Source organism: Corvus moneduloides, unplaced genomic scaffold (assembly GCF_009650955.1).
Source record: "Corvus moneduloides isolate bCorMon1 unplaced genomic scaffold, bCorMon1.pri scaffold_63_arrow_ctg1, whole genome shotgun sequence".
Taxonomy (NCBI): Eukaryota; Metazoa; Chordata; class Aves; order Passeriformes; family Corvidae; genus Corvus; species Corvus moneduloides.
Genome location: NW_022436935.1, coordinates 5,196 through 70,435, shown reverse-complemented (window position 1 = coordinate 70,435; position 65,240 = coordinate 5,196). Strand labels below are relative to the sequence as shown.

General features: G+C 52.2%; 13 protein-coding genes and 1 pseudogene across 14 annotated transcripts; 7 read left to right on the top strand and 7 right to left on the bottom strand.

Moving 5' to 3' along the window:
* Positions 1-4,492: 4,492 nt before the first annotated feature.
* On the top strand, positions 4,493-5,182 carry LOC116438999 (feather keratin Cos1-1/Cos1-3/Cos2-1-like). The gene has a single exon (XM_032098046.1). The coding sequence runs from the start codon at positions 4,508-4,510 to the stop codon at positions 4,805-4,807; it is 300 nt and encodes a 99-aa protein (XP_031953937.1). The 5' UTR covers positions 4,493-4,507; the 3' UTR covers positions 4,808-5,182.
* A 2,344-nt stretch (positions 5,183-7,526) lies between these two features.
* Positions 7,527-8,759, bottom strand: LOC116438980 (feather keratin 1-like). The gene is made up of 2 exons (XM_032098021.1): positions 8,658-8,759; positions 7,527-8,275 (listed from the first exon to the last, which is right to left on the bottom strand). Exons 1-2 carry the CDS (start codon positions 8,757-8,759, stop codon positions 7,949-7,951), a joined length of 429 nt encoding a protein of 142 aa, XP_031953912.1. The 3' UTR covers positions 7,527-7,948.
* A 3,200-nt stretch (positions 8,760-11,959) lies between these two features.
* On the top strand, positions 11,960-13,174 carry LOC116438981 (annotated as a pseudogene).
* A 4,796-nt stretch (positions 13,175-17,970) lies between these two features.
* Positions 17,971-25,850, bottom strand: LOC116438982 (feather keratin 1-like). Of its 2 annotated transcripts, none has more exons than XM_032098023.1 (2): positions 25,827-25,850; positions 17,971-18,522 (listed from the first exon to the last, which is right to left on the bottom strand). In XM_032098023.1, exon 2 carries the CDS (start codon positions 18,499-18,501, stop codon positions 18,196-18,198), a length of 306 nt encoding a protein of 101 aa, XP_031953914.1. In that variant the 5' UTR covers positions 18,502-18,522; positions 25,827-25,850; the 3' UTR covers positions 17,971-18,195. The 2 variants fall into 2 exon arrangements, with proteins under 2 accessions (XP_031953914.1, XP_031953913.1); XM_032098022.1 differs by lacking the exon at positions 25,827-25,850 and adding an exon at positions 18,872-18,962.
* LOC116438983 (feather keratin 1-like) lies at positions 21,841-30,814 on the top strand. Its single transcript, XM_032098024.1, has 2 exons — positions 21,841-21,882; positions 30,348-30,814. Exon 2 carries the CDS (start codon positions 30,369-30,371, stop codon positions 30,672-30,674), a length of 306 nt encoding a protein of 101 aa, XP_031953915.1. The 5' UTR covers positions 21,841-21,882; positions 30,348-30,368; the 3' UTR covers positions 30,675-30,814.
* A 1,977-nt stretch (positions 30,815-32,791) lies between these two features.
* Positions 32,792-33,232, bottom strand: LOC116438984 (feather keratin 3-like). The gene has a single exon (XM_032098025.1). It carries the CDS (start codon positions 33,178-33,180, stop codon positions 32,875-32,877), a length of 306 nt encoding a protein of 101 aa, XP_031953916.1. The 5' UTR covers positions 33,181-33,232; the 3' UTR covers positions 32,792-32,874.
* A 2,916-nt stretch (positions 33,233-36,148) lies between these two features.
* On the top strand, positions 36,149-38,895 carry LOC116438967 (feather keratin 1-like). Its single transcript, XM_032098003.1, has 3 exons — positions 36,149-36,170; positions 37,945-38,066; positions 38,429-38,895. Exons 1-3 carry the CDS (start codon positions 36,149-36,151, stop codon positions 38,753-38,755), a joined length of 471 nt encoding a protein of 156 aa, XP_031953894.1. The 3' UTR covers positions 38,756-38,895.
* Positions 38,896-40,936: 2,041 nt separating this feature from the next.
* Positions 40,937-43,798, bottom strand: LOC116438966 (feather keratin 1-like). The gene is made up of 3 exons (XM_032098002.1): positions 43,716-43,798; positions 41,648-41,720; positions 40,937-41,281 (listed from the first exon to the last, which is right to left on the bottom strand). Exons 1-3 carry the CDS (start codon positions 43,796-43,798, stop codon positions 40,955-40,957), a joined length of 483 nt encoding a protein of 160 aa, XP_031953893.1. The 3' UTR covers positions 40,937-40,954.
* A 90-nt stretch (positions 43,799-43,888) lies between these two features.
* On the top strand, positions 43,889-46,621 carry LOC116438965 (feather keratin 1-like). Its single transcript, XM_032098001.1, has 3 exons — positions 43,889-43,910; positions 45,671-45,792; positions 46,155-46,621. Exons 1-3 carry the CDS (start codon positions 43,889-43,891, stop codon positions 46,479-46,481), a joined length of 471 nt encoding a protein of 156 aa, XP_031953892.1. The 3' UTR covers positions 46,482-46,621.
* Positions 46,622-48,598: 1,977 nt separating this feature from the next.
* LOC116438985 (feather keratin 3-like) lies at positions 48,599-49,039 on the bottom strand. Its single transcript, XM_032098027.1, has one exon. It carries the CDS (start codon positions 48,985-48,987, stop codon positions 48,682-48,684), a length of 306 nt encoding a protein of 101 aa, XP_031953918.1. The 5' UTR covers positions 48,988-49,039; the 3' UTR covers positions 48,599-48,681.
* Positions 49,040-51,955: 2,916 nt separating this feature from the next.
* LOC116438964 (feather keratin 1-like) lies at positions 51,956-54,702 on the top strand. The gene is made up of 3 exons (XM_032098000.1): positions 51,956-51,977; positions 53,752-53,873; positions 54,236-54,702. Exons 1-3 carry the CDS (start codon positions 51,956-51,958, stop codon positions 54,560-54,562), a joined length of 471 nt encoding a protein of 156 aa, XP_031953891.1. The 3' UTR covers positions 54,563-54,702.
* A 2,041-nt stretch (positions 54,703-56,743) lies between these two features.
* On the bottom strand, positions 56,744-57,557 carry LOC116438996 (feather keratin Cos1-2-like). Its single transcript, XM_032098043.1, has 2 exons — positions 57,455-57,557; positions 56,744-57,088 (listed from the first exon to the last, which is right to left on the bottom strand). Exon 2 carries the CDS (start codon positions 57,065-57,067, stop codon positions 56,762-56,764), a length of 306 nt encoding a protein of 101 aa, XP_031953934.1. The 5' UTR covers positions 57,068-57,088; positions 57,455-57,557; the 3' UTR covers positions 56,744-56,761.
* A 2,138-nt stretch (positions 57,558-59,695) lies between these two features.
* LOC116438963 (feather keratin 1-like) lies at positions 59,696-62,428 on the top strand. Its single transcript, XM_032097999.1, has 3 exons — positions 59,696-59,717; positions 61,478-61,599; positions 61,962-62,428. The coding sequence occupies exons 1-3, from the start codon at positions 59,696-59,698 to the stop codon at positions 62,286-62,288; spliced, it is 471 nt and encodes a 156-aa protein (XP_031953890.1). The 3' UTR covers positions 62,289-62,428.
* Positions 62,429-64,405: 1,977 nt separating this feature from the next.
* On the bottom strand, positions 64,406-64,846 carry LOC116438997 (feather keratin 3-like). Its single transcript, XM_032098044.1, has one exon. The coding sequence runs from the start codon at positions 64,792-64,794 to the stop codon at positions 64,489-64,491; it is 306 nt and encodes a 101-aa protein (XP_031953935.1). The 5' UTR covers positions 64,795-64,846; the 3' UTR covers positions 64,406-64,488.
* Positions 64,847-65,240: the final 394 nt, after the last annotated feature.

The window sequence follows — 65,240 nt, the reverse complement described above, 5'->3', positions numbered from 1 at the left end:
GGGAAGGGAAGGGAAGGGAAAAGTAAATCAAGGCACAGCAAGGCAGGGCAAGGGAAGAGAAGGTATAGAGAGCTGTCAATGAATATTGTTCCTTAGGTGTTGTCCATCTGCAGGGATGTCTAGGGTACCTCAGGGACCATCTACATGCAACAACTATATTGGAAATTACTCTGATGAAACAAGTAATTTCCAGGCAGTATAGATTATTTTCTTTATCACAGAGTATGTGGCTTCCATGGTGAAGGAAGGACTGGTCTGGAGGTGCAAGGTGGTGCAACTCAGTTCAGGCTTTCATCGGCCTTGGTTCTCAGTGGTGGGATTCTGTGGGCATCTCCTTCTGCCATCAGCAGAACCACATGGTAACGAAAGTCCACCCCACTCTAAAGGACTGCCCGCAAGGCAGGGGAGCTTCTCAGCTGCTGTTGAAGGACAGGACTCTCTGATCAAAACCACTGGCACTTGCCCCAGTTTCTCCATGGCAGCCTTTGCACTTTGTGGTAATGGCAATGGGTAGTTCTGATAAGCAAAGGAATGGAGAAGGATCATGGTGTAACCCCAGCTGGCATCTTGGCACACACATCCTGTCACACCATGGTGGGACAGGGGAGAGGATCAGAAGAGTAAAAGTGAGAAAACCCATGGGTTGAGATAAAGATAAAATAAAGCTGTACATGCAAGCAGAGCAAAACCAGGCATTCATTCACCACTCCCCATGTTCAAACAGGTGTTCAGCCATTCCCAGGACAGCAGGGATCCATCATGCATAATGGTTAACTGGGAAGACAAATGCCATCACTCCAAGCATTCCTGCCATGCTGCTTCTTCCCGCAGCTTAATATGTTTAGCATGATGTCCCATGATATGGAATATCCTTTTAGGCAGTTGTGGCCAGCTGTCCCAGCTGTGTCCACTCCCCACTTCTTGTGCACCCAACAGTCTTGTGCTCCACTAACTGGTGGGGCAATCTGAGAAGCAGAAGAGGCCTTGATGTTATGCAAGCACCGCTGAGCAATAACAAATTATCTCTGTTTGATCAACACTTTGTTGTGTTTTCAGAACAAATCAGGACTGTAGTCTGAGACCAGGTTCTGTGCCTTATATAACTCTGTCCCAGCCTAAACCAGCACAAGAACTCCTGAAGAGGATGGTCTATTCTATTAGAGGATCAAGGCAAAATCCATGGCTGATCTATTCTGCAGTAGGGACAGCTGTTCCCTATAGGACATCATTTATGATTTCTCTGTCATTCCCAGTGTGCTGCCTTGCTCTTCTGCACACAAAACACAACCTGTGTCATGAGTGGTGGCTTCAGCCCACTGGCTTTCACTTAGGTATGAAAGACAGAGTTGCCACGTATGCAGAAAGTATTGGGGAGAGGGAAGTAGGGCTGGATGCCCCACGAAGGGCTTGATGGAGAGGACAAAGCCAAGACTGGGATTGGTGTTCCCGTGCAGGGAAAAAGCTGCTCTGCTGGGCTTAACTGTGCTCTGACAGAGGTGCTTCCCTGTCTCTGTCTGTGCATTGGATCGCCACAGGAGTTCATCAGGGAGCCTTTTCCCTTGATGGACAGGCTGTGAGGTTTGTGTCCCCAGCCCAGAGGTTTGTATCTCTCCATGGTGGTGGTGGTGGTGGCTGTATGACAGGTTGGTCCACACACACCCATGTTCCTCCTCAGTGTTGACTCTCCTCAGTGAACGTCTAGCCATGAGACATCTCCAGCTACAGCCTCTCTGCCCCTCAGCCAAAAAAGTGAGAGCGGCTATTCCTTGACCTGTCCTTTGTGCCCTCCTGCTATAAGCTGTTGTTTCTGTAGCATTTCAGCTCTCCCCGTGCTCACGGAGGCTTCTTTTCAGGTGTTGTAGGGATCTTGTCTATCCCTAGTCAGGCTACCAGCATTTCCTCCAGTACAGGTAGGAGAGACGCATTTTCTCAGGGCAGATGAAGTTTGTGTCCTGAGAGCTCACTCTCTGCATGTAGGAACAGTACTTAGGAGAATTTGTGTTATCTGCAAAATGGATAGGTAAAGTCTCGCTCCTCCTATCAAACTTATGCAACCATATGCAACCTTCAACCCATATGCATCCTTCACCCTTCAGCAAGGATAATTCCCTGGTCATGCCAGAGTGTCAGGACTTGACTCTTCCCCCTCCAATGTTGGCAGTCCCACCAACCAAGTGCCCTGCTCCTCCCCAGCCTGACACACTTGTGTCAGCAGCCTCTGCCACTCCTACCAGTTCTGCTGGGAAAAGCTGGTCCGTGTCATTCTCTCTGATCAGTGAGTTGCCCTTGGAGTTAGCAGGAAGCTGGAAGTGAATTTTGCCAGCTCCTGTGTTTTCTTGTCTCTGCCAGATCAAATCTGCCTCCAAATCTCAGCCCAAAGGGTTGAACAAAACACTCTGAGGCTGCCAGGGATCCCACAGCTCTGCCCCAGGGAGCCTTTTTACTCACATTGCCTCATGGGTAAAGCACTTGCTCAGCCAAAGTAAAGGAATCAAACTACCACTTCTGCTGGGCCCCGGACTCCCAAGCTCCAGAAGATTTTCCAGTGCTTGGAGACTCCAACTGGTGCAGCCAGGCCACAGCCTGACCTTCCAAACCTTTTTGGTCTAAGGCCCCCTGAACATCCTCACAGGCGCTCAGACCCACCCATAAACAGGTGCCTCTCTTAAAACTCCAGGCTAGGCTGCCCAAGGGGGGTTGTGCACCTGAGACAGCCAGGTAGGAATGTGCTGACAGTCCCAGAATTGGACCTGCAGTGCCCAAAGAGGAGACAAAGGAGAAGAAGGGCAGTGAAGTGGATGAGAGAGTGAAAAGCTGCCATGCCTTTTATACTGGTCCTGCACTGCCCCAGGTCCAGAGGAAGCCTCTCTGGAAACAATAATTTTCTGAGAAGCTCATTTCAAATGCAAAACACCCCAACTAATGATAAGGGCTGTGTTTTGGCTTCCAGTATGGATATGGATTCTTTGGCTTGTGGTCGGTGTTGCTACCTCTCTTCCTCCTGATGGCCATGAAATACACTGCCAATCCTTCCACAATCCTCTATCATGCTGGCTAAAATCAATCCATTTCCCAACTTTTATACCCCTTCCCTCATCTTGTTTTTCTTCATACTTTATTTGACTTTTTGAGTACAGTCAGCACAGTCATTGTTACAACAATGAAAAAAACAACAATATAATTGGAAGGTGCCTCTGGAGATGGTCAGGTTTCACCCTCCAGCCCTGACACAACAAAAGCACGTTGATCAGGACATTGGCCCATGCCATTTTCAATGTCTTTAAGGGCATTCACCAGGAGTCCACAAGCTGCCTGGGCAACTGTCCCAGGCTTGGGCCCATTCTCAGAGTAGAGGAGGTTTTCCTAATGCCTCTGCAGAATTTCCTTTCACACTGCCCCACTACATACACAGGAGCAGGCAAACAGCCCTGACCGCAAATGAGCAGCTGTGGGCTCATGTGGCAAAGGAGACTCAGAGAAACCTCTCAGGAGGGCAAGGCTGCAGCATCCCGGGAGAGGACATGATGAGGTTGTTTGTGTTAGTAGGGGACTGTCAAGAGTCCATGGAGTGGAGGAGGCCCAACAAGTGCACCAAGGACTCCTAAGAGCAGCATTAAGAGGAAGAGAGACAAGAGCAGCAGCGCTGATGACCAACCTGCCAAGGCAATGGCCGGTGTCAGTCAGAGAGTTTGGAGGGTGGGAGAAAGGGGACGTGGCACATCATCACGTTCAGTAGCCCTTTGGCATCCGGGCAGACATTCCAGGGCTTGGAGCAGCAGGGCCCTTCCTGCCCATGGGGCTGCAAACAAGCCCACGGGAGTGCCCCAAGCCAATATCCCCAGACTGCGGGCAATGCCTCTGGCACTCGAGACTCATCATCTGCTGGCACCAATGAGCTCCTGTCCCAGAAGTCCATGGGGGCTTCCCTGCCCAGCTCTAAAAAGGAGCCTTCAGGGAGAAACGTGTGTGGCCAAAGAAGGCAATGAAGATGTGGCCATATAGGAAACCAAAACACAGCCTGTATCATTAGCTGGGGTGTTTTGCATTTGAAATGAGCTTCTCAGAAAATTATTGTTTCCAGAGAGGCTTCCTCTGGACCTGGGGCAGTGCAGGACCAGTATAAAAGGCATGGCAGCTTTTCACTCTCTCATCCACTTCACTGCCCTTCTTCTCCTTTGGAAGCAAGTGAGTTGGAAGCTCTGTCCTGCGCTGGGCTTGGGGCTGCCTGTTTGGGAGGGGATGGGGGGAGAAGGTTTGTTGTGGAGAGGGGCTGTGTCTGGGCTGAGGGGACTCTTGTTCTCCTGACTAAGAAAGTGCTTTCATGGGCCTGTCTGTCCTTGCTCAGTGGTGGGGGTCAGGCAAAGAGTTGCGTGGTCCTCCCTGCACTGGCTCCAGCTCCCACGCCAGCCTGTGTCTTGGCTCCCTTGTGGTGGGTGGAGAGGCAGCTCCTCAACCATCCCCATTATGTCCCTTTCTTCTCTTCCAGGTGCACCTGTGACCCCGAGCCATGTCCTGCTTCCAGCCCTGTAACCCTTACTACCAGCCCTGCGGCCCCTGCCCGCTGGCCAACAGCTGCAATGAGTGCTGTGTCAGGCAGTGCCAGAGCTCCACCGTCGTCATTGAACCCTCGCCCGTGGTGGTGACCCTGCCCGGGCCCATCCTCAGCTCCTTCCCACAGAACACCGTGGTGGGATCCTCCACCTCGGCTGCCGTTGGCAGTGCTCTCAGCTGCAATGGAGTGCCCATCAACTCTGGTGGCTTTGACCTCTCCTGCATCACCAACCGCTACTGCAACAGGATCTGCTAAAGCTGCTGGTGGCAGCCCCACAGAAGGACCCCCTGGAACCCAGAAGATGGAAATGGACTGAGCATGGAGATCCTGAGCCTTGCTTTCAGAGGCACTGAGCATCCATGGCTCCACCTGCACTGGAGGAGGGGTGCCTGGGCTCTCTGAAACCATGGCCCTTGTCTAACTTGCCTGTTTCCCCCCTGTTCATTCTTGTCTCTGCTCTCATGTCCTTCCCTGGGCTGTGATCACTGGCTAAGCTCCATCCAAGGTGTGAACTGCACCCTGGCCAAGGGACGGAGTCTCCTACCTCCCCCTGGTGCTCCCTGCACCACACTGCCCACTCAGAGGACCTCCTTTCCCTCTTCCAACTCATTAAAGTTTTGCTGCATCCTAGCCTGTGCCTCTGTGTGGTCCTTCTCTCTCCCCACGGTGTCCCCAGCTGCCAGAGAGAAAGGTGTTGCTCTGGGAGTGTAATGTTGGGGTTTTAGGAGCTCTCCTGGGGTTTTTTTCTGCTAAAGGAATTTCTCCCATACGTGGTGCTAGGGGAACAAATGGCTGGGCAGTTAAGAAAAACAAAAGAGCTGCCTAGTTTTTTTTTCACCTGGGTGTGCGGTCAGTCAGTCTCAGCATTCAGACAGAGAGGGAGGCTGCTTTCTTCGGCTGTTTTTCCTTCTGCTGGAGAAGTCCCAGGATCCCAAAGCCCACCTTCCCTGCCCCGCTCGGAGCCGGGCCATGGCCGTCCTGCCCCGCTGTTGCTTCAAGCCTTCGCTATTCTGTAGCCGTGCTTGCCCTGCCTGCCCAGACCTCCGGGGGGTTCCCCGTTGGATTTTTCTCATCTGCCACCCGGGATTTGTGTTTTTCCCTGCCGTTCCAGCCTGCCATTCCAGCCTGCCGTTCCAGCCTGCTGTTCCCGAGGATCCAGCCAGACACTGGGATCAGCTGCCCAGGGGTTTGTGAAGCTTTTTGTTCCATCCCTTCCCGGGATCCCAGGGCACCAGTGCCGCGGGCTCCCCGAGCTCGCTCCGGAGCGCCCCCTGCAGCCGCGGGGGAACCATCGCACCTGCCCTGCTCACCGGGAGCCGCCAGCGCCCCTGCCGGCTGCGAGCGGAACTGCACCCGAGGGGAAAGGGCCCGACAGCCGAGAAGGCTGGCACTGGGTTTGTGATTGTTTGCTGTTACTGCCATAGTTATTGTTGTTTGTTTGACTGGTTATACACATATAGATATATAATAGTAAAGAACTGTTATTCCTATTTCCCACATCTTTGCCTAAAAGGCCCTTGATTTCAAAATTATAATAATTCGGAGGGAAGGGGGGTCCCATCTGCCATTCCAACAGGGGCTTCTGCCTTCCTTAGCAGACACCTGTCTTTCAAACCAAGACAGGGGGCATGTGGCAAGCACCAATCACAGCACAGGGTCTTCCCTGAGAGAAGGAAGGGTGAGACATACACAGGCTCCTGTCTAGAGACCATCCCTTGACACTGAAGAAGATGTTCCTAGCTTCTGCAGAGCCAGGAGCAGTGAGGCCCTTCCTTGCTGCACCCCAAACACAATTTCCCCCCTCAGCCTTTGAGAACACCGTGCAGATGTTGGGGAGCCCAACCAATCTTCGCATGAGGAGTCCATCTCCCCAGCTGCACTGGTGGGTTGTTGGGAGGTAACAGTTAAAAATGGAAGATTGGCAAGGAGAAAGAAAATAAGTTGGTTTTAGAGTTCTTTTCACTCAAAGGTCAAACTTGCACCTGGGAGATGCTAAAAATACTCAGTATGAAAATTTCACACATTTGTGTTTGCTCTGGGTTGTTTCACACCTGCTGAAAGAAACTGAATTCTCTCACAGAAGATAACAGGGTGTTGTTAAAGACTTTAAAGCAATTCTCCCACAGGCTTGGGCCTTCTTGTAGGGGGGGGGAAGAAAGTTAAGAAGCTCAGAGGTTATAAAAACACAGACTTGTGAAAGGATGGGCCTGCATCAGGCCCTGAGTTAAGCAGGGCACAGGCCTATTGCATGCACTTTTCGTCCCTTATAAGATGGAATAAGCTCAGCAGTGTCTGTCTCCCCATTTTGCCAGTGTAGTGATGGAATAAATCCGCCCTTTACACTTCAGGTGTAGATTTTGGCCATTTTGGTTACCTGCATGTATTTCAGTTCACACATTTGGTGTAGTTGGCGACTGCCAAGAGCGACCATGCCACGGCTACGGAAAAGGTCAGGGACTGGGGAGGCTGTGACAGTGACTCCCCACTTTAGGATGGCCTAGCACTGAGCACTGGATGCCTGTGGCTGCTTTGCCAGCAACAGTGGCTCTGCCATGGCTTGAAGTTGATGATGCAGCTGTGGTCACTCTGCAATCAAATCGGCTGTGCAAGAATAACTGTGGAAAGCAGCATCTAAATCTGCTCAGAAATTAGAGGAGAGGTTGGGCTGGTGCACTAGAGAAACAGTGGTGCTCTGTATGAACTTTCCGTCCACAGAGATTTAAGTTGGCCATGGGTGCCACTAGCAATGAAATCCCTTTGGCAGCTGGAATATCATCATCCTGCTAGTTTTGCAATGTTTAGAAAGCAGAGAGTAATCCAATGTCTCACTAAGCAAACTTGATGTCAGCCTGTGTTACCAGTTGCTTTAGAAGCATCCCCAAACACCTCCTCCCAGAACAAAGACTGAGCAACATCTCTCTCCCTGGTCATTTTGGGAGAGCATCTGCAGGGGAAATGACACAGAGGCAAGGGCTTATATGCAGAAGAACTTTAATGAGTCAAGAGAGGGAAATTAGGTCATTTCAAGCAATGGTCATGGTGCAATGAGCACCAGGAACAGATAAGAGATTGTGCCACATAGCTGTGGCTGAGAACCCTCTAGAAGTCCATCTGCCGGCCCAACAGAGGGAGCAGGCCAGCAGCTCCTCCCCAGGACGGCTGTGTGGGGCTCACAGCCCAGGGGAGCACAAGGCAACAAGGACATAAGAGGGAAAGCAGAGAGTGGCAGAGGGGCAGATGGGCCCCAGGGATGGGCTGTGCTTCCCAAGAGTCCTCTTGCAAGGGCTGCTGGGGTTGCTCAGCCCCTCAGGAAGCAGCAACCCAATTCTCCATCACCTATGAAGTACCATCTTGTTGAGTCCCTGGGTTCATACCCTGGAATCACCACCAGCAGCTTTAGCAGGGGAAGCACCTCGTGCCACAGAGGCCACTGCCCAAGCCTGAGAGGCCAAAGCCCCCGGAGCTGATGGGCACTCCCTGAGAGCTGAGGATGCTGCCAACGGCAGCCGAGGTGGAGGATCCCACGGCAGTGTTCTGTGGGAAGGAGCTGAGGATGGGCCCGGGCAGAGTCACCACCACGGGCGAGGGCTGGATGGCCACGGTGGAGTCCTGGCACTGCTGGACACAGGGCTCATTGCAGCTGTTGGCCAGCGGGGTGGGGCCGCAGGGCTGGCAGGGCCGGCACGGGGTGTAGCAGGACATGTCTTGGGGCTGGAGATGCACCTGGCAGAGAAGACAGGGGGATAGAAAAGCATAAGGGGTGAGTAGAAGCCTGTAACACCACCACAAGGAAGAGAGGACACGAGCTGGCACAAAGAGATGGAATTATCATAGGGAGGTGCACAGGCTTCTCCTTCTCCAAAGCCCAAAAGAGACCTGCAAAATGCAACCAAGCACCTAGAGATCCCTTTCTAGCCCATACCACAGGAGGCACCTAACTGAGCTCCAACCTCTCTCCATGTCACCTCTTTTGCCCCCTTCCCTCTCCCATGGAAAGCAGCACCAAAATCAGGTGTAGAACAAAGGGACAGTTTTGTGCTGAAAAATCCCATGGAAGGATAATGATGAGAATGAATAAAAGAAGAAAAAAGAGCTTCAGACTCACCTTGTTCCCAAGGAGATTGTGTGGAGGAGAAGAGTGGATGAGAGAGTGAGCAGGTGGAACTGCTTTTATACTGCTCCCGTGCCGCCCCAGGCCCACAGTCATTGCACAAGGACAGTAATTTTCCAACAGACTCATCTCCAAAGCAAAACATCCCACCTAATGCCCCAGGTTGTGTTTTGGTTTCCATCAGCATTGCCAGTACATTTCCTCATTTCTGACGTGCCCATTATGCTATGTAGCCTCCTTTCAAGTTCCAGGATGACAGATCCGAGGACTTCCCAAGAGGGGTCATGTCACTATCACCACAAGATGTACCCTTAAGTGTATGAGGGGTCTGTGCAGATGTAGGACATGTAACCTGGAAATCTGGTGATGTTCCTTTCAAACCTTGTTACAGAAAGGTTTGAATCTCCCCCTGCCAATGCAGGAGTCTGTCCTGGGTACATAAAGGCTCCTGTGCCTAATGATGTGACTTATCCTTCTCCCTCAATCCTTTACAGATTTACTTGGAAGAGACATCCCCTCTCATGACAGTCTCTGGGGGTCTCATATAACTGCCTTCAGTCACCATGAAGAAGGAAAATGTCATCCTTCCTAAGTACCATGGTTACTCCACAGTTCTGGTGGGGTCAGGTCTCTCCTCACTACATGAGGGGTGTGTTGGGTCTTGGCACAGCATCTTGTTTGTCCCATTCTCCTCACAGTGCCATGAACTTTGGCTGTATGCCTTAAACCCTGACCAACAGGAGAGACTTTTCCAAAACATGTTGACTGTCCTGTGAGCCCCTGAAGCTGTGGGAGTGTTGGCAAGAAGGTCATGCTGTCAGCAATAGCTGTTGTGGCTGCCTGAAGCTGTGTACTCGGGTACGGCCCAGTGCTTGCAGCAGCTTTCCTGGGTTATGGATGGATCTGCCCTTGCTGGAGGGCAGTTGTGTCCCTGCAAGGGATATGGGTCTACAGACATCCCACCCTCCTGGCTCGACCTCACACCAAAAGGCTGACACACGGCCAACCCAAAATTGGAGCATGACTCACCACAGGTAGGGAGAGTCTCTCCCTGGAAATTTGCCTACTGAAGGCATTCCCTTGCCCTCCTGGGACGCATCCCAGCTGCCTCCATGTCTGCAGGGCAGGGAAGTGCATCACTCCTTGATGTAGTCTCAGAGCTGGTTTTGTATCCAGGGCATTTCTGAGCGCATCCCCTCGCTCAGTGTTCTCAGGTACATGGCATTGCAGGGGTTATCACTGACAACCCTCATTTACTAGGGAGTTGGACAAGTTCCTGCTTCCCCAAGGATGCTGGGGTCCTCTCCAAGCAAGTCTTTTTGGGCACAGGAAACAAGGTATGCTGAAGCACAAATGCCAAGAGAATACTCAAGGCACAGGACCAGGGATAAGTCCCAACGAGTGGAGATTTTTCTGCAACCCCTTCTATCCCTCCACTGAGCATTCAGGAGAGCTCCTCAACATAGCATGGTCTCTTTGGCCAGGAGGATGAGGCTTGTGCATCCACTCCATCCTCCAAGTCTTTCCCCAAAGAACATCTCTCACAAGAGAGCTGAGGGTTCTCAGATTGTAGCATAGTTCAGTCTCCAGCCCATACTGCTGAAAGAGGTTTTTCATTTCCAAGTGCAGATCTTGCCATTTGTCCTTCTTGAATGCCAGAGGGCTGCTGTGGCCCAGTTCTCCAGATAGCCTAGAACTTGCTTCATAGCAGCTGTGATCCAGAATGCATTAGGTGGCTTTCACTGGTTGACTCTTGTCAGGCAGTCTTTTTTTTTGAGACCCATTCGCTGCTGGGAAGGCTCCCCCACCCTCTTGGAACTCTTCTAGGGGATTCAGCAGCCTGGGAGATCTTGTAGGTGAAGAGTTGAGAGAGGCACTGTCTCCTCTATCTCTGCACTTCTGAGATTACCTTCCATCATCTGAAAGACACCCCCTTCCTAAGCAGCCCAAGACATTGTCGGATGCCATTTCCAACCAGAGTTGTCTTATGGTGCCTTCCAGGACCCCTGTCCTCTGCTGTGAAGCTCTTTGGCAGCCAATCAGCTCCAGCCTATAGTGGGGCAGGAGATTTTTCTTCCCTCAGTGCAGGATCTTGGATAAAGGAGTTAAACAGTGCAGGCCTCAGTCTGGGCCCTGCAGTGCACCAGGAATGAGTGTCTGCCAGCTGGACTTTGTGCCTCTCATCCCAACCCTTGAAGACCAACAATTTTCACAGATTTCTGTCCTCTGTACCACTCTCTTCCCCAGCCTGTATTTTGTCAGTTTGTCTCTAAGGATTGTTACAGGCAACAGCATCAAAGGCCTTAGTTAGATTAGATGAATATTTGCCGAACTTCCCTCACCCACCAGAGCCAGGCACAAGATAAGAGAATGTAATGAGATTTGTCAAGCTTCCAGAAATCCATGCTGATCCCTCACAGGCAACTTCTTGTCCTTTTATCCTGAGAAATTGCTTCCAGGTTGATTTGCTCCATTACTTTTGCAGGAATTGAGGTAAGGCTGACTGACATGGCTCCTTCTTCATGGCCTTCTTGAAGATAAGAGGTCCGCTGACTTTCTTCCAGTCCTGCAAAGTATTCTGTGAGTGCTGAGTCTTTCAGACACCAACCATCCCTCACGGGTGCACGGCACCAAGTCACACACTCTCATGTCAGTCAATCTGTTTAAATGTTCCCACACCTGATCCTACCCTAGTGCAGGTAAGCCTTTCCTGCTGATGGCTTTCCAAGGAGCCCAATCTCTTGATAGCAATTCCTGCTAGTAAAAACCAAGGACAAGAATCCCTTGAGTACCTCCACCTTTCCTGTAACCCCTGCCCTCAGTGAAGCTGCCCCAGTCATCCTTTGGACTTCTCATCTATATAGAAGAATTTCTTGTGCCCTCCACATATTTTGCCTGGTTCAAAGCCAGGCAGGCTTTGGTTGTCCCTAGTCCTTCATACTCAGACAAACTGGTAAACATTCTTCCCAGAGAAAAGCTCAGCAATCGGAAGAGAGCTGAAACTTCTTGCTACAAAGGGAGCTGTAAACAATTACAATTCACTGCTCCAAGCCAGCATCCCCCACGCTCATGGGACCCCATCACACTTCCAACACATATTCCGCCTTCACTGACACAACGTCACCCAGGATATCCTTGGGTGCTTCATCTTAGCACATGAAAGCAGAGCAGGAATGTTGAAAATGAGGAAATGAAATGGCAGCACAGGTTGACAGAAACCAAAACACAACTTGCGCCACTAGGTAGAACATTTTGTTTTTGAGATGAGTCTGCTGGAAAATTACTGCTGTCATGCAATGTCTGTGGGCCTGAGGCAGTGCAAGAGCAGTATAAAAGCATATTCTTCTCCTCACTCTCTCATCCAGTCCTCTCACCTCCATCTCCTTTGGTAAAAGGTGAGTCTGAAGCTCTTTCTTCTCCTTCTCTTCATACTTCTCCAACGCACCTCAGCTCATACCTGCCCCAGTTGTACGTGGCATCTTGGAACTGCTATCATGGGAGAGGGAAGGGGATGAAGTTCTTTCACGACCAGAGGTTGAAACTTGGTTAAGTGTCTCCTGAGCTATGGACTAGGAAGGAACCTCTTTGGGCTTTGTTGCAGTCCAGAGGGTTCTTTTGGGCAGAAAGGAGGGTGATACCTGTGGATCTCGCTGCATAGTCCCCAGCACTTTTCTCCAACTTGTGACTTATCTCACTCTTAGTGGGGTGAAAGATTGCTCTTCATCCACAATTTCTGCTCTGCTTCCCCCTGCTCTCTCTGCCAGGTGCATCTCCAGCCCCAAGACATGTCCTGCTACACCCCGTGCCGGCCCTGCCAGCCCTGCGGCCCCACCCCGCTGGCCAACAGCTGCAATGAGCCCTGTGTCCAGCAGTGCCAGGACTCCACCGTGGCCATCCAGCCCTCGCCAGTCGTGGTGACCCTGCCCGGGCCCATCCTCAGCTCCTTCCCACAGAACACCACCGTGGGATCCTCCACCTCGGCTGCTGTTGGCAGCATCCTCAGCTCTCAGGGAGTGCCCATCAGCTCCGGGGGCTTTGGCCTCTCAGGCTTGGGCAGTGGCCTCTGTGGCACGAGGTGCTTCCCCTGCTAAAGCTGCTGGAGATGGCCCTGGGGAAGGAACCCAAGGACTCAACAAGGCAGTACTTCACTGGGGATGGAGCATCAGCTTGTTGCTTCCTGAGGGACTGAACAACCCCAGCAGCCCTTGCAAAAGCTTGAGGCCAGCCTGGGCTCTCGGGAAGCACGGCCCATCCCTGCCTGTGCCCTCTGCCACTCTCTCCTTTCCCTCCTGTGTCCTTGTTGCCTTGTGCTCCCCTGGGCTGTGAGCCACACTCAGCCATCCTGGGGACGACCTGCTGGCCCTGCTCCCTCTCTGGATCAGGCAGATGGACACCTCCTGAGATCTCCACCACAGTTATTTGGTGCAGACTCCTATCTGCCTCTGGTGCTCCTTTTGTTCAGATTTACCTAGTTTTCATCTTTTGACTCATTAAAGTTCTGCTGCATTTGAGCCCTTGCCTCTGTGTCATCATTTCCCTTGTATATGCCCTCACAAAATGACCAGGGGGTTTACTGGGTATGCTTGTATGGGGACCATTATCACAGGATTGCTTTGGCTGTGCTTAGAAGGTGATTGTCTGCTTTTCAAACTTCTCTACCTATCTAGGGCTGGATAGAATGATTCAACACAATTCAGTGACTAGAGCTAGATCAGAGATGTTGTCACGTGAAAAAGGTTTCCTCAACCCTTAGTGTTTAATTTGTCTGTTAGTGCCCCAGGAAAGCCGAGACCCTTGTGCCTGACCATTCTGTCAGCGTCCCCTTAGGGAGACCCTGCACTGAGCTGTCCTGCTGGATCCGAGGGCGGCTTGACTGACTCAGTCAGGGAACACCAACAGACTAAGGGAGACCCCTCAGCAGGTCTTCCCACTTTTTGACCCCTTAGTGGGTCTTCCGCAGTATTCGAGTGTGTTCCCCGCCGCCGGAGATTGCAAACACCAGTGAAGTACTAACAGTGACAGTTTACAGAATAACGCTCTTATCAATAAAAAATTGTGACAGGTCAAGGTTTGACCTTGTCAATGATAGAATCTGACTGAAAAAATGTATTCAAAGAAATACACAGCCAAGTTCTAATCCCCAGTAAAACTCTTCAGTGTGCACAGAGTGCGTTTCTTATCCAATAAGCTTCCCAGGTTCAGCCCATTCACTCATCCCACAAGTTACAATGGTGTCTTCCCTAACTTTTCCCTCATCCTCCACTTACTTTTATTTATTTATGTTTAGGTGGAGCTTGAGTGACTCTAGTCATACATACTTTGTCACTGATGAGTGTAAAATTCTCGCTTCGCTTTTAAAGGTACAGTCAAAAAGAACACAGAGCCCGTGCCCAGTGAGGGGAGGTCGTACCTCAGGGGCGGGGAAACTGGGGAGGGAGTTGTACATTAATATCACAATTAGACTGTAATGAACCAAGTTCATCTGAGGAAAGTGGTTTTCCCCCAGTTGTTGGCTCAGCAGCAGGACATCTCTCTCCCTGGTTGGCAGGTGCTGAGCAGTTTATGGGCTGCAAAGTACCTTGGAGTTCCCCTCCCTGCAAGGATACCAACAGAGCCTGGCTGCAGTGTCTCCACTCCACTCCACCTTCCATTCCAACCCCTTAGCAGGTGCTATGGTTGCACATTGTGGGTGTGGGGAATCATTGTGGAATAGGTTTCAAGTGCTGCCAACCACATTCCATCTAGGGAGCAACAACTGTATTTTACCCCATAATTTCCATACCATTATAACTTCTGTTAGGACGTGAATATAACTTCTCCGTTTCCTCAGATATTACTCCCAGCCATGTTTCCACAGATGGTTTTACATGTCCCACAAAGCATTCTCTACTCCACACTCAGCAAGCCCCATTCCCTCATCCTTCCTCCTCAACCAAGTACTCCAGCCCCCTCAGAAGAGGGACTGGATGGTCCCATCCAGTCCCTCTTCTGCTCAACTTGCTCCACTTGGCCAAAATCTTTCAAGGGATCATAGAATCATTTAGGTTGGAAAGGGCTTTCAGATCATCTAGCCGAACCATGTATCTAACACTGCCATACCCACCACCATCATATCACGAAGTACTACATCTACACATCTTTTAAATACCTCCAGGGATGATGACTCAATTACTTTCCTGGGCAGCCTGTTGCCATGCTTGGCAATCATTTCAGTGAAGAAATGTTTCCTAATATCCAGTGTCAATCTCCTCCTGTGCAACTTGAGGGTATTTTCTCTCATCCTATCACTTGTTACTTGGGAGAAGAGACCGATCCCCATGTTGTCATAATCTCTTTTCAGGGAGTTTTAGAGAGCAATAGGGTCCCCTTTGAGCCTCATTTTCTCCAGGCTAAACAACCCCTGCTCCCTCAGCCACTCCTCACAGGAGTCAGCTTCAGACCCTTGCCCAGCTCTGTTCCCTTCTCTGGACACACTCCAGCGCCTCAGTCTTTCCTGCAGTGAAGGGCCCAGAACTGGACATAGGACTCAAGGTGTGCCTTCACCAGTGCCCAGCACAGAGGGACAATCACTGCCCTGGTCCCACTGGCCACATTATTGCAGTTACAAGCCACGTGCCACTGGCCTTCTTGCCCACCTGGGCTCATGTTCCACTGCTGTCAATCAGCATGCCCAGGTCCTTTCCCCCAGGCAGCTTTCCAGCCATTCTGCCCCAAGACTGTAGTGATGCAGGGGATTGTTGTGACCCAGGGGCTGGACCCAGCATTTCTTCTTGTTGAACCTTATACAACTGGCCTTGATCCATTGATCCAGCCTGGCCAGATCCCTCTGTAGAACCTTTCTGCCCTCTAGAGGATCAACAGGATCCAACTTGGAGTCATCTGCAAACTTACTGAGGGTGCATTTGATCCCCTGGTCCTGGTCATCCATAAAGATAATAATCCAAACTGGACTAAATACTGAGCCCAGGGCAACACCACTAGTGACTGGCCATCAACTGGACTGAACTTCACTCACCACCACTTTCTGAGCCTGGCCATAAAGCCAAATTTTTATCCAGTGAATATAAGCCACATTCAAGTCATGAGCAGTGAGTTTCTCCAAGAAAATTTGGTGGGAAATGGTGTCAAAGACTTTACTAAAGTCCAGGTAAACAACTTCTACAACATTTTCCTCATCCACTTAGTGGGTAATCTTGTCACAGGAGATCAGGTTAGTCAAGTAGGGTCTGCATTTCATAAAGACATTCTGACTGGGCCTGATCACCTGGCTGTCCTGTCCGTGCCGTGTGGTTGTACTCAAGATGATCTGCTCCATAACCTTCCCTGGTGCCAAGGTCAGACTGACAGTGATGCCTTTTCCTGGTCTTAAAATCAAGAGTCAAACACAGTTAGAAGGGAAAAAGGGATTTTACCTTGGTATTTATTTTAAGGATCCTTAGGTGCACATGTCCAGGTCATATGCATCGAAATGCACACTGCAATGCACAACCCCAAAAGATCGAGTATAACATTACAGGTTTTACTAATTAGCAGATCTATCAAAGATTCCCCAATGAGAGGCTCGAGTGAGCCCCCCTCCCCAAGGAGCCTTCTCCTGGATGGTTCTATCTTGGTTTACAGAATGTGTTCTGGAGAGGACCTTGGGGTCTGGGGCACACTGATCCCTACCTACGAAGTTTCTAAAATGTTTAGTCTCCCAGCTTGACAAACAAGTCCAAGAATGTAGGCAAAAACCACTAAGAATACAGAAGTTGTAAAAAGGTATAACAGGGGTATAAAAAAACAGGCAAAAAATCTTCATGGCATCAACAGGCCTGTAGCTCTCTGGATGATCCTTCCAGCCCTTCTCACAGATGCATCTTTCTCTCATTAGACCCCCAAACTCACTACAGTATTCTAGATGCCATCAGCTGAGTTCTGAGTGGAGTGGGATTATCACGCCACTGATCGCCTGACTATGCTCTGGTAGTCAGCCCTGGTGTTCTCATGTGTGATTTGGGTGCCTGCCTCAACTTCTGTGTTCTTAAATGTAGTTTGGATGCATGATTCAATCATGATATTCTCAGAAGTGATTTGGGCCCCTGTCTGGATCCCTGTCCTCTGATAGTACAGGTCAAGCTCCAGTATTGTGTTAAAAGCTGCCACTCAGGGGCCAGCCACTTCAGGACAAGTTTCACTGTTGCCACATCAAAAAATTCTATTCTTTCACCACCCTGACACCATATACCTCAAACACCACATTAAGTTAATAGAGTTAATTAGTATTTTTAAACACCTCACACTAAGATGAAAAAGGGCTTTGTGAGCCTGCCCAGCAAGACAACCTGCATCACACATGGATGAGAAGGGAGAGGTCTGTTTGCTCATCCTCCCCACAAGATAGGTCCCTCAGCACAGTCTCATCTTCCCTGGCCCTCAGGTGCCCACCAAAATGTTCTATCACTCCCCCTCCTCAGAGAGAGTATGGTGGGAGAAGATAAGATTTAAAAACTGTATGTTGAGATAAAGACAGTTTAATGAAGAAAAGCAAGGAAAAATTGCAAAAACACAGGAAAAAAAAAAAGAGTTTTATTATCACCTTCCATCAACAGGCAATGTGCAGCCACTCCTGGGAAGCAGGGACATGGTACACTTAGCAGTTTCTTCCTGGACAAACAATCTGTTAATGAATGCTCCCTCGCTACCCTCTTCCTCCTTTCTCTCAGGATTTATTGCTGACCATGGTGTCATATGGTATTGAATATTCCTTTGGTCAGTGTGGGTTAGGCAGCCTGGCTGTGTCGTCTCCCAGCCTCTTGACCACATCCACTCTCATGGCCATTTGCAGAGGAGAGTGAAGAGACAGGATTGATGCTACACAAGCACTGCCCAGAAAAATGCAAAATATTTCTGTGTTATCAGCACCATTCCATCTCCAACTGCAAAGAACCAGGAGAAGGGTTGATTTGGTGAAACTGAACTCCATCCTGTGTAGACCCTATACAATGCTGTTATCCATCAGCATTGGGTGAATATTCACCCCAAGCAAACCCTTACAAAAACAGCCCTTAGAAACATCTTTTACCCTGAGCATATTGCAAAAGAACCTGCAGAGGAAAGAATGACACAGACACACAGGCTGGGATGCAGCAGATGTTTAATGAGACAAAAGACAGAAATGAGGTTGTTCTGTCTGGAGGTCCCAGTGCAGAGAGCACAAGGGACAGAAGGGAATCTGTGCCCCAGGAGGTGTCCCTCTGCCTGATCCAGAGAGGGAGCAGGGCCAGCAGCTCCTCCCCAGGCTGGCTGAGTGCGGCTCACAGCCCAGGGGAGCACAAGGCAACAAAGACACAGGAGGGAAAGGAGAGAGTGGCAGAGGGCACAGGCAGGGATGGGCCGTGCTTCCCGAGAGCCCAGGCTGGCCCTGTCCTTCTGCAAGGCATGGGCTGGGCTGGCTCAGTCCCTCAGGAAGCAACAAGCCGATGCTGTGTCCCCAGGGCAGTTCCACCCTCTGCATCCCTGGCTTCCTTCCCCAGGGCCATCGCCAGCAGCTTTAGCAGGGGAGGCCCCTCATGCCACAGAGGCCACTGCCCAAGCCTGAGAGGCCAAAGCCCCCGGAGCTGATGGGCACTCCCTGAGAGCTGAGGATGCTGCCAACAGCAGCCGAGGTGGAGGATCCCACCACGGTGTTCTGTGGAAAGGAGCTGAGGATGGGCCCGGGCAGCGTCACCACCACAGGAGAGGGTTCGATGATGACGGTGGAGTCCTGGCACTGCCGGACACAGGGCTCATTGCAGCTGTTGGCCAGCGGGGTGGGGCCGCAGGGCTGGCAGGGCCGGCACGGGGTGAAGCAGGACATGTCTTGGGGCTGCAGGTGCACCTGGCAGACAGGACATTGAGGAGCAGACCATGAGGGGTGTTTGAAGAGCAGCCTGTCACCATACCATGACTCAAGCCAAGATAGAGATGAGAGCTGGAAATGCAGGGATGCCCACAGTTTTTCCACATTTAGCCCACAAGTTCCCTGCCAAGAGCAACCAGTCTCAGATGCCTAGACCATCACTCACTTCAGCAAAGCCCCAGCCTCCCTCCACATGGCGCTGTCTCACATTTCGCTTCTCAGAGAGAGCAGTCCCATGATGCAGCATAGGACCAAGTGACAGGTATGCACTGGAAAATAGGAGGAGGAAGAGGAAAAGGAGGGAGAGGAGAAAAGTGACCCAACTCACCTTGTTCTCAAGCAGACTGAGGCAAGAGGGGTGGATGAGAGAGTGACGAGGACAAGAGCTCTCTCCTATACCGCCCCTGCACTGCCCTAGGCCCACAGTCACTGCACAAGGGTAATAATTTTCCTATAGACTCACCTCCAAAGCAAAATATCCTCCCTAATGCCACAGGCTGTGCTTTTATTTCCATCAACATGGCCATTTCTTTTCCTCATTCCTGACATGATCATTAGGCGTCCAAACATCCTTTCAAGTATCGAGATGAAAGGCTGAAGGATTTCCCAGGCAGGGATACATCAGTACAGGCAGAAGATGTGCTGGAGGGGTCTCTAGAAGAAAGGCATCATGGGACCAGGGAAAAATGGTAACATTGATTTCCACCTTCTTTTGCAGGCAATAAGGCCCTGCTGAGGGCAAGGTGTGTAGTGGCTGCCTGGAGCTGCGGGCTTGGCTACAGCTCAGTGCTGGAGATGTTTTCTCTGTGCCTGGATGGAGCTGCACTTGCTGAAGGGGAATTCAGCCCTGCCTGGAACAAAGCCTGCAGACATCCCACCCTCCTGCCTTGGCCTCCCACCAAAAGGCTGACACACGGCCAACCCAATATTAGAGCGTGACTTGTCACTGGTAGGGAGAGTCTCTCCCTGGAAATTTGCCTACTGAAGGCATTCCCTTGCCCTCCTGGGACGCATCCCAGCTGCCTCCATGTCTGGAGGGCAGGGAAGTGCAGTGCTCCTTGATGTAGCCTGTTTTTGTAAGCAGGGCCCTCTTGAGCACATCTCCCTATGTTCAGAGTCTCCTCTTGCTTTCCTGTGTTTTTCCTGAACCTTTCTTAATCCTTGACCACAGAGTGCCTAATCTGCTGCCAGCTTTTCTGATCTCTTTTGCATTTCACAGGTGCCTCCATGCTATCTGACCTGCCAGATGCCTGACTAGGTATAAGTTTTTTGACATCCAGGGGCTGTACATTGCTACTCATTTCCTCCCTGACACCAGCTCTTCCTCTCCACTTTCTTTGGTGTGACAGCCAAGTCTGCCCTTGATTCCAGCATTCACTTCAAGTTCTTCCTTCTCAGGGGCAGCTGTGCATCACTGTTTTTTCCCCATGACAGACTCCATGGGACTGGAAGGAACCTCTGGTGGTCACGTAGTGCAACCACCCCTCTGCACAGCATGATCAGCCCTTGGAGGATGCTCAGGGCCAAGACCTGCCAAACTCTGAACTCCTACAAGCATGAACAATCCTCAACCTGCCTGTGTCAGGCAAGTTCTTTACCACCCTCACACTAACAACATCTTTTCTTATGTTTCCCTGGAATTTCCCATATTTCCAGTGCGCCTATTTCCCCTTGTCCCCTCTCTGGAGAGGATTCAGGAGAGCCTGGCTCTGTGTTCTGGACTCCTCCCACAGCTCTTTTAGCCATTGCTGAGCAGTGTGCCTGGATGCCCCCTCTCCTCTGGGGCAGACAACCCCACCTCATGCAGCCCCTCCTGTCCCAGGGGCTCCAGTCATGGGCACTGAGGCCCTTTGCTGGACCTGCACCAGTATGACTGTGCCTCTCTCATACTGGGCAACTGTTCTATGTGGCAGCTGATTTCTCAGCACTGTGGAGCAGAGGAGAGGGGTCACATTCCACCTCTCTCATTGTTGGAGAGCAAACCCCTTATTAATGCAGCCTTGGATGCTGTCGGGTGCCAGTTCCACAAAGGCCCGGAGCTGTGTTGTGATGCCCTGCAGGACCCCCTTCCTGTACTGCAAAGTTCTTTGGCTTCCCCAGCCCATGGTAGGGCAGGAGTTTCTCCCTCCAGCCTTGCAGGACTTTGCCCAAAGGGGTTAAGCAGTGCTGGCCCAAGTCTGGGCCGAGCACTGCACCAAGAGTGAGTCTCTGCCAGCTGCATTTCATCCCACTCATCACAACCCTTGGAGACCTGCAGCAAAGCCAGATTTCAGTCATGGCCTTCTGGAAGTCAGGATGCATTGTCTTTCTCCCTGTCCTCAGCTGCATTCCCTGACTGCTGGCACTAGCCAAAGGGTGTTTGGAGGTGTTTTCACTGACAACAAGACTCGTGTGTCCATCACCAGGTTGCACACGTTCATGTCAGTTCAGTCTGTTTAAAAGATCCTACAGCTGATCCTTCTCCTCTGCTGTGGGGAAGTTTTCCCTACCACTATTTCTGAGGAATATCAGGAGCCTGAGCCTGTGACAAGAAATGTTGCCAGTGAAGACCAAAGCCCAGAAGCCCTGGGGAGCCTTCCCCTCTCCCATAACCCCTGTCCCCAGCGAAGCTGCCCCAGTCAGCCTTGGCTCAAGCCTCCCTTTTGCTGCTGCCGTGTGTGGAAGATCTTCTTGTTTCCCACCACCAGCTTTGCTGATTCTGCTCCAGGTGGGCCTTGGCTTTGGTAAACCCAGCCCTGGAATACTCAGACAGCCCAGCTAATGTTCTGCATCAGCAAAGGGCATCAGGACGAAGGGAGAGGAAAGCATTTCCGTGGAGAAGCAGTGGCCAGTGGGCATTGGAGTGAGGTGAGAGCGGGGAGAGAGCAGCAGGCAGGACGTGGTGTCAGGAGAGGAGGCTCTGGATGCTCTGCTGCTCTGTGCGGGGCAGGGCAGAGCTGGGCCTGTCCCCGCAGAAGCAGCTGCCAACAGTGGCAAGGCACTGCCCCCAGCCAACATCCCCTGCGTGCACGGGACCCTCTGGCACGGGGGCACATCCTGTGCCTGCATGGACACGCTCTGACCCCGGGTATCCTCAGGCCTCGCATGGCACACGTGAAAGGAGCTGCAACACAGAGCAAGCACGTGAGAAATGAGGAAATGAAATGGCAGTGTTTATGGAAATCAAACCACAACGTGTGGCGTTAGGGAGGATATTTTTCTTTGGAGGTGAATGTGTTGGAAAATTACTGCCCTTGTGCAGTGCCTGTGGGCCTGGGGCGGTGCAGGAGCAGTATAAAAGGGGCACCTTCTCCTCGCTCTCTCATCCACTCCTCTCACCTCCATCTCCTTGGGATCAAGGTGAGTCTGAAGCCCTTTCTTTTCTTGCTCCTTTAAGCTTTCTGATCCCATTCTTTGCTTTAATCCCATGTGGGCTCTTGAGAACTGCTTGTCATGGGAGAGGGAAGGGGCAGAAGTTGTGCATGGAGAGAGGCTGGGTTTTGGCTGAAATGTCTCCTGAGTTGTGGAGGAGCCCCTGGGCTTGATCACTCTTAGGGGGGTTCTTAAGAGCTGAGTAGGAGGTGAGGCTGTTGGGCCTCTTTAAACAATGTGGTGCAATTGTCCACTTCTGGTTTTCTCCATCGTGATGGAGCAACAGGCTCCCCTCACTCAGCCCTCTGCTCTGCTTGCCACTGCTCTGTCTGCCAGGTGCACCTGCAGCCCCAAGACATGTCCTGCTTCACCCCGTGCCGGCCCTGCCAGCCCTGCGGCCCCACCCCGCTGGCCAACAGCTGCAATGAGCCCTGTGTCCGGCAGTGCCAGGACTCCACCGTGGCCATCCAGCCCTCCCCAGTCGTGGTGACTCTGCCTGGCCCCATCCTCAGCTCCTTCCCACAGAACACCGCCGTGGGATCCTCCACCTCGGCTGCTGTTGGCAGCATCCTCAGCTCTCAGGGAGTGCCCATCAGCTCCGGGGGCTTTGGCCTCTCAGGCTTGGGCAGTGGCCTCTGTGGCCTCCCCTGCTAAAGCTGCTCCCTGCACTGGAGCCTCCACCTGGATCCCCCTCTTTTCCGTCTCTTGATTTATTAAAGTTCTGCTGCATCCCAGTCCATGCCTCTGTGTCATCCTTTGCCCTGCACATGCTCACCCTGCATGTCCAGTGAGGGAGGTGTTGCTGTGTGGTTCCGGGAGGGCGTTGTTGGAAGTGGCATTGCCATGGTTGTCAACATTGCATTCATTATTCTAACGCAGCATTGATTACTCATATTAAGTGTGACCTTTCTAAATTCCTCTGCCTCTCTGTACCTCCAAGAATTACCTGATGCCATTCAGCAACCATTCAGATACTCCAGGAATTCTTTTAGTCCTCCCATCAAAGCCTTCCTTCTCTTCTCTGTTGTCAGCACAGCCTGTGTCCTCAGTCTCTCATCCACAAGTAAATGTTTCAGCCCACTCCCTGACCTGCCCAATCTTCATGTATTTCACTTCCCTTGCTGGAGATATTTTTGTGTTACAGTCCAGTAGGCAGCACAGCATGCTTGATGCCATCTGGGGAATGCAGAGCAGAGTGGGATCTTTGCTCCCATCGATATCCTGTTGACAGTCGTGCTCTGATAGCCCACGATGTTGATGACAGTCCTTGGTGTCCAGGAACACTCCTGGCACTTCCTCCTGTTTTGATGGTGTTACCACAGAAGCACCTCACGTGGGCCCTGCTTTTCAGAGGCTGAAGCATGTGACAGGGTTGGCTACTACAATGCCAACTTCAAATCTGGACTCTGTGAGGATGTTTGTCACTGTGCCCAGCTGTGTCCTGCAGCCGTTCAGCTGCTCCTCTCCCTCCGATGCCCCTGGACAGTTCTTTGAGACTCTCAGCCCACACCCGCTGCCTGTCCCTGCCTCCCTCCATCCAGAAACTCTCCCAGGAAAGTTGCATTGAGGAAATCCACAATATCAGAATGGCCTGGGAGAAGAAAAGACTGAGAGCAGACCTTTGAGGAAGACATGGGGACACTGGAGATTGAAAACTGGACATGAGCCAGCAATGTGCCTTTGCAGCTGAGAAATTCCATCACGTCCAGTGTTGCAGAATGATTAGAGGATCAGGGACACGGATTATTGATAAAGGGAACAAATCAATAACTGTACAAGCAAAAGCCTGCAAGCAAAGGCCTGCATGAGAAAAAACCTCCATGAGAAAGTGCCTGTGTGAGGAACAGGCCTGGGAACAAAAAGGGAGTTTTTTAGGAGATACAGTGCTGTTCTGATAAAAATGTGCTGACCATGAGAAGGGAGGAAAGACTTTGATCTCTCGAGACAAAGCATAAAGCCTGCCAAATGTAGTTTTTATGTAACCAAATTCTGTAGAAGTAAGAATGCGCCTTTGAATGCTTAAACTAATTAAAGAACTGATAAGCTTGTATTCAATACTATATAAATGCCTCTGTATTGCTAATAAACGAAGCTTGCTCTACCAATCACATTGATTGTCTGCATGGCTTCCCCCACCTGAAAGTCGACAGTCCAGGGCCGCACAAACAGAACCATGGCCAGCAGGTCAAGGCAGGGGATTCTCCCCTTCTTATCTGCTCTGCTTAGACCTCAGCTGGAGCCCTGAATCCAGTCTGGAGTCCTCAATTCAAAGTAGACACGGAGCTGTGAGAGCAGCTCCAGACAAGGGCGGCAAAATGATCACACGGATGCATTGCCCCTGCTCTGGAGAAAGGCTGGGGGGAGTGGAGGTTTCTGAGGCAGGAGAAGAGCAGGCTCTGGGGACAGCTCTTTGCAGCCTTTCAATATGTAAAGGGCATGAATGAGGAGGTTGGAGAGAGGCGTTTTCTCAAGGCCTGCACTGATTGGACAAGGAGCAACACTTTTAAACTGAACTAGGATAAATACAGATGGGACATGAGGAAGAATTTTACTATGGTGAGAGTGGTAGGACACTGGGAAATGCTGCCTAGAGAATGAGGGCGTGTCCCATCTTGGGAAGGGTTCACGGTCACGTTTGCTCAAACCTTATGGGATGCAGTGACAGATATCCGTGTCCACGGCAGCAGGGCTGGACTGGATAAACCTCAAGGGTCTCTTCCAACCAAATCCATTCTATGATGCCATGATAACAGGGGGCTGTGAGAAGGCAGCCCACTGCACTGTGTCCCTCCCTTTGAGAACATCCTGTGTTAGGATGGGATCTGCTGGAGTCTGAAGGGAATCCAGAACCTCTGTCTGGTCAGTAACACACTCACTGCTGACTACTCGTGTCACAGTGTGGGGAGGAAAAGGAAAAGAAGTGCAAACAAAGTGAATGTTTGTCCCTGGACAATGTGGGGAAGTTCTATCCTGACCCAAAGAGGCTCAAAAATTCAGAACCCAAAGGGTCGCTCAGTGCACACTGAGCACAGCCAATGCCAGCCTGTGATGACAGCCAGTGCAAAACAAGCCCAACAACCCCCTCCCAGAAACACCCCAGGGCAGCCTCTCTGCCCTGGGAGAGGGTCTGCAGGGCAAAGGATGACACAAAGGCATGGGCTGGGATGCAGCAGAATTTAATGTGTCAAAAGAGGGAAAAGAGGCGGATTGAGGTGGAGGCTCCAGTGCAGGGAGCAGCTTTAGCAGGGGAAGCACCTCGTGCCACAGAGGCCACTGCCCAAGCCTGAGAGGCCAAAGCCCCCGGAGCTGATGGGCACTCCCTGAGAGCTGAGGATGCTGCCAACAGCAGCCGAGGTGGAGGATCCCACGGCGGTGTTCTGTGGGAAGGAGCTGAGGATGGGCCCGGGCAGCGTCACCACGACTGGAGAGGGCTGGATGGCCACGGTGGAGTCCGGGGTCTTCTGGACAGAGGGCTCATTGCAGCTGCTGGCCAGCGGGGTGGGGCCGCTGGGCTGGCAGGGCCGGCACGGGGTGTAGCAGGACATGTCTTGGGGCTGCAGGTGCACCTGGAACAGAGAGCAGAGAGGGGCAGACCATGAGGGGTGTTTCAAGAGCAACCTGTCACCCCCCACGTGAGGGATACCCTTTTTCTCTTCCCTAAAGGACTTCACTAGTAGCCCACAAGCATCTCCTTTCCCTCAGAAGAACTCAGCAGGAATTGAAGTCCCAGGGATGACCCCACGTAGCTCATGGCTCCAGACATGTCTCTCTGAAGCCTGAACTTTTTCCTTTCCCCAGTGTCTTGTTCCTTTCCTATCCGTGCATTCTCATGGCCCCAGAATATGACAGAGAGAAGTATGTGCTGAGACAGCCCACAAGAGGAGGAAAAGGGGGATAAGGAGGAGGAGAAGAGAAACCTCTTCCAAACTCACCTTGTTCCCAGTGAGATGGAACCGTAAAGAGTGGATGAGAGAATGAAGAGAAGGTCCTGCTTTTATACTGCTCCTGCACCGCCCCAGGCCCGCAGTCACTGCGCAAGAGCAGTAATTTTCCTACAGACTCGCCTCCCCAGCAAAATATCCTCCCTAATGCCACAGCTTGTGCTTTTGTTTCCATCAACGCTGCCATTTTCATTCCCTCCTTTCTGACGTGACCAATAGGCCTCCAAGGATTCTTTCAAGCACTGAGATGAAAGGCCTAAGGATTTTCTGAGCAGTGACACATCAGTACGTGCAGAAGATGAGTTGCATGTGCTGGAGGGGTCTATGCAGACAGTTGACACCTATCTGGGGAAATACAGTGTGGTTGTTTTCTACCTTCTTTGCAGGCAGCTGGACATACCCTCCCACCAAGCCTGTCTTCTCCTTATGTGACAGTTTGTTTGGCAAGGTTGTCCCCTCTCGTGGCTGCCTTGTGGGACTCCCAGTGTGTGCCATCAGCAGTTGTGAGGGAAGATAACTTTGCTCTCCTGGATGCCAGGATTCCTTGAGATGCCTTCTGGAGCTGGGTCCCTTCTCACTGTCGTAGGGGTGTGTGGAGGTTGAGTAAATACCTTGTTCTTCCCATTTTCCTCAGATCAACATACACTTTGGCCACACACTTTGGCCCCATACTAGCCGAGGATACTTTTCCAAAAGAAGCTGATTGTCCTGAAAGCCCCCTTGTTGCAGCGGGGATTACTGCAACATGTATAAGACAGCGAGGCCTGTGGAAAAGAAATATGGACCGATTCTTGGTCTTTAGTTTTAGAGATGTTTATTTTCCAGCCACAACTGGGGCCAGCGACTGCCGAGGCACTGTAGCAATCATGGGACCAGAGGTTCCTTCCCTGCGCAGGGGAACACAAAACAATCAATGGGGAAAAAGGTTGGCCAGGGAGTGGGGAAACCCGGTGCCTCCACCCTGGGACCCCTCTCCCAGGACCCCATGGCAGGGGGGAGGAACCCCAACACTTCACCCTTTTGTTTTAACTAAAAGAGATTTAAAACTTAACATTGGAAACAACTGGAAAAACATAAGATAACAATTTCAAAAGAAAACAAGCCACCCTCCTGAGTCTCTAAATGTCCAAATGGATTTTTTCTCTGGAACATCTTAAGGCTGGCAGAAGGGAGACAGGACACTCTGAGCATGCTTTGTGGGGAAACTGAGGCAGGAGAGGGTTTCTCCCATTTCTACCTGTTGGAACTCTAATCAAAAATAATTAATTTCTTCCCTCCCCTTTTTCATCCACCCCTTGGCATCGGAGAGGTGTTGTAGGGAAAGGGAATTGTATAGGGAAGCCATGGGGTGAAAAATGGATTAGGGATAAATTGCAGATGAGGTTAACTTAGGAAAGGGTTCATATTGGGTATAGGGTAAAAGGGGAAAGTAGGCTGCAGGTAGGGAAGTTGCTGCGATGGATATTGTTTATAATTTTGAGCATAATGGCTGCCTTTGACTGGAATACCACCAGGCCCTGTCACGTGGGCCACCTGTGGGCCTTTTCTTCCTTGCACAATATCAAATTGTACAGCTTCTCCATCTCCTACACTTTGGAGGTATTTTTCAAGGTTATTCCTTTTAATGGCAGTTCTGGGGATGAATACATCTTCCTGGTTGTCACATCTCATTATAAAACCACAGCTGTTTTTGACATTGTACCGCTTCACAATTCCTGATTTTTGTTGCTAGAACTTCTCCTATTACGTGCTTGCATCTGTGTTGTGGCTGCTGGTCCTGCGAGGCCACTGCTTCGCCGACCCCAATGCCTCGGTTGGGCCCCAGCGTTGCTGCTGCTCCGCGCCCTCCGAGAGGCGCCGCTTCGGCTCGGTGCTGCGCTGCGCGGCTTCTCGTGTCGCTGTGGAAACCGCCGCTTCTCTCTCTACGAAGCTCTCCGAGCCGTGTGCTCGGAGCGGGTTCCCACGCTGAGCCCGGTTCCTGGCTGCTCGCAGGAGCCGCCTCTCTGCTGCACGTGGCCCACGGAACCCGCGGCGCCTGCGGCGTCGCTCCCTCACTCACAGTCGCATGGCAGGGGACCCCGAGACAGGAATGGGGTCCGCGATAAGGCACAGGCTCCCGAGGATGCCGGGCGCATCCAGCATGGGCACCTCTGCCGGCACGGGCAGGGGACACCCTGTGGCTGCAGTCACGCGCTCCTGGGATGGCCACCGCATGGTCCCAGCCATGTGATGATGGTCATCTTCTGCCACAGAGGTAATGGGACCATGCACACGCACCTGAAGAGCTTCACTGATTACAGGAGATGCACGGAGAAGTTCTATCACTAGTCCATGTTTTCATTGAGCCAATATCTCACCCAAGATCTCGGACCAAAAATACAAGTTACCAATTCCAGGAGGATTAATATCAAAAAGTAAGTCTCGAGAAATACAAAAGAAATTTTTGAAAAGCCAGTCAAAAAAATGTTCTAGATCTCCCAGAGCAAGTTTCCTGTTTTGCTGTGCCAGGATTCCTTTAACTTCTAGATACATTTCTTTCTGTGGCTTTGACAGCCACACTTCCCACAATTCCTCCATAGTCCAGAGAGAACAGCCAAAGCAAGGCAAGAAGACAGAGATCCAGAGTGTCCTTTACTCACGAATTTTCAGGGACCTTCAGAATTTCAGTTATTCCTCAGGCGCTGTCTCCAAGGCATCGTTCTGCCCACATTTTCCACCATTGTTGCAGTGGGGATTTTTGCAACATGCATAAGACAGCGAGGCCCGTGGAAAAATATAAGGACCGATTCTTGATAGATGTTTTTCAGAGATGTTTATTTTCCAGCCACATGGCCGGCGACTGCCGAAGAACTGTAACAATCACGGAACCAACAGGGTCCTTCCTGGGCAGAGGAACACAAAACACCCAATGGGGAACGAAGTTGACCAGAGAGTGGAGAAACCCGGTGCCTCTACCCCGGGGCCCCTTCTCCCCGGACCCCACGGCAGGGGGGAGGAACCCCAACACCCCCTGAGCTGTGGGAGGGATGGTAACAAGTTCATGCTGAGGGCAATGTCTGTTTGAGCTGCCTGGAGCTCTTTACAAGGAACAGCCCAAAGACTGAAGATGGTTTTCCCAAGGCATGGATGGAGCTGCCCTTGCTGGAGGCCAATTCAGCTGCGTGTGGGTCATGGGCCTGCATGCAGCACGTCACCAAAAGACGGACACACGGTCAACCCAAACTTGGAGCATGACTCCATGGATAGGGTGAGTCTCTCCCTGGAAATTTTGCCTACTGAAGGCATTCCCTTGCCCTGCTGGATGCTCTCCAGCTGCCTCCATGTCTGCAGGGCAGGGAAGTACAGCCCTGCTTGATGTGGTTTGAGACCTGGGTTTGTACCCAGGGCCCTTCTGAGCACGTCCCCTGCCTGAGCATCCCCAGGCATGTGGTACCACAGGGTCCTTCCAGCTCAGTCACTGGGGAGTTGTGCAAGTTTCCAGCTTCCCCACTGGTGATGGTTTGTGCTCCAGGCTGAGGCAGCCTTTAGGTCCGGGGAAAGGAAGCATGAGGAAGCACTAATGCCAGGAGAAGTCATGTCACGTGAAGCCCAGGGATGTGTCCCAGATGGTGGGAAGATGTTTTCTACAAACCTTTCTTTAACTCTGTAAAGTATTCAGGAGAGCCCCCCACCACAGCCTGAGACAAGCCTCAGGCCAGGTAGATGAGGCCTGTGCAGCCCTTCCCTTCCAGCTTCTGCTTGCATGGGTTGACTTTTCCCAGGCAATCCTTGACTTGGAGCTCATCCACTGCAGTTACAAACAGCACTTCACTGTGCCAAGCTAACATCTCCTCCCTGCACGGGACCCCTCCTGTACTTCTGCGCTCACTGACGTGACAGTGCATGGGGTATCTTCTCCTTGTGGATCCTTGAAAGGATCCTGCAAGGCAGAGCAGGAATGTCAGCAACGAGGAAATGAAACGGCAGCGCTGACAGAAACAAAAGCACAGCTTGTGGTTTTAGGGAGGATATTTTGCTTTGGAGATGAGTCTGTTGGAAAATTACTTGTGCAGTGACTGTGGACCTGGGGTGGTGCAGGAGAAGTATAAAAGCCAGCCCTTCTCCTCACTCTCACATCCAGTCCTCTTGTCTCCATCTCATTGGGAACAAGGTAAGCTTGAAGACTTTTCTGCTCTCCCTCCTTCTCTTCTCCTCCCTTCTGCTTTCTGCACATACCTGCCCCTTTGTTCTATGCTGCGTCATGGGGCTGCCTATGCTGGGAGAGGGGTGGGAACAGAAAGTGTGCAAGAGTTTGGGACTTGGCTGAAGTGAGTGATGGGATAGGTGGGATTACCCTGGGCTTGGTTGCTCTTGGCAGGGAACTTCTTGGCTAAATGGAAGGAGAAGCCTGTGGGCATCAGTACAGCACCTCCAGCTCTTGTTCCCATCTTGCCTTAACAAGGCAGCTGCATGGTGTGGTGACGGGTTGCTTTTCAAATGCCTCTCATGACTTTTTCTTGCCATCTCTGCCAGGTGCATCTCCAGCCCCAAGACATGTCCTGCTTCACCCCGTGCCGGCCCTGCCAGCCCTGCGGCCCCACCCCGCTGGCCAACAGCTGCAATGAGCCCTGTGTCCAGCAGTGCCAGGACTCCACCGTGGCCATCCAGCCCTCTCCAGTCGTGGTGACGCTGCCCGGGCCCATCCTCAGCTCCTTCCCACAGAACACCGCCGTGGGATCCTCCACCTCGGCTGCTGTTGGCAGCATCCTCAGCTCTCAGGGAGTGCCCATCAGCTCCGGGGGCTTTGGCCTCTCAGGCTTGGGCAGTGGCCTCTGCGGCACGAGGTGTCTCCCCTGCTAAAGCTGCTGGCGATGGCCCTGGAAAAGGAACCCAGGGACACACAGGATGGCACAAGCCTGGGATAGAGCATCAATGCTCTATCTACCACTCAGATGACTTCTTTCCCATCTTTTGACTCATTAAAGTTCTGCTGCATCCCAGTCCATGCCTCTGTGTCATCCTTTGCCCTGCACATGCTCACCCTGCATGTCCAGTGAGGGAGGTGTTGCTGTGTGGTTCCGGGAGGGCGTTGTTGGAAGTGGCATTGCCATGGTCGTCAACATTGCATTCATTATTCTAACACAGCATTGATTACTCATATTAAGTGTGACCTTTCTAAATTCCTCTGCCTCTCTGTACCTCCAAGAATTACCTGATGCCATTCAGCAACCATTCAGATACTCCAGGAATTCTTTTAGTTCTCCCATCAAAGCCTTCCTTCTCTTCTCTGTTGTCAGCACAGCCTGTGTCCTCAGTCTCTCATCCACAAGTAAATGTTTCAGCCCACTCCCTGACCTGCCCAATCTTCACGAATTTCACTTCCCTTGCTGGAGATATTTTTGTGTTACAGTCCAGTAGGCAGCACAGCATGCTTGATGCCATCTGGGGAATGCAGAGCAGAGTGGGATCTTTGCTCCCATCGATATCCTGTTGACAGTTGTGCTCTGATAGCCCACGATGTTGATGACAGTCCTTGGTGTCCAGGAACACTCCTGGCACTTCCTCCTGTTTTGATGGTGTTACCACAGAAGCACCTCACGTGGGCCCTGCTTTTCAGAGGCTGAAGCATGTGACAGGGTTGGCTACTACAATGCCAACTTCAAATCTGGACTCTGTGAGGATGTTTGTCACTGTGCCCAGCTGTGTCCTGCAGCCGTTCAGCTGCTCCTCTCCCTCCGATGCTCCTGGACAGTTCTTTGAGACTCTCAGCCCACACCCGCTGCCTGTCCCTGCCTCCCTCCATCCAGAAACTCTCCCAGGAAAGTTGCATTGAGGAAATCCACAATATCAGAATGGCCTGGGAGAAGAAAAGACTGAGAGCAGACCTTTAAGGAAGACATGGGGACACTGGAGATTGAAAACTGGACATGAGCCAGCAGTGTGCCTTTGCAGCTGAGAAATTCCATCAGGTCCAGGGCTGCACAAACAGAACCATGGCCAGCAGGTCAAGGCAGGGGATTCTCCCCTTCTTATCTGCTCTGCTTAGACCTCAGCTGGAGCCCTGAATCCAGTCTGGAGTCCTCAATTCAAAGTAGACACGGAGCTGTGAGAGCAGCTCCAGACAAGGGCGGCAAAATGATCACACGGATGCATTGCCCCTGCTCTGGAGAAAGGCTGGGGGGAGTGGAGGTTTCTGAGGCAGGAGAAGAGCAGGCTCTGGGGACAACTCTTTGCAGCCTTTCAATATGTAAAGGGCATGAATGAGGAGGTTGGAGAGAGGCGTTTTCTCAAGGCCTGCACTGATTGGACAAGGAGCAACACTTTTAAACTGAACTAGGATAAATACAGATGGGACATGAGGAAGAATTTTACTATGGTGAGAGTGGTAGGACACTGGGAAATGCTGCCTAGAGAATGAGGGCGTGTCCCATCTTGGGAAGGGTTCACGGTCACGTTTGCTCAAACCTTATGGGATGCAGTGACAGATATCCGTGTCCACGGCAGCAGGGCTGGACTGGATAAACCTCAAGGGTCTCTTCCAACCAAATCCATTCTATGATGCCATGATAACAGGGGGCTGTGAGAAGGCAGCCCACTGCACTGTGTCCCTCCCTTTGAGAACATCCTGTGTTAGGATGGGATCTGCTGGAGTCTGAAGGGAATCCAGAACCTCTGTCTGGTCAGTAACACACTCACTGCTGACTACTCGTGTCACAGTGTGGGGAGGAAAAGGAAAAGAAGTGCAAACAAAGTGAATGTTTGTCCCTGGACAATGTGGGGAAGTTCTATCCTGACCCAAAGAGGCTCAAAAATTCAGAACCCAAAGGGTCGCTCAGTGCACACTGAGCACAGCCAATGCCAGCCTGTGATGACAACCAGTGCAAAACCAGCCCAACAACCCCCTCCCAGAAACACCCCAGGGCAGCCTCTCTGCCTTGGGAGAGGGTCTGCAGGGGCAAAGGATGACACAAAGGCAGGGGCTGGGATGCAGCAGAATTTAATGAGTCAAAAGAGGGAAAAGAGGGGAATCCAGGTGGAGGCTCCCGTGCAGGGAGCAGCTTTAGCAGGGGAAGCACCTCGTGCCACAGAGGCCACTGCCCAAGCCTGAGAGGCCAAAGCCCCCGGAGCTGATGGGCACTCCCTGAGAGCTGAGGATGCTGCCAACAGCAGCCGAGGTGGAGGATCCCACGGCGGTGTTCTGTGGGAAGGAGCTGAGGATGGGCCCAGGCAGGGTCACCACGACTGGGGAGGGCTGGATGGCCACGGTGGAGTCCTGGCACTGCCGGACACAGCACTCATTGCAGCTGTTGGCCAGCGGGGTGGGGCCGCAGGGCTGGCAGGGCCGGCACGGGGTGTAGCAGGACATGTCTTGGGGCTGCAGGTGCACCTGGAACAGAGAGCAGAGAGGGGCAGACCATGAGGGGTGTTTCAAGAGCAACCTATCACCCCCCACGTGAGGGATACCCTTTTTCTCTTCCCTAAAGGACTCCACTAGTAGCCCACAAGCATCTCTTTTCTCTTAGAAGAACTCAGCAGGAATTGCAGACCCAGGGAAGACCCCACGTAGCTCATGGCTCCAGACAAGTCTCTCTGAAGTCTGAACCTTTTCCTTTCCCCAGTCTTTGGATCCTTTCCTTGTAGAGGGATTCCTTGTGGAATATAGGATACCCCAGGAGGGCTTGGGCATCCCAGAGCTGTTGCAGAAGTACCCCTGACGGGGCCTCAGGCTGAAAACCGGCTTGCAAGGCACCTGCTGGCTGGCAGCCTTGAACAGCCTTGGGAAAAGGTATACACTGGTCAGCTCCCCTGCTGCTCAGAGGCTTTCTCATGGGAAAGGGGCGTGAACTTTGGGAGAAGTATAACTTGGTGTAACCGGATAAAAAAAACGGGAGCACGATGCTCAAATCGTACCGGTGTTCGTATCGTGACTCTGGCTGGATTCCCCTGCTCCCGGGACCCCCCCTGCTACATTTCCTATCCATGCATTCTCATGGCCCCAGAATATGACAGAGAGATGTATGTGCTGAGACAGCCCACAAGAAAAGGAAAAGGGGGATAAGGAGGAGGAGAAGAGAAACCTCTTCCAAACTCACCTTGTTCCCAGTGAGATGGAACCGTAAAGAGTGGATGAGAGAATGAAGAGAAGGTCCTGCTTTTATACTGCTCCTGCACCGCCCCAGGCCCGCAGTCACTGCGCAAGAGCAGTACTTTTCCTACAGACTCGCCTCCCCAGCAAAATATCCTCCCTAATGCCACAGCTTGTGCTTTTGTTTCCATCAACGCTGCCATTTTCATTCCCTCCTTTCTGACGTGACCAATAGGCCTCCAAGGATTCTTTCAAGCACTGAGATGAAAGGCCCAAGGATTTTCTGAGCAGTGACACATCAGTACGTGCAGAAGATGAGTTGCATGTGCTGGAGGGGTCTATGCAGACAGTTGACACCTATCTGGGGAAACACAGTGTGGTTGTTTTCTACCTTCTTTGCAGGCAGCTGGACATACCCTCCCACCAAGCCTGTCTTCTCCTTATGTGACAGTTTGTTTGGCAAGGTTGTCCCCTCTCGTGGCTGCCTTGTGGGACTCCCAGTGTGTGCCATCAGCAGTTGTGAGGGAAGATAACTTTGCTCTCCTGGATGCCAGGATTCCTTGAGATGCCTTCTGGAGCTGGGTCCCTTCTCACTGTCGTAGGGGTGTGTGGAGGTTGAGTAAATACCTTGTTCTTCCCATTTTCCTCAGATCAACATACACTTTGGCCACACACTTTGGCCCCATACTAGCCGAGGATACTTTTCCAAAAGAAGCTGATTGTCCTGAAAGCCCCCTTGTTGCAGCGGGGATTACTGCAACATGTATAAGACAGCGAGGCCTGTGGAAAAGAAATATGGACCGATTCTTGGTCTTTAGTTTTAGAGATGTTTATTTTCCAGCCACAACTGGGGCCAGCGACTGCCGAGGCACTGTAGCAATCATGGGACCAGAGGTTCCTTCCCTGCGCAGGGAAATACAAAACAATCAATGGGGAAAAAGGTTGGCCAGGGAGTGGGGAAACCCGGTGCCTCCACCCTGGGACCCCTCTCCCAGGACCCCATGGCAGGGGGGAGGAACCCCAACACTTCACCCTTTTGTTTTAACTAAAAGAGATTTAAAACTTAACATTGGAAACAACTGGAAAAACATAAGATAACAATTTCAAAAGAAAACAAGCCACCCTCCTGAGTCTCTAAATGTCCAAATGGATTTTTTCTCTGGAACATCTTAAGGCTGGCAGAAGGGAGACAGGACACTCTGAGCACGCTTTGTGGGGAAACTGAGGCAGGAGAGGGTTTCTCCCATTTCTACCTCTTGGAACTCTAATCAAAAATAATTAATTTCTTCCCTCCCCTTTTTCATCCACCCCTTGGCATCGGAGAGGTGTTGTAGGGAAAGGGAATTGTATAGGGAAGCCATGGGGTGAAAAATGGATTAGGGATAAATTGCAGATGAGGTTAACTTAGGAAAGGGTTCATATTGGGTATAGGGTAAAAGGGGAAAGTAGGCTGCAGGTAGGGAAGTTGCTGCGATGGATATTGTTTATAATTTTGAGCATAATGGCTGCCTTTGACTGGAATACCACCAGGCCCTGTCACGTGGGCCACCTGTGGGCCTTTTCTTCCTTGCACAATATCAAATTGTACAGCTTCTCCATCTCCTACACTTTGGAGGTATTTTTCAAGGTTATTCCTTTTAATGGCAGTTCTGGGGATGAATACATCTTCCTGGTTGTCACATCTCATTATAAAACCACAGCTGTTTTTGACATTGTACCGCTTCACAATTCCTGATTTTTGTTGCTAGAACTTCTCCTATTACGTGCTTGCATCTGTGTTGTGGCTGCTGGTCCTGCGAGGCCACTGCTTCGCCGACCCCAATGCCTCGGTTGGGCCCCAGCGTTGCTGCTGCTCCGCGCCCTCCGAGAGGCGCCGCTTCGGCTCGGTGCTGCGCTGCGCGGCTTCTCGTGTCGCTGTGGAAACCGCCGCTTCTCTCTCTACGAAGCTCTCCGAGCCGTGTGCTCGGAGCGGGTTCCCACGCTGAGCCCGGTTCCTGGCTGCTCGCAGGAGCCGCCTCTCTGCTGCACGTGGCCCACGGAACCCGCGGCGCCTGCGGCGTCGCTCCCTCACTCACAGTCGCATGGCAGGGGACCCCGAGACAGGAATGGGGTCCGCGATAAGGCACAGGCTCCCGAGGATGCCGGGCGCATCCAGCATGGGCACCTCTGCCGGCACGGGCAGGGGACACCCTGTGGCTGCAGTCACGCGCTCCTGGGATGGCCACCGCATGGTCCCAGCCATGTGATGATGGTCATCTTCTGCCACAGAGGTAATGGGACCATGCACACGCACCTGAAGAGCTTCACTGATTACAGGAGATGCACGGAGAAGTTCTATCACTAGTCCATGTTTTCATTGAGCCAATATCTCACCCAAGATCTCGGACCAAAAATACAAGTTACCAATTCCAGGAGGATTAATATCAAAAAGTAAGTCTCGAGAAATACAAAAGAAATTTTTGAAAAGCCAGTCAAAAAAATGTTCTAGATCTCCCAGAGCAAGTTTCCTGTTTTGCTGTGCCAGGATTCCTTTAACTTCTAGATACATTTCTTTCTGTGGCTTTGACAGCCACACTTCCCACAATTCCTCCATAGTCCAGAGAGAACAGCCAAAGCAAGGCAAGAAGACAGAGATCCAGAGTGTCCTTTACTCACGAATTTTCAGGGACCTTCAGAATTTCAGTTATTCCTCAGGCGCTGTCTCCAAGGCATCGTTCTGCCCACATTTTCCACCATTGTTGCAGTGGGGATTTTTGCAACATGCATAAGACAGCGAGGCCCGTGGAAAAATATAAGGACCGATTCTTGATAGATGTTTTTCAGAGATGTTTATTTTCCAGCCACATGGCCGGCGACTGCCGAAGAACTGTAACAATCACGGAACCAGCAGGGTCCTTCCTGGGCAGAGGAACACAAAACACCCAATGGGGAACGAAGTTGACCAGAGAGTGGAGAAACCCGGTGCCTCTACCCCGGGGCCCCTTCTCCCCGGACCCCACGGCAGGGGGGAGGAACCCCAACACCCCCTGAGCTGTGGGAGGGATGGTAACAAGTTCATGCTGAGGGCAATGTCTGTTTGAGCTGCCTGGAGCTCTTTACAAGGAACAGCCCAAAGACTGAAGATGGTTTTCCCAAGGCATGGATGGAGCTGCCCTTGCTGGAGGCCAATTCAGCTGCGTGTGGGTCATGGGCCTGCATGCAGCACGTCACCAAAAGACGGACACACGGTCAACCCAAACTTGGAGCATGACTCCATGGATAGGGTGAGTCTCTCCCTGGAAATTTTGCCTACTGAAGGCATTCCCTTGCCCTGCTGGATGCTCTCCAGCTGCCTCCATGTCTGCAGGGCAGGGAAGTACAGCCCTGCTTGATGTGGTTTGAGACCTGGGTTTGTACCCAGGGCCCTTCTGAGCACGTCCCCTGCCTGAGCATCCCCAGGCATGTGGTACCACAGGGTCCTTCCAGCTCAGTCACTGGGGAGTTGTGCAAGTTTCCAGCTTCCCCACTGGTGATGGTTTGTGCTCCAGGCTGAGGCAGCCTTTAGGTCCGGGGAAAGGAAGCATGAGGAAGCACTAATGCCAGGAGAAGTCATGTCACGTGAAGCCCAGGGATGTGTCCCAGATGGTGGGAAGATGTTTTCTACAAACCTTTCTTTAACTCTGTAAAGTATTCAGGAGAGCCCCCCACCACAGCCTGAGACAAGCCTCAGGCCAGGTAGATGAGGCCTGTGCAGCCCTTCCCTTCCAGCTTCTGCTTGCATGGGTTGACTTTTCCCAGGCAATCCTTGACTTGGAGCTCATCCACTGCAGTTACAAACAGCACTTCACTGTGCCAAGCTAACATCTCCTCCCTGCACGGGACCCCTCCTGTACTTCTGCGCTCACTGACGTGACAGTGCATGGGGTATCTTCTCCTTGTGGATCCTTGAAAGGATCCTGCAAGGCAGAGCAGGAATGTCAGCAACGAGGAAATGAAACGGCAGCGCTGACAGAAACAAAAGCACAGCTTGTGGTTTTAGGGAGGATATTTTGCTTTGGAGATGAGTCTGTTGGAAAATTACTTGTGCAGTGACTGTGGACCTGGGGTGGTGCAGGAGAAGTATAAAAGCCAGCCCTTCTCCTCACTCTCACATCCAGTCCTCTTGTCTCCATCTCATTGGGAACAAGGTAAGCTTGAAGACTTTTCTGCTCTCCCTCCTTCTCTTCTCCTCCCTTCTGCTTTCTGCACATACCTGCCCCTTTGTTCTATGCTGCGTCATGGGGCTGCCTATGCTGGGAGAGGGGTGGGAACAGAAAGTGTGCAAGAGTTTGGGACTTGGCTGAAGTGAGTGATGGGATAGGTGGGATTACCCTGGGCTTGGTTGCTCTTGGCAGGGAACTTCTTGGCTAAATGGAAGGAGAAGCCTGTGGGCATCAGTACAGCACCTCCAGCTCTTGTTCCCATCTTGCCTTAACAAGGCAGCTGCATGGTGTGGTGACGGGTTGCTTTTCAAATGCCTCTCATGACTTTTTCTTGCCATCTCTGCCAGGTGCATCTCCAGCCCCAAGACATGTCCTGCTTCACCCCGTGCCGGCCCTGCCAGCCCTGCGGCCCCACCCCGCTGGCCAACAGCTGCAATGAGCCCTGTGTCCAGCAGTGCCAGGACTCCACCGTGGCCATCCAGCCCTCTCCAGTCGTGGTGACGCTGCCCGGGCCCATCCTCAGCTCCTTCCCACAGAACACCGCCGTGGGATCCTCCACCTCGGCTGCTGTTGGCAGCATCCTCAGCTCTCAGGGAGTGCCCATCAGCTCCGGGGGCTTTGGCCTCTCAGGCTTGGGCAGTGGCCTCTGCGGCACGAGGTGTCTCCCCTGCTAAAGCTGCTGGCGATGGCCCTGGAAAAGGAACCCAGGGACACACAGGATGGCACAAGCCTGGGATAGAGCATCAATGCTCTATCTACCACTCAGATGACTTCTTTCCCATCTTTTGACTCATTAAAGTTCTGCTGCATCCCAGTCCATGCCTCTGTGTCATCCTTTGCCCTGCACATGCTCACCCTGCATGTCCAGTGAGGGAGGTGTTGCTGTGTGGTTCCGGGAGGGCGTTGTTGGAAGTGGCATTGCCATGGTCGTCAACATTGCATTCATTATTCTAACGCAGCATTGATTACTCATATTAAGTGTGACCTTTCTAAATTCCTCTGCCTCTCTGTACCTCCAAGAATTACCTGATGCCATTCAGCAACCATTCAGATACTCCAGGAATTCTTTTAGTTCTCCCATCAAAGCCTTCCTTCTCTTCTCTGTTGTCAGCACAGCCTGTGTCCTCAGTCTCTCATCCACAAGTAAATGTTTCAGCCCACTCCCTGACCTGCCCAATCTTCACGAATTTCACTTCCCTTGCTGGAGATATTTTTGTGTTACAGTCCAGTAGGCAGCACAGCATGCTTGATGCCATCTGGGGAATGCAGAGCAGAGTGGGATCTTTGCTCCCATCGATATCCTGTTGACAGTTGTGCTCTGATAGCCCACGATGTTGATGACAGTCCTTGGTGTCCAGGAACACTCCTGGCACTTCCTCCTGTTTTGATGGTGTTACCACAGAAGCACCTCACGTGGGCCCTGCTTTTCAGAGGCTGAAGCATGTGACAGGGTTGGCTACTACAATGCCAACTTCAAATCTGGACTCTGTGAGGATGTTTGTCACTGTGCCCAGCTGTGTCCTGCAGCCGTTCAGCTGCTCCTCTCCCTCCGATGCTCCTGGACAGTTCTTTGAGACTCTCAGCCCACACCCGCTGCCTGTCCCTGCCTCCCTCCATCCAGAAACTCTCCCAGGAAAGTTGCATTGAGGAAATCCACAATATCAGAATGGCCTGGGAGAAGAAAAGACTGAGAGCAGACCTTTAAGGAAGACATGGGGACACTGGAGATTGAAAACTGGACATGAGCCAGCAGTGTGCCTTTGCAGCTGAGAAATTCCATCAGGTCCAGGGCTGCACAAACAGAACCATGGCCAGCAGGTCAAGGCAGGGGATTCTCCCCTTCTTATCTGCTCTGCTTAGACCTCAGCTGGAGCCCTGAATCCAGTCTGGAGTCCTCAATTCAAAGTAGACACGGAGCTGTGAGAGCAGCTCCAGACAAGGGCGGCAAAATGATCACACGGATGCATTGCCCCTGCTCTGGAGAAAGGCTGGGGGGAGTGGAGGTTTCTGAGGCAGGAGAAGAGCAGGCTCTGGGGACAACTCTTTGCAGCCTTTCAATATGTAAAGGGCATGAATGAGGAGGTTGGAGAGAGGCGTTTTCTCAAGGCCTGCACTGATTGGACAAGGAGCAACACTTTTAAACTGAACTAGGATAAATACAGATGGGACATGAGGAAGAATTTTACTATGGTGAGAGTGGTAGGACACTGGGAAATGCTGCCTAGAGAATGAGGGCGTGTCCCATCTTGGGAAGGGTTCACGGTCACGTTTGCTCAAACCTTATGGGATGCAGTGACAGATATCCGTGTCCACGGCAGCAGGGCTGGACTGGATAAACCTCAAGGGTCTCTTCCAACCAAATCCATTCTATGATGCCATGATAACAGGGGGCTGTGAGAAGGCAGCCCACTGCACTGTGTCCCTCCCTTTGAGAACATCCTGTGTTAGGATGGGATCTGCTGGAGTCTGAAGGGAATCCAGAACCTCTGTCTGGTCAGTAACACACTCACTGCTGACTACTCGTGTCACAGTGTGGGGAGGAAAAGGAAAAGAAGTGCAAACAAAGTGAATGTTTGTCCCTGGACAATGTGGGGAAGTTCTATCCTGACCCAAAGAGGCTCAAAAATTCAGAACCCAAAGGGTCGCTCAGTGCACACTGAGCACAGCCAATGCCAGCCTGTGATGACAACCAGTGCAAAACAAGCCCAACAACCCCCTCCCAGAAACACCCCAGGGCAGCCTCTCTGCCCTGGGAGAGGGTCTGCAGGGCAAAGGATGACACAAAGGCATGGGCTGGGATGCAGCAGAATTTAATGTGTCAAAAGAGGGAAAAGAGGCGGATTGAGGTGGAGGCTCCCGTGCAGGGAGCAGCTTTAGCAGGGGAAGCACCTCGTGCCACAGAGGCCACTGCCCAAGCCTGAGAGGCCAAAGCCCCCGGAGCTGATGGGCACTCCCTGAGAGCTGAGGATGCTGCCAACAGCAGCGGAGGTGGAGGATCCCACCACGGTGTTCTGTGGGAAGGAGCTGAGGATGGGCCCGGGCAGCGTCACCACGACTGGCGAGGGCTGGATGGCCACGGTGGAGTCCGGGGTCTTCTGGACAGAGGGCTCATTGCAGCTGCTGGCCAGCGGGGTGGGGCCGCTGGGCCGGCAGGGCCGGCACGGGGTGTAGCAGGACATGTCTTGGGGCTGCAGGTGCACCTGGAACAGAGAGCAGAGAGGGGCAGACCATGAGGGGTGTTTCAAGAGCAACCTGTCACCCCCCACGTGAGGGATACCCTTTTTCTCTTCCCTAAAGGACTTCACTAGTAGCCCACAAGCATCTCCTTTCCCTCAGAAGAACTCAGCAGGAATTGAAGTCCCAGGGATGACCCCACGTAGCTCATGGCTCCAGACAAGTCTCTCTGAAGCCTGAACTTTTTCCTTTCCCCAGTGTCTTGTTCCTTTCCTATCCGTGCATTCTCATGGCCGCAGAATATGACAGAGAGAAGTATGTGCTGAGACAGCCCACAAGAGGAGGAAAAGGGGGATAAGGAGGAGGAGAAGAGAAACCTCTTCCAAACTCACCTTGTTCCCAGTGAGATGGAACCGTAAAGAGTGGATGAGAGAATGAAGAGAAGGTCCTGCTTTTATACTGCTCCTGCACCGCCCCAGGCCCGCAGTCACTGCGCAAGAGCAGTAATTTTCCTACAGACTCGCCTCCCCAGCAAAATATCCTCCCTAATGCCACAGCTTGTGCTTTTGTTTCCATCAACGCTGCCATTTTCATTCCCTCCTTTCTGACGTGACCAATAGGCCTCCAAGGATTCTTTCAAGCACTGAGATGAAAGGCCCAAGGATTTTCTGAGCAGTGACACATCAGTACGTGCAGAAGATGAGTTGCATGTGCTGGAGGGGTCTATGCAGACAGTTGACACCTATCTGGGGAAATACAGTGTGGTTGTTTTCTACCTTCTTTGCAGGCAGCTGGACATACCCTCCCACCAAGCCTGTCTTCTCCTTATGTGACAGTTTGTTTGGCAAGGTTGTCCCCTCTCGTGGCTGCCTTGTGGGACTCCCAGTGTGTGCCATCAGCAGTTGTGAGGGAAGATAACTTTGCTCTCCTGGATGCCAGGATTCCTTGAGATGCCTTCTGGAGCTGGGTCCCTTCTCACTGTCGTAGGGGTGTGTGGAGGTTGAGTAAATACCTTGTTCTTCCCATTTTCCTCAGATCAACATACACTTTGGCCACACACTTTGGCCCCATACTAGCCGAGGATACTTTTCCAAAAGAAGCTGATTGTCCTGAAAGCCCCCTTGTTGCAGCGGGGATTACTGCAACATGTATAAGACAGCGAGGCCTGTGGAAAAGAAATATGGACCGATTCTTGGTCTTTAGTTTTAGAGATGTTTATTTTCCAGCCCCAACTGGGGCCGGCGACTGCCGAGGCACTGTAGCAATCATGGGACCAGAGGTTCCTTCCCTGCGCAGGGAAACACAAAACAATCAATGGGGAAAAAGGTTGGCCAGGGAGTGGGGAAACCCGGTGCCTCCACCCTGGGACCCCTCTCCCAGGACCCCATGGCAGGGGGGAGGAACCCCAACACTTCACCCTTTTGTTTTAACTAAAAGAGATTTAAAACTTAACATTGGAAACAACTGGAAAAACATAAGATAACAATTTCAAAAGAAAACAAGCCACCCTCCTGAGTCTCTAAATGTCCAAATGGATTTTTTCTCTGGAACATCTTAAGGCTGGCAGAAGGGAGACAGGACACTCTGAGCATGCTTTGTGGGGAAACTGAGGCAGGAGAGGGTTTCTCCCATTTCTACCTGTTGGAACTCTAATCAAAAATAATTAATTTCTTCCCTCCCCTTTTTCATCCACCCCTTGGCATCGGAGAGGTGTTGTAGGGAAAGGGAATTGTATAGGGAAGCCATGGGGTGAAAAATGGATTAGGGATAAATTGCAGATGAGGTTAACTTAGGAAAGGGTTCATATTGGGTATAGGGTAAAAGGGGAAAGTAGGCTGCAGGTAGGGAAGTTGCTGCGATGGATATTGTTTATAATTTTGAGCATAATGGCTGCCTTTGACTGGAATACCACCAGGCCCTGTCACGTGGGCCACCTGTGGGCCTTTTCTTCCTTGCACAATATCAAATTGTACAGCTTCTCCATCTCCTACACTTTGGAGGTATTTTTCAAGGTTATTCCTTTTAATGGCAGTTCTGGGGATGAATACATCTTCCTGGTTGTCACATCTCATTATAAAACCACAGCTGTTTTTGACATTGTACCGCTTCACAATTCCTGATTTTTGTTGCTAGAACTTCTCCTATTACGTGCTTGCATCTGTGTTGTGGCTGCTGGTCCTGCGAGGCCACTGCTTCGCCGACCCCAATGCCTCGGTTGGGCCCCAGCGTTGCTGCTGCTCCGCGCCCTCCGAGAGGCGCCGCTTCGGCTCGGTGCTGCGCTGCGCGGCTTCTCGTGTCGCTGTGGAAACCGCCGCTTCTCTCTCTACGAAGCTCTCCGAGCCGTGTGCTCGGAGCGGGTTCCCACGCTGAGCCCGGTTCCTGGCTGCTCGCAGGAGCCGCCTCTCTGCTGCACGTGGCCCACGGAACCCGCGGCGCCTGCGGCGTCGCTCCCTCACTCACAGTCGCATGGCAGGGGACCCCGAGACAGGAATGGGGTCCGCGATAAGGCACAGGCTCCCGAGGATGCCGGGCGCATCCAGCATGGGCACCTCTGCCGGCACGGGCAGGGGACACCCTGTGGCTGCAGTCACGCGCTCCTGGGATGGCCACGGCACTGCCCCAGCCATGTGATGATGGTCATCTTCTGCCACAGAGGTAATGGGACCATGCACACGCACCTGAAGAGCTTCACTGATTACAGGAGATGCACGGAGAAGTTCTATCACTAGTCCATGTTTTCATTGAGCCAATATCTCACCCAAGATCTCGGACCAAAAATACAAGTTACCAATTCCAGGAGGATTAATATCAAAAAGTAAGTCTCGAGAAATACAAAAGAAATTTTTGAAAAGCCAGTCAAAAAAATGTTCTAGATCTCCCAGAGCAAGTTTCCTGTTTTGCTGTGCCAGGATTCCTTTAACTTCTAGATACATTTCTTTCTGTGGCTTTGACAGCCACACTTCCCACAATTCCTCCATAGTCCAGAGAGAACAGCCAAAGCAAGGCAAGAAGACAGAGATCCAGAGTGTCCTTTACTCACGAATTTTCAGGGACCTTCAGAATTTCAGTTATTCCTCAGGCGCTGTCTCCAAGGCATCGTTCTGCCCACATTTTCCACCATTGTTGCAGTGGGGATTTTTGCAACATGCATAAGACAGCGAGGCCCGTGGAAAAATATAAGGACCGATTCTTGATAGATGTTTTTCAGAGATGTTTATTTTCCAGCCACATGGCCGGCGACTGCCGAAGAACTGTAACAATCACGGAACCAGCAGGGTCCTTCCTGGGCAGAGGAACACAAAACACCCAATGGGGAACGAAGTTGACCAGAGAGTGGAGAAACCCGGGGCCCCTTCTCCCCGGACCCCACGGCAGGGGGGAGGAACCCCAACACCCCCTGAGCTGTGGGAGGGATGGTAACAAGTTCATGCTGAGGGCAATGTCTGTTTGAGCTGCCTGGAGCTCTTTACAAGGAACAGCCCAAAGACTGAAGATGGTTTTCCCAAGGCATGGATGGAGCTGCCCTTGCTGGAGGCCAATTCAGCTGCGTGTGGGTCATGGGCCTGCATGCAGCACGTCACCAAAAGACGGACACACGGTCAACCCAAACTTGGAGCATGACTCCATGGATAGGGTGAGTCTCTCCCTGGAAATTTTGCCTACTGAAGGCATTCCCTTGCCCTGCTGGATGCTCTCCAGCTGCCTCCATGTCTGCAGGGCAGGGAAGTACAGCCCTGCTTGATGTGGTTTGAGACCTGGGTTTGTACCCAGGGCCCTTCTGAGCACGTCCCCTGCCTGAGCATCCCCAGGCATGTGGTACCACAGGGTCCTTCCAGCTCAGTCACTGGGGAGTTGTGCAAGTTTCCAGCTTCCCCACTGGTGATGGTTTGTGCTCCAGGCTGAGGCAGCCTTTAGGTCAGGGGAAAGGAAGCATGAGGAAGCACTAATGCCAGGAGAAGTCATGTCACGTGAAGCCCAGGGATGTGTCCCAGATGGTGGGAAGATGTTTTCTACAAACCTTTCTTTAACTCTGTAAAGTATTCAGGAGAGCCCCCCACCACAGCCTGAGACAAGCCTCAGGCCAGGTAGATGAGGCCTGTGCAGCCCTTCCCTTCCAGCTTCTGCTTGCATGGGTTGACTTTTCCCAGGCAATCCTTGACTTGGAGCTCATCCACTGCAGTTACAAACAGCACTTCACTGTGCCAAGCTAACATCTCCTCCCTGCACGGGACCCCTCCTGTACTTCTGCGCTCACTGACGTGACAGTGCATGGGGTATCTTCTCCTTGTGGATCCTTGAAAGGATCCTGCAAGGCAGAGCAGGAATGTCAGCAACGAGGAAATGAAACGGCAGCGCTGACAGAAACAAAAGCACAGCTTGTGGTTTTAGGGAGGATATTTTGCTTTGGAGATGAGTCTGTTGGAAAATTACTTGTGCAGTGACTGTGGACCTGGGGTGGTGCAGGAGAAGTATAAAAGCCAGCCCTTCTCCTCACTCTCACATCCAGTCCTCTTGTCTCCATCTCATTGGGAACAAGGTAAGCTTGAAGACTTTTCTGCTCTCCCTCCTTCTCTTCTCCTCCCTTCTGCTTTCTGCACATACCTGCCCCTTTGTTCTATGCTGCGTCATGGGGCTGCCTATGCTGGGAGAGGGGTGGGAACAGAAAGTGTGCAAGAGTTTGGGACTTGGCTGAAGTGAGTGATGGGATAGGTGGGATTACCCTGGGCTTGGTTGCTCTTGGCAGGGAACTTCTTGGCTAAATGGAAGGAGAAGCCTGTGGGCATCAGTACAGCACCTCCAGCTCTTGTTCCCATCTTGCCTTAACAAGGCAGCTGCATGGTGTGGTGACGGGTTGCTTTTCAAATGCCTCTCATGACTTTTTCTTGCCATCTCTGCCAGGTGCATCTCCAGCCCCAAGACATGTCCTGCTTCACCCCGTGCCGGCCCTGCCAGCCCTGCGGCCCCACCCCGCTGGCCAACAGCTGCAATGAGCCCTGTGTCCAGCAGTGCCAGGACTCCACCGTGGCCATCCAGCCCTCCCCAGTCGTGGTGACGCTGCCCGGGCCCATCCTCAGCTCCTTCCCACAGAACACCGTGGTGGGATCCTCCACCTCGGCTGCTGTTGGCAGCATCCTCAGCTCTCAGGGAGTGCCCATCAGCTCCGGGGGCTTTGGCCTCTCAGGCTTGGGCAGTGGCCTCTGTGGCACGAGGTGTCTCCCCTGCTAAAGCTGCTGGCGATGGCCCTGGAGAAGGAACCCAGGGACACACAGGATGGCACAAGCCTGGGATAGAGCATCAATGCTCTATCTACCACTCAGATGACTTCTTTCCCATCTTTTGACTCATTAAAGTTCTGCTGCATCCCAGTCCATGCCTCTGTGTCATCCTTTGCCCTGCACATGCTCACCCTGCATGTCCAGTGAGGGAGGTGTTGCTGTGTGGTTCCGGGAGGGCGTTGTTGGAAGTGGCATTGCCATGGTCGTCAACATTGCATTCATTATTCTAACACAGCATTGATTACTCATATTAAGTGTGACCTTTCTAAATTCCTCTGCCTCTCTGTACCTCCAAGAATTACCTGATGCCATTCAGCAACCATTCAGATACTCCAGGAATTCTTTTAGTTCTCCCATCAAAGCCTTCCTTCTCTTCTCTGTTGTCAGCACAGCCTGTGTCCTCAGTCTCTCATCCACAAGTAAATGTTTCAGCCCACTCCCTGACCTGCCCAATCTTCATGTATTTCACTTCCCTTGCTGGAGATATTTTTGTGTTACAGTCCAGTAGGCAGCACAGCATGCTTGATGCCATCTGGGGAATGCAGAGCAGAGTGGGATCTTTGCTCCCATCGATATCCTGTTGACAGTTGTGCTCTGATAGCCCACAATGTTGATGACAGTCCTTGGTGTCCAGGAACACTCCTGGCACTTCCTCCTGTTTTGATGGTGTTACCACAGAAGCACCTCACGTGGGCCCTGCTTTTCAGAGGCTGAAGCATGTGACAGGGTTGGCTACTACAATGCCAACTTCAAATCTGGACTCTGTGAGGATGTTTGTCACTGTGCCCAGCTGTGTCCTGCAGCCGTTCAGCTGCTCCTCTCCCTCAGATGCTCCTGGACAGTTCTTTGAGACTCTCAGCCCACACCCGCTGCCTCTCCCTGCCTCTCTCCATCCAGAAACTCTCCCAGGAAAGTTACATTGAGGAAATCCACAATATCAGAATGATCTGGGAGAAGAAAAGACTGAGAGCAGACCTTTAAGGAAGACATGGGGACACTGGAGATTGAAAACTGGACATGAGCCAGCAGTGTGCCTTTGCAGCTGAGAAATTCCATCAGGTCCAGGGCTGCACAAACAGAACCATGGCCAGCAGGTCAAGGCAGGGGATTCTCCCCTTCTTATCTGCTCTGCTTAGACCTCAGCTGGAGCCCTGAATCCAGTCTGGAGTCCTCAATTCAAAGTAGACACGGAGCTGTGAGAGCAGCTCCAGACAAGGGCGGCAAAATGATCACACGGATGCATTGCCCCTGCTCTGGAGAAAGGCTGGGGGGAGTGGAGGTTTCTGAGGCAGGAGAAGAGCAGGCTCTGGGGACAGCTCTTTGCAGCCTTTCAGTATGTAAAGGGCATGAATGAGGAGGTTGGAGAGAGGCGTTTTCTCAAGGCCTGCACTGATTGGACAAGGAGCAACACTTTTAAACTGAACTAGGATAAATACAGATGGGACATGAGGAAGAATTTTACTATGGTGAGAGTGGTAGGACACTGGGAAATGCTGCCTAGAGAATGAGGGCGTGTCCCATCTTGGGAAGGGTTCACGGTCACGTTTGCTCAAACCTTATGGGATGCAGTGACAGATATCCGTGTCCACGGCAGCAGGGCTGGACTGGATAAACCTCAAGGGTCTCTTCCAACCAAATCCATTCTATGATGCCATGATAACAGGGGGCTGTGAGAAGGCAGCCCACTGCACTGTGTCCCTCCCTTTGAGAACATCCTGTGTTAGGATGGGATCTGCTGGAGTCTGAAGGGAATCCAGTACCTCTGTCTGGTCAGTAACACACTCACTGCTGACTACTTGTGTCACAGTGTGGGGAGGAAAAGGAAAAGAAGTGCAAACAAAGTGAATGTTTGTTCCTGGACAATGTGGGGAAGTTCTATCCTGACCTAAAGAGGCTCAAAAATTCAGAACCCAAAGGGTCGCTCAGTGCACACTGAGCACAGCCAATGCCAGCCTGTGATGACAACCAGTGCAAAACCAGCCCAACAACCCCCTCCCAGAAACACCCCAGGGCAGCCTCTCTGCCTTGGGAGAGGGTCTGCAGGGGCAAAGGATGACACAAAGGCAGGGGCTGGGATGCAGCAGAATTTAATGAGTCAAAAGAGGGAAAAGAGGGGAATCCAGGTGGAGGCTCCCGTGCAGGGAGCAGCTTTAGCAGGGGAAGCACCTCGTGCCACAGAGGCCACTGCCCAAGCCTGAGAGGCCAAAGCCCCCGGAGCTGATGGGCACTCCCTGAGAGCTGAGGATGCTGCCAACAGCAGCCGAGGTGGAGGATCCCACGGCGGTGTTCTGTGGGAAGGAGCTGAGGATGGGCCCAGGCAGGGTCACCACGACTGGGGAGGGCTGGATGGCCACGGTGGAGTCCTGGCACTGCCGGACACAGCACTCATTGCAGCTGTTGGCCAGCGGGGTGGGGCCGCAGGGCTGGCAGGGCCGGCACGGGGTGTAGCAGGACATGTCTTGGGGCTGCAGGTGCACCTGGAACAGAGAGCAGAGAGGGGCAGACCATGAGGGGTGTTTCAAGAGCAACCTATCACCCCCCACGTGAGGGATACCCTTTTTCTCTTCCCTAAAGGACTCCACTAGTAGCCCACAAGCATCTCTTTTCTCTTAGAAGAACTCAGCAGGAATTGCAGACCCAGGGAAGACCCCACGTAGCTCATGGCTCCAGACAAGTCTCTCTGAAGTCTGAACCTTTTCCTTTCCCCAGTCTTTGGATCCTTTCCTTGTAGAGGGATTCCTTGTGGAATATAGGATACCCCAGGAGGGCTTGGGCATCCCAGAGCTGTTGCAGAAGTACCCCTGACGGGGCCTCAGGCTGAAAACCGGCTTGCAAGGCACCTGCTGGCTGGCAGCCTTGAACAGCCTTGGGAAAAGGTATACACTGGTCAGCTCCCCTGCTGCTCAGAGGCTTTCTCATGGGAAAGGGGCGTGAACTTTGGGAGAAGTATAACTTGGTGTAACCGGATAAAAAAAACGGGAGCACGATGCTCAAATCGTACCGGTGTTCGTATCGTGACTCTGGCTGGATTCCCCTGCTCCCGGGACCCCCCCTGCTACATTTCCTATCCATGCATTCTCATGGCCCCAGAATATGACAGAGAGATGTATGTGCTGAGACAGCCCACAAGAAAAGGAAAAGGGGGATAAGGAGGAGGAGAAGAGAAACCTCTTCCAAACTCACCTTGTTCCCAGTGAGATGGAACCGTAAAGAGTGGATGAGAGAATGAAGAGAAGGTCCTGCTTTTATACTGCTCCTGCACCGCCCCAGGCCCGCAGTCACTGCGCAAGAGCAGTACTTTTCCTACAGACTCGCCTCCCCAGCAAAATATCCTCCCTAATGCCACAGCTTGTGCTTTTGTTTCCATCAACGCTGCCATTTTCATTCCCTCCTTTCTGACGTGACCAATAGGCCTCCAAGGATTCTTTCAAGCACTGAGATGAAAGGCCCAAGGATTTTCTGAGCAGTGACACATCAGTACGTGCAGAAGATGAGTTGCATGTGCTGGAGGGGTCTATGCAGACAGTTGACACCTATCTGGGGAAACACAGTGTGGTTGTTTTCTACCTTCTTTGCAGGCAGCTGGACATACCCTCCCACCAAGCCTGTCTTCTCCTTATGTGACAGTTTGTTTGGCAAGGTTGTCCCCTCTCGTGGCTGCCTTGTGGGACTCCCAGTGTGTGCCATCAGCAGTTGTGAGGGAAGATAACTTTGCTCTCCTGGATGCCAGGATTCCTTGAGATGCCTTCTGGAGCTGGGTCCCTTCTCACTGTCGTAGGGGTGTGTGGAGGTTGAGTAAATACCTTGTTCTTCCCATTTTCCTCAGATCAACATACACTTTGGCCACACACTTTGGCCCCATACTAGCCGAGGATACTTTTCCAAAAGAAGCTGATTGTCCTGAAAGCCCCCTTGTTGCAGCGGGGATTACTGCAACATGTATAAGACAGCGAGGCCTGTGGAAAAGAAATATGGACCGATTCTTGGTCTTTAGTTTTAGAGATGTTTATTTTCCAGCCACAACTGGGGCCAGCGACTGCCGAGGCACTGTAGCAATCATGGGACCAGAGGTTCCTTCCCTGCGCAGGGAAATACAAAACAATCAATGGGGAAAAAGGTTGGCCAGGGAGTGGGGAAACCCGGTGCCTCCACCCTGGGACCCCTCTCCCAGGACCCCATGGCAGGGGGGAGGAACCCCAACACTTCACCCTTTTGTTTTAACTAAAAGAGATTTAAAACTTAACATTGGAAACAACTGGAAAAACATAAGATAACAATTTCAAAAGAAAACAAGCCACCCTCCTGAGTCTCTAAATGTCCAAATGGATTTTTTCTCTGGAACATCTTAAGGCTGGCAGAAGGGAGACAGGACACTCTGAGCACGCTTTGTGGGGAAACTGAGGCAGGAGAGGGTTTCTCCCATTTCTACCTCTTGGAACTCTAATCAAAAATAATTAATTTCTTCCCTCCCCTTTTTCATCCACCCCTTGGCATCGGAGAGGTGTTGTAGGGAAAGGGAATTGTATAGGGAAGCCATGGGGTGAAAAATGGATTAGGGATAAATTGCAGATGAGGTTAACTTAGGAAAGGGTTCATATTGGGTATAGGGTAAAAGGGGAAAGTAGGCTGCAGGTAGGGAAGTTGCTGCAATGGATATTGTTTATAATTTTGAGCATAATGGCTGCCTTTGACTGGAATACCACCAGGCCCTGTCACGTGGGCCACCTGTGGGCCTTTTCTTCCTTGCACAATATCAAATTGTACAGCTTCTCCATCTCCTACACTTTGGAGGTATTTTTCAAGGTTATTCCTTTTAATGGCAGTTCTGGGGATGAATACATCTTCCTGGTTGTCACATCTCATTATAAAACCACAGCTGTTTTTGACATTGTACCGCTTCACAATTCCTGATTTTTGTTGCTAGAACTTCTCCTATTACGTGCTTGCATCTGTGTTGTGGCTGCTGGTCCTGCGAGGCCACTGCTTCGCCGACCCCAATGCCTCGGTTGGGCCCCAGCGTTGCTGCTGCTCCGCGCCCTCCGAGAGGCGCCGCTTCGGCTCGGTGCTGCGCTGCGCGGCTTCTCGTGTCGCTGTGGAAACCGCCGCTTCTCTCTCTACGAAGCTCTCCGAGCCGTGTGCTCGGAGCGGGTTCCCACGCTGAGCCCGGTTCCTGGCTGCTCGCAGGAGCCGCCTCTCTGCTGCACGTGGCCCACGGAACCCGCGGCGCCTGCGGCGTCGCTCCCTCACTCACAGTCGCATGGCAGGGGACCCCGAGACAGGAATGGGGTCCGCGATAAGGCACAGGCTCCCGAGGATGCCGGGCGCATCCAGCATGGGCACCTCTGCCGGCACGGGCAGGGGACACCCTGTGGCTGCAGTCACGCGCTCCTGGGATGGCCACCGCATGGTCCCAGCCATGTGATGATGGTCATCTTCTGCCACAGAGGTAATGGGACCATGCACACGCACCTGAAGAGCTTCACTGATTACAGGAGATGCACGGAGAAGTTCTATCACTAGTCCATGTTTTCATTGAGCCAATATCTCACCCAAGATCTCGGACCAAAAATACAAGTTACCAATTCCAGGAGGATTAATATCAAAAAGTAAGTCTCGAGAAATACAAAAGAAATTTTTGAAAAGCCAGTCAAAAAAATGTTCTAGATCTCCCAGAGCAAGTTTCCTGTTTTGCTGTGCCAGGATTCCTTTAACTTCTAGATACATTTCTTTCTGTGGCTTTGACAGCCACACTTCCCACAATTCCTCCATAGTCCAGAGAGAACAGCCAAAGCAAGGCAAGAAGACAGAGATCCAGAGTGTCCTTTACTCACGAATTTTCAGGGACCTTCAGAATTTCAGTTATTCCTCAGGCGCTGTCTCCAAGGCATCGTTCTGCCCACATTTTCCACCATTGTTGCAGTGGGGATTTTTGCAACATGCATAAGACAGCGAGGCCCGTGGAAAAATATAAGGACCGATTCTTGATAGATGTTTTTCAGAGATGTTTATTTTCCAGCCACATGGCCGGCGACTGCCGAAGAACTGTAACAATCACGGAACCAGCAGGGTCCTTCCTGGGCAGAGGAACACAAAACACCCAATGGGGAACGAAGTTGACCAGAGAGTGGAGAAACCCGGTGCCTCTACCCCGGGGCCCCTTCTCCCCGGACCCCACGGCAGGGGGGAGGAACCCCAACACCCCCTGAGCTGTGGGAGGGATGGTAACAAGTTCATGCTGAGGGCAATGTCTGTTTGAGCTGCCTGGAGCTCTTTACAAGGAACAGCCCAAAGACTGAAGATGGTTTTCCCAAGGCATGGATGGAGCTGCCCTTGCTGGAGGCCAATTCAGCTGCGTGTGGGTCATGGGCCTGCATGCAGCACGTCACCAAAAGACGGACACACGGTCAACCCAAACTTGGAGCATGACTCCATGGATAGGGTGAGTCTCTCCCTGGAAATTTTGCCTACTGAAGGCATTCCCTTGCCCTGCTGGATGCTCTCCAGCTGCCTCCATGTCTGCAGGGCAGGGAAGTACAGCCCTGCTTGATGTGGTTTGAGACCTGGGTTTGTACCCAGGGCCCTTCTGAGCACGTCCCCTGCCTGAGCATCCCCAGGCATGTGGTACCACAGGGTCCTTCCAGCTCAGTCACTGGGGAGTTGTGCAAGTTTCCAGCTTCCCCACTGGTGATGGTTTGTGCTCCAGGCTGAGGCAGCCTTTAGGTCCGGGGAAAGGAAGCATGAGGAAGCACTAATGCCAGGAGAAGTCATGTCACGTGAAGCCCAGGGATGTGTCCCAGATGGTGGGAAGATGTTTTCTACAAACCTTTCTTTAACTCTGTAAAGTATTCAGGAGAGCCCCCCACCACAGCCTGAGACAAGCCTCAGGCCAGGTAGATGAGGCCTGTGCAGCCCTTCCCTTCCAGCTTCTGCTTGCATGGGTTGACTTTTCCCAGGCAATCCTTGACTTGGAGCTCATCCACTGCAGTTACAAACAGCACTTCACTGTGCCAAGCTAACATCTCCTCCCTGCACGGGACCCCTCCTGTACTTCTGCGCTCACTGACGTGACAGTGCATGGGGTATCTTCTCCTTGTGGATCCTTGAAAGGATCCTGCAAGGCAGAGCAGGAATGTCAGCAACGAGGAAATGAAACGGCAGCGCTGACAGAAACAAAAGCACAGCTTGTGGTTTTAGGGAGGATATTTTGCTTTGGAGATGAGTCTGTTGGAAAATTACTTGTGCAGTGACTGTGGACCTGGGGTGGTGCAGGAGAAGTATAAAAGCCAGCCCTTCTCCTCACTCTCACATCCAGTCCTCTTGTCTCCATCTCATTGGGAACAAGGTAAGCTTGAAGACTTTTCTGCTCTCCCTCCTTCTCTTCTCCTCCCTTCTGCTTTCTGCACATACCTGCCCCTTTGTTCTATGCTGCGTCATGGGGCTGCCTATGCTGGGAGAGGGGTGGGAACAGAAAGTGTGCAAGAGTTTGGGACTTGGCTGAAGTGAGTGATGGGATAGGTGGGATTACCCTGGGCTTGGTTGCTCTTGGCAGGGAACTTCTTGGCTAAATGGAAGGAGAAGCCTGTGGGCATCAGTACAGCACCTCCAGCTCTTGTTCCCATCTTGCCTTAACAAGGCAGCTGCATGGTGTGGTGACGGGTTGCTTTTCAAATGCCTCTCATGACTTTTTCTTGCCATCTCTGCCAGGTGCATCTCCAGCCCCAAGACATGTCCTGCTTCACCCCGTGCCGGCCCTGCCAGCCCTGCGGCCCCACCCCGCTGGCCAACAGCTGCAATGAGCCCTGTGTCCAGCAGTGCCAGGACTCCACCGTGGCCATCCAGCCCTCTCCAGTCGTGGTGACGCTGCCCGGGCCCATCCTCAGCTCCTTCCCACAGAACACCGCCGTGGGATCCTCCACCTCGGCTGCTGTTGGCAGCATCCTCAGCTCTCAGGGAGTGCCCATCAGCTCCGGGGGCTTTGGCCTCTCAGGCTTGGGCAGTGGCCTCTGCGGCACGAGGTGTCTCCCCTGCTAAAGCTGCTGGCGATGGCCCTGGAAAAGGAACCCAGGGACACACAGGATGGCACAAGCCTGGGATAGAGCATCAATGCTCTATCTACCACTCAGATGACTTCTTTCCCATCTTTTGACTCATTAAAGTTCTGCTGCATCCCAGTCCATGCCTCTGTGTCATCCTTTGCCCTGCACATGCTCACCCTGCATGTCCAGTGAGGGAGGTGTTGCTGTGTGGTTCCGGGAGGGCGTTGTTGGAAGTGGCATTGCCATGGTCGTCAACATTGCATTCATTATTCTAACACAGCATTGATTACTCATATTAAGTGTGACCTTTCTAAATTCCTCTGCCTCTCTGTACCTCCAAGAATTACCTGATGCCATTCAGCAACCATTCAGATACTCCAGGAATTCTTTTAGTTCTCCCATCAAAGCCTTCCTTCTCTTCTCTGTTGTCAGCACAGCCTGTGTCCTCAGTCTCTCATCCACAAGTAAATGTTTCAGCCCACTCCCTGACCTGCCCAATCTTCACGAATTTCACTTCCCTTGCTGGAGATATTTTTGTGTTACAGTCCAGTAGGCAGCACAGCATGCTTGATGCCATCTGGGGAATGCAGAGCAGAGTGGGATCTTTGCTCCCATCGATATCCTGTTGACAGTTGTGCTCTGATAGCCCACGATGTTGATGACAGTCCTTGGTGTCCAGGAACACTCCTGGCACTTCCTCCTGTTTTGATGGTGTTACCACAGAAGCACCTCACGTGGGCCCTGCTTTTCAGAGGCTGAAGCATGTGACAGGGTTGGCTACTACAATGCCAACTTCAAATCTGGACTCTGTGAGGATGTTTGTCACTGTGCCCAGCTGTGTCCTGCAGCCGTTCAGCTGCTCCTCTCCCTCCGATGCTCCTGGACAGTTCTTTGAGACCCTCAGCCCACACCCGCTGCCTGTCCCTGCCTCCCTCCATCCAGAAACTCTCCCAGGAAAGTTGCATTGAGGAAATCCACAATATCAGAATGGCCTGGGAGAAGAAAAGACTGAGAGCAGACCTTTAAGGAAGACATGGGGACACTGGAGATTGAAAACTGGACATGAGCCAGCAGTGTGCCTTTGCAGCTGAGAAATTCCATCAGGTCCAGGGCTGCACAAACAGAACCATGGCCAGCAGGTCAAGGCAGGGGATTCTCCCCTTCTTATCTGCTCTGCTTAGACCTCAGCTGGAGCCCTGAATCCAGTCTGGAGTCCTCAATTCAAAGTAGACACGGAGCTGTGAGAGCAGCTCCAGACAAGGGCGGCAAAATGATCACACGGATGCATTGCCCCTGCTCTGGAGAAAGGCTGGGGGGAGTGGAGGTTTCTGAGGCAGGAGAAGAGCAGGCTCTGGGGACAACTCTTTGCAGCCTTTCAATATGTAAAGGGCATGAATGAGGAGGTTGGAGAGAGGCGTTTTCTCAAGGCCTGCACTGATTGGACAAGGAGCAACACTTTTAAACTGAACTAGGATAAATACAGATGGGACATGAGGAAGAATTTTACTATGGTGAGAGTGGTAGGACACTGGGAAATGCTGCCTAGAGAATGAGGGCGTGTCCCATCTTGGGAAGGGTTCACGGTCACGTTTGCTCAAACCTTATGGGATGCAGTGACAGATATCCGTGTCCACGGCAGCAGGGCTGGACTGGATAAACCTCAAGGGTCTCTTCCAACCAAATCCATTCTATGATGCCATGATAACAGGGGGCTGTGAGAAGGCAGCCCACTGCACTGTGTCCCTCCCTTTGAGAACATCCTGTGTTAGGATGGGATCTGCTGGAGTCTGAAGGGAATCCAGAACCTCTGTCTGGTCAGTAACACACTCACTGCTGACTACTCGTGTCACAGTGTGGGGAGGAAAAGGAAAAGAAGTGCAAACAAAGTGAATGTTTGTCCCTGGACAATGTGGGGAAGTTCTATCCTGACCCAAAGAGGCTCAAAAATTCAGAACCCAAAGGGTCGCTCAGTGCACACTGAGCACAGCCAATGCCAGCCTGTGATGACAACCAGTGCAAAACAAGCCCAACAACCCCCTCCCAGAAACACCCCAGGGCAGCCTCTCTGCCCTGGGAGAGGGTCTGCAGGGCAAAGGATGACACAAAGGCATGGGCTGGGATGCAGCAGAATTTAATGTGTCAAAAGAGGGAAAAGAGGCGGATTGAGGTGGAGGCTCCCGTGCAGGGAGCAGCTTTAGCAGGGGAAGCACCTCGTGCCACAGAGGCCACTGCCCAAGCCTGAGAGGCCAAAGCCCCCGGAGCTGATGGGCACTCCCTGAGAGCTGAGGATGCTGCCAACAGCAGCGGAGGTGGAGGATCCCACCACGGTGTTCTGTGGGAAGGAGCTGAGGATGGGCCCGGGCAGCGTCACCACGACTGGCGAGGGCTGGATGGCCACGGTGGAGTCCGGGGTCTTCTGGACAGAGGGCTCATTGCAGCTGCTGGCCAGCGGGGTGGGGCCGCTGGGCTGGCAGGGCCGGCACGGGGTGTAGCAGGACATGTCTTGGGGCTGCAGGTGCACCTGGAACAGAGAGCAGAGAGGGGCAGACCATGAGGGGTGTTTCAAGAGCAACCTGTCACCCCCCACGTGAGGGATACCCTTTTTCTCTTCCCTAAAGGACTTCACTAGTAGCCCACAAGCATCTCCTTTCCCTCAGAAGAACTCAGCAGGAATTGAAGTCCCAGGGATGACCCCACGTAGCTCATGGCTCCAGACAAGTCTCTCTGAAGCCTGAACTTTTTCCTTTCCCCAGTGTCTTGTTCCTTTCCTATCCGTGCATTCTCATGGCCGCAGAATATGACAGAGAGAAGTATGTGCTGAGACAGCCCACAAGAAAAGGAAAAGGGGGATAAGGAGGAGGAGAAGAGAAACCTCTTCCAAACTCACCTTGTTCCCAGTGAGATGGAACCGTAAAGAGTGGATGAGAGAATGAAGAGAAGGTCCTGCTTTTATACTGCTCCTGCACCGCCCCAGGCCCGCAGTCACTGCGCAAGAGCAGTAATTTTCCTACAGACTCGCCTCCCCAGCAAAATATCCTCCCTAATGCCACAGCTTGTGCTTTTGTTTCCATCAACGCTGCCATTTTCATTCCCTCCTTTCTGACGTGACCAATAGGCCTCCAAGGATTCTTTCAAGCACTGAGATGAAAGGCCCAAGGATTTTCTGAGCAGTGACACATCAGTACGTGCAGAAGATGAGTTGCATGTGCTGGAGGGGTCTATGCAGACAGTTGACACCTATCTGGGGAAATACAGTGTGGTTGTTTTCTACCTTCTTTGCAGGCAGCTGGACATACCCTCCCACCAAGCCTGTCTTCTCCTTATGTGACAGTTTGTTTGGCAAGGTTGTCCCCTCTCGTGGCTGCCTTGTGGGACTCCCAGTGTGTGCCATCAGCAGTTGTGAGGGAAGATAACTTTGCTCTCCTGGATGCCAGGATTCCTTGAGATGCCTTCTGGAGCTGGGTCCCTTCTCACTGTCGTAGGGGTGTGTGGAGGTTGAGTAAATACCTTGTTCTTCCCATTTTCCTCAGATCAACATACACTTTGGCCACACACTTTGGCCCCATACTAGCCGAGGATACTTTTCCAAAAGAAGCTGATTGTCCTGAAAGCCCCCTTGTTGCAGCGGGGATTACTGCAACATGTATAAGACAGCGAGGCCTGTGGAAAAGAAATATGGACCGATTCTTGGTCTTTAGTTTTAGAGATGTTTATTTTCCAGCCCCAACTGGGGCCGGCGACTGCCGAGGCACTGTAGCAATCATGGGACCAGAGGTTCCTTCCCTGCGCAGGGAAACACAAAACAATCAATGGGGAAAAAGGTTGGCCAGGGAGTGGGGAAACCCGGTGCCTCCACCCTGGGACCCCTCTCCCAGGACCCCATGGCAGGGGGGAGGAACCCCAACACTTCACCCTTTTGTTTTAACTAAAAGAGATTTAAAACTTAACATTGGAAACAACTGGAAAAACATAAGATAACAATTTCAAAAGAAAACAAGCCACCCTCCTGAGTCTCTAAATGTCCAAATGGATTTTTTCTCTGGAACATCTTAAGGCTGGCAGAAGGGAGACAGGACACTCTGAGCATGCTTTGTGGGGAAACTGAGGCAGGAGAGGGTTTCTCCCATTTCTACCTGTTGGAACTCTAATCAAAAATAATTAATTTCTTCCCTCCCCTTTTTCATCCACCCCTTGGCATCGGAGAGGTGTTGTAGGGAAAGGGAATTGTATAGGGAAGCCATGGGGTGAAAAATGGATTAGGGATAAATTGCAGATGAGGTTAACTTAGGAAAGGGTTCATATTGGGTATAGGGTAAAAGGGGAAAGTAGGCTGCAGGTAGGGAAGTTGCTGCGATGGATATTGTTTATAATTTTGAGCATAATGGCTGCCTTTGACTGGAATACCACCAGGCCCTGTCACGTGGGCCACCTGTGGGCCTTTTCTTCCTTGCACAATATCAAATTGTACAGCTTCTCCATCTCCTACACTTTGGAGGTATTTTTCAAGGTTATTCCTTTTAATGGCAGTTCTGGGGATGAATACATCTTCCTGGTTGTCACATCTCATTATAAAACCACAGCTGTTTTTGACATTGTACCGCTTCACAATTCCTGATTTTTGTTGCTAGAACTTCTCCTATTACGTGCTTGCATCTGTGTTGTGGCTGCTGGTCCTGCGAGGCCACTGCTTCGCCGACCCCAATGCCTCGGTTGGGCCCCAGCGTTGCTGCTGCTCCGCGCCCTCCGAGAGGCGCCGCTTCGGCTCGGTGCTGCGCTGCGCGGCTTCTCGTGTCGCTGTGGAAACCGCCGCTTCTCTCTCTACGAAGCTCTCCGAGCCGTGTGCTCGGAGCGGGTTCCCACGCTGAGCCCGGTTCCTGGCTGCTCGCAGGAGCCGCCTCTCTGCTGCACGTGGCCCACGGAACCCGCGGCGCCTGCGGCGTCGCTCCCTCACTCACAGTCGCATGGCAGGGGACCCCGAGACAGGAATGGGGTCCGCGATAAGGCACAGGCTCCCGAGGATGCCGGGCGCATCCAGCATGGGCACCTCTGCCGGCACGGGCAGGGGACACCCTGTGGCTGCAGTCACGCGCTCCTGGGATGGCCACGGCACTGCCCCAGCCATGTGATGATGGTCATCTTCTGCCACAGAGGTAATGGGACCATGCACACGCACCTGAAGAGCTTCACTGATTACAGGAGATGCACGGAGAAGTTCTATCACTAGTCCATGTTTTCATTGAGCCAATATCTCACCCAAGATCTCGGACCAAAAATACAAGTTACCAATTCCAGGAGGATTAATATCAAAAAGTAAGTCTCGAGAAATACAAAAGAAATTTTTGAAAAGCCAGTCAAAAAAATGTTCTAGATCTCCCAGAGCAAGTTTCCTGTTTTGCTGTGCCAGGATTCCTTTAACTTCTAGATACATTTCTTTCTGTGGCTTTGACAGCCACACTTCCCACAATTCCTCCATAGTCCAGAGAGAACAGCCAAAGCAAGGCAAGAAGACAGAGATCCAGAGTGTCCTTTACTCACGAATTTTCAGGGACCTTCAGAATTTCAGTTATTCCTCAGGCGCTGTCTCCAAGGCATCGTTCTGCCCACATTTTCCACCATTGTTGCAGTGGGGATTTTTGCAACATGCATAAGACAGCGAGGCCCGTGGAAAAATATAAGGACCGATTCTTGATAGATGTTTTTCAGAGATGTTTATTTTCCAGCCACATGGCCGGCGACTGCCGAAGAACTGTAACAATCACGGAACCAGCAGGGTCCTTCCTGGGCAGAGGAACACAAAACACCCAATGGGGAACGAAGTTGACCAGAGAGTGGAGAAACCCGGGGCCCCTTCTCCCCGGACCCCACGGCAGGGGGGAGGAACCCCAACACCCCCTGAGCTGTGGGAGGGATGGTAACAAGTTCATGCTGAGGGCAATGTCTGTTTGAGCTGCCTGGAGCTCTTTACAAGGAACAGCCCAAAGACTGAAGATGGTTTTCCCAAGGCATGGATGGAGCTGCCCTTGCTGGAGGCCAATTCAGCTGCGTGTGGGTCATGGGCCTGCATGCAGCACGTCACCAAAAGACGGACACACGGTCAACCCAAACTTGGAGCATGACTCCATGGATAGGGTGAGTCTCTCCCTGGAAATTTTGCCTACTGAAGGCATTCCCTTGCCCTGCTGGATGCTCTCCAGCTGCCTCCATGTCTGCAGGGCAGGGAAGTACAGCCCTGCTTGATGTGGTTTGAGACCTGGGTTTGTACCCAGGGCCCTTCTGAGCACGTCCCCTGCCTGAGCATCCCCAGGCATGTGGTACCACAGGGTCCTTCCAGCTCAGTCACTGGGGAGTTGTGCAAGTTTCCAGCTTCCCCACTGGTGATGGTTTGTGCTCCAGGCTGAGGCAGCCTTTAGGTCCGGGGAAAGGAAGCATGAGGAAGCACTAATGCCAGGAGAAGTCATGTCACGTGAAGCCCAGGGATGTGTCCCAGATGGTGGGAAGATGTTTTCTACAAACCTTTCTTTAACTCTGTAAAGTATTCAGGAGAGCCCCCCACCACAGCCTGAGACAAGCCTCAGGCCAGGTAGATGAGGCCTGTGCAGCCCTTCCCTTCCAGCTTCTGCTTGCATGGGTTGACTTTTCCCAGGCAATCCTTGACTTGGAGCTCATCCACTGCAGTTACAAACAGCACTTCACTGTGCCAAGCTAACATCTCCTCCCTGCACGGGACCCCTCCTGTACTTCTGCGCTCACTGACGTGACAGTGCATGGGGTATCTTCTCCTTGTGGATCCTTGAAAGGATCCTGCAAGGCAGAGCAGGAATGTCAGCAACGAGGAAATGAAACGGCAGCGCTGACAGAAACAAAAGCACAGCTTGTGGTTTTAGGGAGGATATTTTGCTTTGGAGATGAGTCTGTTGGAAAATTACTTGTGCAGTGACTGTGGACCTGGGGTGGTGCAGGAGAAGTATAAAAGCCAGCCCTTCTCCTCACTCTCACATCCAGTCCTCTTGTCTCCATCTCATTGGGAACAAGGTAAGCTTGAAGACTTTTCTGCTCTCCCTCCTTCTCTTCTCCTCCCTTCTGCTTTCTGCACATACCTGCCCCTTTGTTCTATGCTGCGTCATGGGGCTGCCTATGCTGGGAGAGGGGTGGGAACAGAAAGTGTGCAAGAGTTTGGGACTTGGCTGAAGTGAGTGATGGGATAGGTGGGATTACCCTGGGCTTGGTTGCTCTTGGCAGGGAACTTCTTGGCTAAATGGAAGGAGAAGCCTGTGGGCATCAGTACAGCACCTCCAGCTCTTGTTCCCATCTTGCCTTAACAAGGCAGCTGCATGGTGTGGTGACGGGTTGCTTTTCAAATGCCTCTCATGACTTTTTCTTGCCATCTCTGCCAGGTGCATCTCCAGCCCCAAGACATGTCCTGCTTCACCCCGTGCCGGCCCTGCCAGCCCTGCGGCCCCACCCCGCTGGCCAACAGCTGCAATGAGCCCTGTGTCCAGCAGTGCCAGGACTCCACCGTGGCCATCCAGCCCTCCCCAGTCGTGGTGACGCTGCCCGGGCCCATCCTCAGCTCCTTCCCACAGAACACCGCCGTGGGATCCTCCACCTCGGCTGCTGTTGGCAGCATCCTCAGCTCTCAGGGAGTGCCCATCAGCTCCGGGGGCTTTGGCCTCTCAGGCTTGGGCAGTGGCCTCTGTGGCACGAGGTGTCTCCCCTGCTAAAGCTGCTGGCGATGGCCCTGGAGAAGGAACCCAGGGACACACAGGATGGCACAAGCCTGGGATAGAGCATCAATGCTCTATCTACCACTCAGATGACTTCTTTCCCATCTTTTGACTCATTAAAGTTCTGCTGCATCCCAGTCCATGCCTCTGTGTCATCCTTTGCCCTGCACATGCTCACCCTGCATGTCCAGTGAGGGAGGTGTTGCTGTGTGGTTCCGGGAGGGCGTTGTTGGAAGTGGCATTGCCATGGTCGTCAACATTGCATTCATTATTCTAACACAGCATTGATTACTCATATTAAGTGTGACCTTTCTAAATTCCTCTGCCTCTCTGTACCTCCAAGAATTACCTGATGCCATTCAGCAACCATTCAGATACTCCAGGAATTCTTTTAGTTCTCCCATCAAAGCCTTCCTTCTCTTCTCTGTTGTCAGCACAGCCTGTGTCCTCAGTCTCTCATCCACAAGTAAATGTTTCAGCCCACTCCCTGACCTGCCCAATCTTCATGTATTTCACTTCCCTTGCTGGAGATATTTTTGTGTTACAGTCCAGTAGGCAGCACAGCATGCTTGATGCCATCTGGGGAATGCAGAGCAGAGTGGGATCTTTGCTCCCATCGATATCCTGTTGACAGTTGTGCTCTGATAGCCCACAATGTTGATGACAGTCCTTGGTGTCCAGGAACACTCCTGGCACTTCCTCCTGTTTTGATGGTGTTACCACAGAAGCACCTCACGTGGGCCCTGCTTTTCAGAGGCTGAAGCATGTGACAGGGTTGGCTACTACAATGCCAACTTCAAATCTGGACTCTGTGAGGATGTTTGTCACTGTGCCCAGCTGTGTCCTGCAGCCGTTCAGCTGCTCCTCTCCCTCCGATGCTCCTGGACAGTTCTTTGAGACTCTCAGCCCACACCCGCTGCCTCTCCCTGCCTCTCTCCATCCAGAAACTCTCCCAGGAAAGTTACATTGAGGAAATCCACAATATCAGAATGATCTGGGAGAAGAAAAGACTGAGAGCAGACCTTTAAGGAAGACATGGGGACACTGGAGATTGAAAACTGGACATGAGCCAGCAGTGTGCCTTTGCAGCTGAGAAATTCCATCAGGTCCAGGGCTGCACAAACAGAACCATGGCCAGCAGGTCAAGGCAGGGGATTCTCCCCTTCTTATCTGCTCTGCTTAGACCTCAGCTGGAGCCCTGAATCCAGTCTGGAGTCCTCAATTCAAAGTAGACACGGAGCTGTGAGAGCAGCTCCAGACAAGGGCGGCAAAATGATCACACGGATGCATTGCCCCTGCTCTGGAGAAAGGCTGGGGGGAGTGGAGGTTTCTGAGGCAGGAGAAGAGCAGGCTCTGGGGACAGCTCTTTGCAGCCTTTCAGTATGTAAAGGGCATGAATGAGGAGGTTGGAGAGAGGCGTTTTCTCAAGGCCTGCACTGATTGGACAAGGAGCAACACTTTTAAACTGAACTAGGATAAATACAGATGGGACATGAGGAAGAATTTTACTATGGTGAGAGTGGTAGGACACTGGGAAATGCTGCCTAGAGAATGAGGGCGTGTCCCATCTTGGGAAGGGTTCACGGTCACGTTTGCTCAAACCTTATGGGATGCAGTGACAGATATCCGTGTCCACGGCAGCAGGGCTGGACTGGATAAACCTCAAGGGTCTCTTCCAACCAAATCCATTCTATGATGCCATGATAACAGGGGGCTGTGAGAAGGCAGCCCACTGCACTGTGTCCCTCCCTTTGAGAACATCCTGTGTTAGGATGGGATCTGCTGGAGTCTGAAGGGAATCCAGTACCTCTGTCTGGTCAGTAACACACTCACTGCTGACTACTTGTGTCACAGTGTGGGGAGGAAAAGGAAAAGAAGTGCAAACAAAGTGAATGTTTGTTCCTGGACAATGTGGGGAAGTTCTATCCTGACCTAAAGAGGCTCAAAAATTCAGAACCCAAAGGGTCGCTCAGTGCACACTGAGCACAGCCAATGCCAGCCTGTGATGACAACCAGTGCAAAACCAGCCCAACAACCCCCTCCCAGAAACACCCCAGGGCAGCCTCTCTGCCTTGGGAGAGGGTCTGCAGGGGCAAAGGATGACACAAAGGCAGGGGCTGGGATGCAGCAGAATTTAATGAGTCAAAAGAGGGAAAAGAGGGGAATCCAGGTGGAGGCTCCCGTGCAGGGAGCAGCTTTAGCAGGGGAAGCACCTCGTGCCACAGAGGCCACTGCCCAAGCCTGAGAGGCCAAAGCCCCCGGAGCTGATGGGCACTCCCTGAGAGCTGAGGATGCTGCCAACAGCAGCCGAGGTGGAGGATCCCACGGCGGTGTTCTGTGGGAAGGAGCTGAGGATGGGCCCAGGCAGGGTCACCACGACTGGGGAGGGCTGGATGGCCACGGTGGAGTCCTGGCACTGCCGGACACAGCACTCATTGCAGCTGTTGGCCAGCGGGGTGGGGCCGCAGGGCTGGCAGGGCCGGCACGGGGTGTAGCAGGACATGTCTTGGGGCTGCAGGTGCACCTGGAACAGAGAGCAGAGAGGGGCAGACCATGAGGGGTGTTTCAAGAGCAACCTATCACCCCCCACGTGAGGGATACCCTTTTTCTCTTCCCTAAAGGACTCCACTAGTAGCCCACAAGCATCTCTTTTCTCTTAGAAGAACTCAGCAGGAATTGCAGACCCAGGGAAGACCCCACGTAGCTCATGGCTCCAGACAAGTCTCTCTGAAGTCTGAACCTTTTCCTTTCCCCAGTCTTTGGATCCTTTCCTTGTAGAGGGATTCCTTGTGGAATATAGGATACCCCAGGAGGGCTTGGGCATCCCAGAGCTGTTGCAGAAGTACCCCTGACGGGGCCTCAGGCTGAAAACCGGCTTGCAAGGCACCTGCTGGCTGGCAGCCTTGAACAGCCTTGGGAAAAGGTATACACTGGTCAGCTCCCCTGCTG

Bases quoted from the DNA above. Each gene is read 5' to 3' on its own strand.
- LOC116438965 (XM_032098001.1), top strand. From the start codon at position 43,889: ATGGTCATCTTCTGCCACAGAG. The intron at 43,911-45,670 runs GTAATGGGACCA...TTTGGAGATGAG, and splicing joins GGTCATCTTCTGCCACAGAG to TCTGTTGGAAAATTACTTGT. The intron at 45,793-46,154 runs GTAAGCTTGAAG...CATCTCTGCCAG, and splicing joins TCCATCTCATTGGGAACAAG to GTGCATCTCCAGCCCCAAGA.
- LOC116438997 (XM_032098044.1), bottom strand. From the start codon at position 64,794: ATGTCCTGCTACACCCCGTGCCGGCCCTGCCAGCCCTGCGGCCCCACC.
- LOC116438983 (XM_032098024.1), top strand. From the start codon at position 30,369: ATGTCCTGCTTCACCCCGTGCCGGCCCTGCCAGCCCTGCGGCCCCACC.
- LOC116438996 (XM_032098043.1), bottom strand. From the start codon at position 57,067: ATGTCCTGCTACACCCCGTGCCGGCCCTGCCAGCCCAGCGGCCCCACC.
- LOC116438967 (XM_032098003.1), top strand. From the start codon at position 36,149: ATGGTCATCTTCTGCCACAGAG. The intron at 36,171-37,944 runs GTAATGGGACCA...TTTGGAGATGAG, and splicing joins GGTCATCTTCTGCCACAGAG to TCTGTTGGAAAATTACTTGT. The intron at 38,067-38,428 runs GTAAGCTTGAAG...CATCTCTGCCAG, and splicing joins TCCATCTCATTGGGAACAAG to GTGCATCTCCAGCCCCAAGA.
- LOC116438999 (XM_032098046.1), top strand. From the start codon at position 4,508: ATGTCCTGCTTCCAGCCCTGTAACCCTTACTACCAGCCCTGCGGCCCC.
- LOC116438980 (XM_032098021.1), bottom strand. From the start codon at position 8,759: ATGACTGTGGGCCTGGGGCGGCACGGGAGCAGTATAAAAGCAGTTCCA. The intron at 8,276-8,657 runs GTGAGTCTGAAG...CTTCTCTGCCAG, and splicing joins ACAATCTCCTTGGGAACAAG to GTGCATCTCCAGCCCCAAGA.
- LOC116438964 (XM_032098000.1), top strand. From the start codon at position 51,956: ATGGTCATCTTCTGCCACAGAG. The intron at 51,978-53,751 runs GTAATGGGACCA...TTTGGAGATGAG, and splicing joins GGTCATCTTCTGCCACAGAG to TCTGTTGGAAAATTACTTGT. The intron at 53,874-54,235 runs GTAAGCTTGAAG...CATCTCTGCCAG, and splicing joins TCCATCTCATTGGGAACAAG to GTGCATCTCCAGCCCCAAGA.
- LOC116438982 (XM_032098023.1), bottom strand. From the start codon at position 18,501: ATGTCCTGCTTCACCCCGTGCCGGCCCTGCCAGCCCTGCGGCCCCACC.
- LOC116438963 (XM_032097999.1), top strand. From the start codon at position 59,696: ATGGTCATCTTCTGCCACAGAG. The intron at 59,718-61,477 runs GTAATGGGACCA...TTTGGAGATGAG, and splicing joins GGTCATCTTCTGCCACAGAG to TCTGTTGGAAAATTACTTGT. The intron at 61,600-61,961 runs GTAAGCTTGAAG...CATCTCTGCCAG, and splicing joins TCCATCTCATTGGGAACAAG to GTGCATCTCCAGCCCCAAGA.
- LOC116438966 (XM_032098002.1), bottom strand. From the start codon at position 43,798: ATGCTGGATGCGCCCGGCATCCTCGGGAGCCTGTGCCTTATCGCGGAC. The intron at 41,721-43,715 runs GTGAGTGAGGGA...GGGGCGGTGCAG, and splicing joins GGGTCCCCTGCCATGCGACT to GAGCAGTATAAAAGCAGGAC. The intron at 41,282-41,647 runs GTGAGTTTGGAA...TCTCTGTTCCAG, and splicing joins TCCATCTCACTGGGAACAAG to GTGCACCTGCAGCCCCAAGA.
- LOC116438985 (XM_032098027.1), bottom strand. From the start codon at position 48,987: ATGTCCTGCTACACCCCGTGCCGGCCCTGCCAGCCCTGCGGCCCCACC.
- LOC116438984 (XM_032098025.1), bottom strand. From the start codon at position 33,180: ATGTCCTGCTACACCCCGTGCCGGCCCTGCCAGCCCTGCGGCCCCACC.